Genomic DNA, 72,089 nt, shown 5'->3' with positions numbered 1-72,089 from the left:
TATCTTGTGCCAAAATACATAAATGTACATCGATCACTGCTGATTACTTGCTACAGGGTTATGCCTTTTATTTAAATGAAATTTAATTTTATCTTGGGTCAAAAAAACATAAATGTACGTCACTGCTGATCCATTACCTCAGGGTAATGCATTTTATTTTAATGACATTCAATTTTATCTTGGGCAAAAAAAACATAAATGTACATCACTGCTGATTATTGCCTCAGGGTTATGCAATGTATTTTTATGAAATTCTATTTTTATATCGGGCCAAAAAACATATATTGTCATAACTGCTGATTCTTTGCCTAAGGTTATGCATTATATTTTTATATTGGGCAACAAAACATAAATGTACATCACTGCTGATTACTTGCTTGTAGGTTATGCATTATAAATTTATGAAATTCTATTTTTATCTTGGGGCAAAAAACATAAATGTACAATACTGCTGATTTCTTGCCTCAGGGTTATGCATTATATTTTTATGAAATTTGATTTTATCTTGTGCTAAAATACATAAATGTACATCGATCACTGCTGAGTACTTGCTACAGGGTTATGCCTTTTATTTAAATGAAATTCAATTTTATCTTGGGCCAAAAACATAAATGTACATTACTGCTGAACCATTGCCTCAGGGTTATGCATTTTATTTTAATGAAATTCAATTTTATCTTGGGCCAAAAAATGTAAATGTATATAAGGGCTATTCCATTTAAACATAGATCAACCCCCAAGGCATTTTGAAATCACTTCCAGTGGTGGGTGCCCTTTTCAAAGTTTTGCATTTTATTTAAATGAAATTCAATTTTATCTTGGGCCAAAAAAACATAAATGTACATCACTGCTGATTACTTGCCTCAGGGTTATGCATTATATTCTTAGGAAATTCTATTTTTATCTTGGGCCAAAAAACGTAAATGTACATAACTGCTGATTTCTTGCCTCAGGGTTATGCATTATATTGTAATGAAATTCTATTTTTATCTTGGGCAAAATACATAAATGTACATCACTGCTGATTCCTTGCCTAGGGTTATGCATTTTTATCTTGGACCAAAGAGCATAAATGTACATTACTGCTGATCCATTGCCACAGGGTTTTGCAATATATTTTTATGAAATTCTATTTTTATCTTGAGCCAAAAAACATATATGTTCATAACTGCTGATTATTTGCCTAAGGTTATGCATTATATTTTTATGAAATTCTATTTTTTTGTTGGGCAACAAAACATAAATGTACATCACTGCTGATTACTTGCTTGTGGGGTATGCACATTATAAATTTATTTTTTATCTTGTGCCAAAATACATAAATGAACATCGATCACTGCTGAGTACTTGCTAAAGAGTTAAGCAATTTAAATGAAATTCAATTTTATCTTGGGCCAAAAAACATAAATGTACATTACTGCTGATCCATTGCCTCAGGGTTATGCATTTTATTTTAATGAAATTCAATTTTATCTTGGGCCAAAAAACGTAAATGTACATTAGGGCTATTCCATTTAAACATAGATCAACCCCCAGGAATGCATTTTGAAATCACTTCTAGTGGTGGGTGCCCTTTTCAAAGTTTTGATGAGAACAATCCTTCAAAATTTGTAAAAACTGCTTCTCTGGGTGGCTGTCCTATTTTCAGAGTGCCTTACTGGGGGTTGATGTATGCTTAAATGGAATAGCCCTTACTTCTGATTACTTGCTTCAGGGTTATGCATTATATTTTAATGAAATTCTATTTTTATCTTGGGCCAAACAAATATGGTTGTGTTTTTTGTTATCCAATGTACTAGTTTGTATCCCAAGTTTAAAAATAAATTAAAATCAATGTGAATTTATTAATTTCAGACAAAAGTAATTGGAAATACAACATTTTTTTTTGGCCTAGCTTGTTTGTGCTTTAAGATGTTTATAACAGTTATAATTTGTTGTATGTATAAATTCTATTTCTTGAAATGTTATTTTTTGTACATATTTTAATTAAATAGTTTATTTACATTTATTATGTTTGTGTATCTTTAATACTTTTCATCAAACCTAAACTGAAATTTGTTTGTGTTACAAAATAAATATTTCAATATGATATCAGTTCTAACCTGTTTAATTTAATTAATTTTGTGAAAAAAAATAACAGCTAGCAACCAGCAATATAGGATCACTGCAATCTTTTCTGGTTCATAACTTCAGTTTGTATTTAATATAATACTTGTTTAGTTTATTAATGATTTTAATTCATTTTTGGCCCCATGCAGGTTGCACAAAGTGCAAATCAGCGCATTATATATGTATGCATGGTGTATTATATATAGCTGCTAGCTAGCTGATGTGGAAAAGATCCCATTTATATCATATATGTTCTGGCACCAGAATAAAGCCGCTCTAGTGCCGCAATATAGCGGCAATAGTGCCGTAAACATAGTGCCAGAAAACTAATTTGCATACGAAATACGCTATAGCTGCATTGGTGCCGCAACATGATGCCAGAATATTGCCGCAACATGATGCCAGAATATTGCCGCAAAATGATGCCAGAATATTACCACTGTAATGATGCCAGAAAACTGATTTGCATACGAAATACGCTATAGCTGCATTGATGCTGCAACATGTTGTAGCACTAAAGCCGCAACAAAGCCATACTGCTGCCGCAACTGTGTGCCAGAGGGCTTATATTTCCATAAGGGTAGTATTTCAAAAATAAAAAGTTTTGTTAACAGTTGATTTACAATTATGAACATATCAATGATCACTCAAGTCAACACAGAAGTGCTGACTACTTGGCTAATGATACCCTCTGGGAATTAAAACTCCACCAGCAGTTGCATCGACGAATTGTTGTAAATATATAAACTCATCATAGATACCAGGATTGGAATTTCAGATTTACGCCAGACACACGTGTCGTCTAAAAAAGACTCATCAGTGACGCTTCAATCAAAAATTGTTAAAAAGGCCAAACAATGAATAAAGTTGAAGAGCATTGAGGACCAAAATTTCCTAAAAGTTGTGCCAAATACAGCTAAGGTTAAGCAACTGCCTATGTCAGATGGAAATAAGCTAAAAAAAAAATATATATATTTTAAAGTGGACTAATCAGTGACGTTAGAATAAAAAAGATTAAGAAATGTTAGAACAAATATAAATTGTCTAGCACTACTTAAAGTTGAAATACTAAGCTCATTGCATTTTTAATACACCCATGTTGCTCTTACATTCAGATCGCATATCTCATATGTATCTTAAATTAGAGGCAAAATATGATTAAATGATATTCGAACTCATCAGTCGAACACAAAATGTGACAAATATCGAAAAACAACAGTATACAAAACACAGCATATAATTGTCGTCTAAATCTAAAAAATTGATAAAGCAGTGATGACCTTCAATAATTGATATTGAATCTCATAATTGTATAATACGAAATGTAATACTGTGGATTTATTACAATTCTTTTGTCTGCCATTTTTAACCGGATTTTTGTGACAAAAATGTCGGTTATTGTTTTGGGGGTGTACGGCGGGCGGGCGGGCGGCAACCAAATGTTGTCCGTGCATTTACTCATGAACTATTCCACCAAAGCTTTTCAAATTTTAATATGTTGTTACTGATGACAAAATGGAGGTCAAGTTCAATAATGACGATTTTGACTTTTACCGTTCAAGAGTTATGTTTCTTGAAAGATCGAAAATTGGTGTTTCCATTCATGTTGTTGCATTTACTCATGAACCATTCAACCTAAGCTTTTCAAATTTTAATATGTTGGTACTGATGACAAAGTGGAGGTCAAATTTGATATTGACGATTTTCACTTTCACCGTTCATCAGTTTTGGTTTTTGTGATATTACCAGGACAAAATTAAATGTTAATAAATCCGGTTTGCTGTCGTTGTGACAGCCTCTTGTTAAGGATTTTACGGGTTCGGATACGGGTACTGTTTAATTTCCATCGATTCCAAATATTCTATAAGATTGTATGCTGAAATTGGCAGTACAATAAAATACCATATCTCCTCATGCCTTGTATGTAACAATGTTTTAGATTTTAACGAGAGAAATTTATGTATTACTGAAAACTTATTACACCAGGGTTTTCGATATCACAAACTAGTCAAAACATTTACTAAATTTTATCATCGGTATAAGGACATCATTCGTAAATATAGCTCAACATGCAGACTTCTTATACGTTCAGGTATTTCACATCCAATGTTTTATGGAAATATTCTTTATAAAGCACAAAGGTGTCAGTATTCACCTAAAAAACTAACAAAACCTTTGAATAGACTTATTAAGAAGGGATATAGTTACAATACTGTTGTCAGGTCATTAAAGATTGCATATTTTGACGTTAATAATGATTCACTTATAGGGTCTTTGCATCGGAACTAAACACATTTATTAAAAATCAAGTGTTGGCATGACACGGGTTATGTTCTTCTCATATATGTTATGATGGTATGATACTAAACCCCTAATGGGAAGGATTGTGCCTGATGTTCCTATGATGAAATCATAATCTTTCAGTCAGTTTAATTGAAGTCTGGAGCTGACATGTCAGTTAACTGCTAGTAGTCTGCTGTTATTTATGTATTATTTTCATTTTGTTTATTTTCTTTGGTAACATCTTCTGACATCAGACTCGGACTTCTCTTGAACTGAATTTTAATGTGCGTATTGTTATGCGTTTACTTTTCTACATTGGCTAGAGGTAAAGGGGGAGGGTTGAGATCTCACAAACATGTTTAACCCCGCCTCATTTTTGCGCCTGTCCCAAGTCAGGAGCCTCTGGCCTTTGTTAGTCTTGTATTATTTTAATTTTAGTTTCTTGTGTAAAATTTGGAAATTAGTATGGCGTTCATTATCACTGAACTAGTATATATTTGTTTAGGGGCCAGTTGAAGGACGACTCCGGGTGCGGGAATTTCTCGCTACATTGAAGACCTGTTGGTGATCTTCTGCTGTTGTTTTTTTCTATGGTCGGGTTGTTGTCTCTTTGGCACATTCCCCATTTCCATTCTCAATTTTATTTGTAAATTGTAACCCACGAAAATAATTGGATCCACAGAATACGTAGATACAGCTATCTAAAGCAAATTGAAGCCTATAAATCTTTCGAACCCGAAAGCTCGGCTATATCAAGCAACGAAACGACTGGAAAACAACTGTTATATTCCTGAATACTTATACAGTGAAACCTGTTTGTAGAAATCACTTAAGGGAGAACAAAAAAGTGGTCTCTTAAGACTGGTGGTCTTTATTTTACAAAGGATCTACAATCTATGGTCTTATAATACAGGTTTTTACTTAATACAGGCTGTCTATAAAGCAGGTTTGACTGTATATGTATTTTAAAAATTCTGCTTAACATGATGGGATGAAACTGTTTTTACAGCAGCTGGTTAATTATCCCACTTGTATGACAGTTGATAATAATTCAAGTCTAAGTGTTATGTTTGAGGATAAACATCATAAATTAATCTTAATTATACCCATCACAAAAATGTTGGAACTACTGTTTCGTACAATTATAGTGCTTAGTTTCATATTAGAATGAAAACGTTATAGTTCCAGTCCCACAAATACTAGAAACGAACTGCTAATTAGTTTGTAAATCAATGAACATTGCTATTTTGGATATCAAATATTTGTTCACTTTAAGTTTACTGATATGATTAACATTCACAAGTAATTCATTCACCTGATTTACAAACACACATATATTTATTAAATGCTAAATATCAAAAGCTAGTTCAGTAATAACATAAACGTTACCACTTGTTATGCACCAGATGCACATTTCGTCAATTAAATTATCTTAAGTGATCGATACTCGAGGCCAAACAAAAAATTTCGAATATGCAAAATCTACTACTAATGTTGTGGACCGGATCAAACCAAATCGGACCTAAATTTTCACCAAATCTGGACAAGAATCAGATATGTGCTTCAGGGAGATATATATTCATTAATCATGCTAATGTCAAATAATTTAAAAGGAAATGTTGTTCTACAGTTGAAGAAATACTTCGGAACTGCGGCTTCATATGGTTGCAACGACAAATGTATTGATATAGGTATTCGATCTTGTCCTTCTCGAAACTCTGTGAATATGATTAACATTTGCAGCCCTACTGCTGGATTTGTTAGTTCTGGTCATCGTTCTAATACATCACCTACATGATGTCTCTTTTAATGACATTCTGCCATTCATATACAAACCTTGATGTACTCATCACATTCGCACGAAGTTCTTTTCACTAACCGTTTCAAAACGTAATCCTATTTCAGCTTTTGTTTGAAAAGAACTGAGCTATTAGTCCTTATTCGAACCAATAAAAACTGACAGCTATTATTTTTGGTATTGCAATTTACAGACTTTCCAAACCAACTCGCATTGAAAAGATGGAAAAAAGTAAAATCACAAAAATACTGAACTTAGAGGAAGATCAATTGGGAAAGTCCATAATCACATGGCAAAATCAAATAACAAAACGCATCAAAAACGAATGGACAAGAACTGTCATATTCCTGACTTGGTACAGGCATTTTCAAATGTAGAAAATGGTGGATTAAACCTGGTTCTATAGCGCTAACCCTCTCACTTTTGTAATGACAGTCTCATCAATTTCCGATATTTTTACATTGATAATAATAAATAATAACACAATAAATATAATAGTCAAAATATGGGTACATCAGTCATCATCGTTTAACAATTTTAAAAGGAACAATTTAACAGAACACAAAAACATCTACTATCTACGAACACATTTATTGAGTGTCTGACGTCAGAAAATTTTATGCGTCACATAAATTTGTCGTTCAATGTGCGTACAAACAATTTTAAAATTTTCATGGGAATGTTAGCATACAGGGTTAAAAAATCAAAAGTATGTAAGAATAAATTTAAGAAATAGACCGAGATTTAAACTAGTCCAAAAGTTATATATAGAATTTATAAGAATCCAAAAATAGTTAATACCACTACGCGATTGAATGATTTTGACGTTTGTGGTTCAACGTATATTGTAATTCATAATAGAAATATATCATAATGACATATAATAGAACAATATCATACTGACGGGATCTTTTAAAGTACAGAGTCACGTTATAAGAACAAAAGAAATACAAAAAGTCGCAAATACAAAACAAACCACAAAAAAATGAAAGCCAATACAAACACATTGACGAGATGTATAAGTACCGAGCCACGTGAAACGGATATCACATGAAACCATTTAACAGTAAAAGTAATATTAATAATAGAACAAAGACAAATGAAAGAACTATAAAACACGTTAAGATGATAAACAACATCAGTACGAAGAATCTATACATCACGACCATCGTGTATTATTTGAGAAGTTGATACGGAATATTTATCAACAAGGTCTTGGTACCTTCCGATGAACTTTTTTAGAAAAAGAACGAGACGTTCTTTGACATACCCCTGTTTCATCAACTTTCTACTCAGACACTGATGACGTATTACAAAGTCTGAGTAGGAGCTGCAAGCTCTTGAATATCGAATAAGTTGGGAAATATATATCCCATATGCAGGTGAAGTTGGTATATTGCTACTAAGGTGGGGGAAATTTATGATTTCAAAATTAAAATCGTCTCGTTTGTCATAGATTCTGGTACTGAGATGACTGTGTAAGTCAAATTCGAGATATAAGTCTAAAAATGAGACGGAGGAAGCCGTGTCTGTTGTTTCTTTAATCTCTAGTTCTGGGGGATATATTAATGGAACCGAATCAGAAAAGTTCGGATTGTTTATGGAAAGAACATCATCAATATATCTGAAAGTGAAATTAAATAATCTGGCTTCTTTGATTCTCTTGTTTTTTACAAGTGTCTGGAGGAACTCCGATTCATATGAAAATAAGAAGAGGTCGGCAAGAAGAGGCGCACAGTTTGTTCCCATAGGACTGCCGACAATTTGTTGGAAAAGTCTACCTCCAAACTCAACAAATATGTTGTCGATAAGAAACTCCAGCATACTAACCACTTGTTCTTCTGTGTAGCATATCTTACCTTTTTGTTTGTCACTATTTACGAAATATGCCTTATGAAATCCCAAAGTAATAAATTTATAGCGTATGCTACCATTTTTATGTTGAAAGGCATTGTGGATTATTTCTTTAAGGCGATTTTTCAATTTCACATGGGGAATGGTGGTATACAGGGTTGAAAAATCAAAAGTTTTGATGGAACTAATTTCAGAAAAAGACCGAGATTTAAAATTGTCTAGAAGTTCTTTAGAATTTTTAAGAATCCACATATGGTTAATACCACTACGCGAGTAAACAGTTTCACAGTATTTCTGAAGACCCTGTTTCACTGCGGACAGAATTTTAGTCAATCTAATGGACAATTCTTTAGTAGAACATGAAGATGAGAAAGATCCTTTCTTAAACTTTCTGTCTCGATGCACACAACTTTGGAAATATTGTTCATCATAAATCAGTTCACTCAAAACTACCTGCCTATCTTAAAATCAGTATGTACTTATAATTTCCTATACAAAAAGTAAAACCACAAAAATACTGACTTCTAATCAAATGCAAAATTAAAAGCACAAACACATCAAACGAATGGATAACAAATGCCATTTTTTGACTAGGTACAGGCATTATTTTATGTAGAAAATGGTGGATTAAACCTGGTTTTAAAGCTAGCTAAACCTCTCACTTGTATGAAATTCGCACAATGCATCCGCACTACCGCCATGACAAATATTATGTTATCTCCGCAGGTAAAAGCCGAAACATTGTCATTCTGTTGTGTAAATCCCATGACTGAAAATGCAATTAGGTATTGACAATTATTTGAAACTCAACATATATTCCAACGACACTTCCCGAATGGCAAATCCTGGATAATCATAGAGGTGTTCCTTTGAAATTTCAACAAGATTAAGAACTGGATCTCCCTTCACTATTTTGTATACCTAAATTACGTTAGCGTCGTAACAAACAAAGTTATAATGCTGTTTTCACAAAACCTTTTTCTATATTATTAACATAAATTTTAATCAGAAATCAAAGCTGTCTTTAAATTGTATTTTGAAACTACAAATTCAGATGTGGATATTAAGAAAAAGTCCAAAGATCTGTTAAAGTACATACAATCTAAGACTCTTTCATCTTACAATAGTATTTTAAAATATGCCTTTTCTTCACTTAACACATGGATTTCCCCATCCCCGAGTTGTTTCTGTTTTGTTTTATAAAGTAAATGAAATTATATTGCCTTAGGGAGGGGGTATATCGTACTTTATAAGTAGGCACACTGTTTCAAACAAAACATTCTATAAAAACTGAAAAACATTATCAAGATGCTCTATGTTTTTTTTATTACATATGTGTTCTCTCAACTTTTATTTTCAAATTGAAAACGAGAGAATTCCCAAACATTGAAAATCTTTATAACTAAGCTGTCGAGAATTAGGATATATCGTATTGCATGACATTATCATAGCTGGTGAAATATGTTTATCTAATAATTTTTCTAATATTTTGACAAAGTTTATCTTTATTTCAATGATCCTCAATTGTCAAGCATGGTCAAAATTCAATTGTGTATTCCACATGTCATGTGTTCCTTTAATTTTGCATTTGTCGTGTCAGAAATGCGACTATGGTTGACATTTGAAGGGAGTGCGTCCCCTACCGTGCATGCATCAACAGCCATGTGAATTCACATTCAGACAAAGTGACATAAGTGGAGAAAGGAAACAATTGATAATACTACAAACCAGACGTCTTTAATAACATCTCAAGATATAAGACCGCGAAAACATGTCACTAATGAGTGGCGAAACCAACAAAAATCGTTATGTGACCATAAAATTTATGTCATATTGATTCAGTCGTTCTTTCTCATTCTCCATTACAGCAGTTTATGTGTAAGGAGCACATCAGTAAGTCTAATAAAATCTAAATTTTAAAATAAAAAGATTTGAGTCTTACATTTCCTTGTAAATGGGTTACTTTAGGGGTGTTTCTATTTCTATGTTTAGACATTAATATACGTTGTTTTTATCTCCTCTCATAATTGTTTATTAATTTTTGATAAAAGTTGTATTACACTGATGAATAATTGTAGAGTAACATAGGGTAATTTTCGTCGATATTTTTTTGTTATTATAGAATTTCCTATATCTTATTTTTAGACGGTAATTTTGCACATAATTTTTTTAATAAACTTTTTCTTTCAGTTCAAGGATCTTTAATAGACGATTGAAGAGGGTTTTATTTATTTCAAAATAATTTCCAGAAAGAGGTTTTGAAAAAGTATAACAAAAATAAAACCGGAAAAGTAATTTAAAGAGTGGAAGTTCATAAAAAAAAGCTGACAAAATCAACTAAACGAGTGGAAAAAAACACATTTTTTTTAATCCATCATTTTAACAAATTACATAACCTCAGTGTTAAAGTCTCAACTGAAGAGTGGAAGTCTTGTATGGTAAAGTAGCTGGTCTTCCATGTGACATAACATGTCAATAAGCAAGCTAAGCTTGTCAGAATAGTATAAAACAAGGTAAAAATCATATCCCATTAACAAGTTCTCAAAAAAGCATTTAATTTAAAGCTGAGCGTTGAGCAGACATCCATCATCTTCAGCATTTATATATCAGCCATCTAGCAAACCAATGAGGTCAGGAAATATGTATTGAAAAGTAAAACTAGTTGTGCAATTAAGTACATGTGGTATCAAATGGTCAATTTATAAGATTGACATTTAAGTGGAGGTTCGACTCATGTCACTCCATTTAAGATTTCCACCTTTGAATGCAATTGTTGAAAAAAATAATGACAGTTGTCTATGGAACTGGTAAGGTATAGTTACTGTAAACAAGTAAAATTACTAGCTAGCAAACACACAAAACTAATGACATTCATTGTTCATACTTGACCAAAATCCTCTACAATTAACATCTAAGTGTACTAAGTACAAAGTAAAATACTAGTTTTTTTTATAAATATGTCTACCTAATTTCCTAGGAATTTCAGATTTTCTAAACTTGTACAACAACGGACATCAAGTCATGCTAAAATAGCTCACATGGTTTTAAAGCAAAGTGAGCTAAAAAGTGTAAGAAACCTCTTTTGACATCACTAAATATCTTTTATTAAATTGTATTCAATTACTAACTCAAGCATCTGATACCAATATGATACTTTCATAATTCTTATTTACTGCTTTATATTGATTATAAACTAATCATAGATATCAGGATTAAACTTTTGCATTTTGCTCCACAAGAGCCTTTCGTTTACAAAAGACTCATCAGTGAAGCTTAAATAAAAAAAAAATGTTAAACAGGCCAAACTAAGTACAAAGTTGGAGTGCATCCAGGACCAAAAATTCCTATAAGTTATTCCAAATACAGCTAAGATAATCTATTGACATGTAACCTTTCAAAATAATGTCATGCATGTCATAGATAGCAATATTTTACAAATTTTCATTTTCAGATAAACTACTATGAAAGTGTTTATTTTATTTTAGTAGCTGTTCTTTTTTGAAAATCAAACTTTGTCAAAAAATGGTGGTAGTAGATTATTAGAATAGTTCCCTTAACTTAAAAAAAAAAAGTTAAAACTAAGTTAAAGAGCAAGGAGATTTAAAAATTTCTAAAGGTTTGGACAAACATGATTTCAATTTAGAATTCTACACCATCTTTAAAATATGGGTGATACCTTTAGAACATTGAATTTTTGTAGCTAGGCATTTAAGTGATCAATTTTGTTTTCCTTGTTTACTTACAGAAATATTTTGTCTGTTGACCAAATATAATGTCTTGGATTAGCTTTTACAAGAATAACTGTACAGTAAAATAGAGAAATAATTGTACAATATAAATGGGTAATTTTTTTCTTTCATTTACATATCACCATTTCGTTTTTGTAGAATTCCATATCAAAAATGTATCTCAAAATCAACCTTTATTCTAAATTTCCCTTTTAACCCCATTTACTTTCTTATCTGATAATCTACATCATATCTTAACAAACAAAACAAGACAAAAATTCCTGAAGAATCTAAAAACAAAAACATCTAAATCGAGCTTAATGTAGTTCCAACTTTAGTCTTTTTGAAATTTTTACCATTTGTATCACTGCCTTTATATGTGAACTATTAAATAAAAAGGTCAAAAGATTTCAAATTAAGCAATGGCAAATAATGAATAGTAATAAATAATATAAGAAATATTGCTAAATGTTTTATTCTGTATACACAGACAACAATAACAGCTAAAACAGATAAAGGAAAACATACTCGAGTTTTGTAACTAAAGAAAGTTATGTATGTTAAACATGTATATTATAAGTGTCTATATTTTTATGAATATGTATTGCAGGAAACTGAAACACATTAATTTAGTTTTCATCAATGTCAAGAAATACAATTAACAATGCAATACACACAAATATTTGCTGTAATTCCTCAAACTTCATTTAATTCTTCAAACTTCATTAAAGTAAATACTGTGGATTCATGTTTATCTTGAAATTGGGTGCTCTACTATACGGATACAGCCCTACAAATATCACTATGCTGTATCTGTATACTATACAGATATCGCTTTAAAGCTCCGCCCATTGCCGGACTGAGTATTGTATGAACCTGCGTGACCTCAGAATGTGTATTGCAACTCGCATTCCAATAATGTATTAGTTGCGAATTAACGATTACTTTTATACGTTCTGTTTGAAACATTTCTTTACAGCAATAATAATCACACCAATTTTCTGATAACATACACACATGAACAGCAGTCTTTTCTACGATGACAACTACCGATTTCAAAACTTGAATGTGTATGATTGTGTAACAAAAACAACCATGTCAATTTCAGCATGCATGTTTAGAGAATGTGGAGTCTGAAGCGTAGGACAACTGGTACACTCCTGTTTCAAATTGGACAATGTTTTGTTATTTGTTTTTACTGTTGAAATTAGTTGTTATGTTAAAATAGATAATTATTCACCTTGAGCGATGTATTATTGTTGACCATTTAAGATTCTTTTTTTTGCGAACCTGTCTTCAGCTGAATGTGTGATTACTGTATTGTATTACTACACGGGCCTCAAGGGATTTCAAATCGAAAATAAATGCAAAACATGCGTTTTTGTGCCTTTCAAAACACAAAGAATATACAGAAATAATTGCAGGATAAAGACAATAACTGTTTAATGTCTTTAAATATCAGGTGTATTTGTACTCGGCTCGAAATAACTGTTTAGTGTCTTTAAATATCAGGTGTACTTGTACTCGGCTCGAAATAACTGTTTAGTATCTTTAAATATCAGGTGTATTTGTACTCGGCTCGAAACAGGTGTAATAGCTCGCTAAAAGCTGGCATACACCTTGTTTCCTAGCCTCGTACAAATACAGGTGATATTCAAAGACACTAAACAGTTATTGTCTATTTATTCATAGGATACCAACTTTCATGGATTTCATGGATAAAGAGACACGAATCTAAATGTTTAATGAATTATAAATATTCTATTAATGTGTGAAGGCTTTTGCAAACCACTAAATCAGAAACAAACAATTTTGCAAGTGTTCTGCAATACATAAATTGGTACTCACAATGATAAATAAATTCACAGCATCATAAACAGTGCAAAATATGTTACATAATAACACAATTGAAAGTTGTTGACAGCTAATGTAACATTAATTCAATGCAGTTTATCAAAAACATAAAGACAGGTTTCCACAAATGTGAATTTAAGAAATATAACTTAGGAATAAATAGAACCATCACTTAAAAAAAAATTGAACATTTTCCTCATGTTTGTTTTTCATGATTCAAAAAGTTTCCTGATTGCTCATCGTAACATGCTCTATAGTTAATATTAAAAAGATAATTCATATTGTGCAATAAAAATTAAAAGTGAGTGTTTATATGACTTTTACAGAAAGTGATGTCTAGCAGAAAGAATTGGTAAGATTTTGGTAACCGAGGAATCAAAGTCCTGACACGATGTGCTGGTTCACTGGTTATTTTCTGTTAAAAACTAATTTTTATCAAGCCACTCATAAAGCATGATATATGCCTTCTGAGAGGTACAATCATGATGACTTCATAACTCCTTCCCTTTTTCCTTGTATCAAATGGTGTATTCATGTTCCATTATTAAACTGTTGACAAAGTAAACTGAGTATGATTTCTTGTTAAAAAAATTAAGTCTGTTAAACTGATAATGATTCATATGACACTCCTTCACTTTCTGGATTGTCTTTTTTGAGACGTAAATGGTCGCAAGTATTTTGAAAATGTTTATTTATTTGTTCTGTTTCTTCGTTGGCTTCTAAACTAGGTAGTGTCTCTTTTATCTTAGTTATCAACTGGTTTAATACTTGAACTGTCACCTGAAAACAGAAAAGAAACATTTTGTTTTGATAGTTATGGAATGATGGCATGAGTTACAGTCTTTTCACAAATGATTGTGTTATAATTAAATGGGTGAGTTAGGTATATAAACTCAATTAAAATAAATAATATCTGCTAAATGAAACTAAACGAAGGGATAATTTTACATCGCCATCAAATATGGAAATCCTTAATACACAATAACTATATATACTAGCCAGTTCAATGTATTCATGTATCAAGTATGGAACATAAATTGGTTTTTTAAAAGCAACACCCAGTATACATATTCTATCCAAGTATGATTTGGTAAAGTTTCATTCTAAATCACCAAGTGGATACAGCGACGAATTTTTTCTAAGTTATTAGTTTGATATGCTAGAATTGCAAACAATGAGATGAGAAAATATCACAATAGCTCTTTAGACCAATTAGAATTCAAATCGGATATCTTGTTTATGTCCATAGAATATTTTTCTGCATGTGTACTGATTCAAAGTAGAAATAAACATTCTATCTAACAACATAGTATCCCATTTTGTAAGATTAGTGATTTCAGTAAGAAATAGTCTATGATTTTTTAAAACTACCATTACATACTAGACTGGAGGACCAAACAATGAAACACTTTTTCTAAGGTTTTAATTGTTGTACCCTTACCTGATCACAGCCTTTCTCATAGTAATAAATATAATGATTGAGTAATTCCACAAAGAGTTGAACTTGTACAGAACTATCCATACACTGGTTAGCTATCTTTACACCTTTCTTCAAACAATCTGTCACACGTTTGCCATCCTTCATCTAAAACAGAGAAAATGTAATAAGAATAATGTTAAATTTGTTGAAAATTGCAATAACTATATCGCAGGTAATGAAATGTAACTAGAGGCTCTCAAGAGCCTGTGTCGCTCACCTGTTAATGTGTTTACTGATGTCGGCCATCTTTGTTGGTAGGCAGGGTCATTAGACACTCTTTTTAAAAATAGATACCCTAGTATTATGATTGTGGCCAAGTTTGGTTAAATTTGGCCAAGTAGTTTTAGAAAAGATTTTTATACAAGTTACAACCAGATGCTCCGCAGGGCGTAGCTTTATACGACCGCAGAGGTTGAACCCTGAACAGTTGGGGCAAGTATGGACACAACATTCAAGCTGGATTCAGCTCTAAATTTGGATTGTGATTAAATAGTTGACACAGCATAGGTTTCTGACACAGAATGAATGTGTTCTAATGAACTTAAAATTTTTGTTTTCTCTTAGAGCAATTCACTATGCTGTTGAATATTAATCCTCTCAAAAAAATGTTTGAAGAAATTTTCTTTTTTATTTATGAAATTTCAAATGAGAAAAATTGAACCCAATTTTTTTAATCACATTCCCCTTTCCCTTATTCCAAAACTAATCTCAATTAAAATTTCTAATGGAGTTTGCAACAATAACTACTCATTTAAATACATCATAAAATATTAAGATGTAAAAAAACTGCTTGTTATCACTGAATGGTAAAGATTATTTTAATTTATCAGTTGGTAGTAAAAAGTGAATATACATTGTATATTGTATATAACAAAGATTTAAGTTGATTCTGGACAAAGAAAGATAACTCCAATTAAAAAAAATCTTGCTATTGCACAATATTTTGCAATTAGATATTTCTTGCTTACTATTCTGGACAAAGAAAGATAACTCTAATTAAAAAAAAATTAGCTATTTCACAATATTGTGCAATTAGATATTTCTTGCCATTGCGCAATACTGTGCAATTGAAAAGACTTGCTATTGCACAATACTTAATATAATAATTTTGGATCCTGATTTGGACCAACTTGAAAACTGGGCCCATAATAAAAAATCTAAGTACATTTTTGGATTCAGCATATCAAAGAACCCCAAGATTTCAATTTTTGTTAAAATCAGACTAAGTTTAATTTTGGACCCTTTGGACTTTAGTGTAGACCAATTTGAAAACAGGACCAAAAATGAAGAATCTACATACACAGTTAGATTTGGTATATCAAAGAACCCCATTTATTCAATTTTTGATGAAATCAAACAAAGTTTAATTTTGGACCCCGATTTGGACCAACTTGAAAACTGGGCCAATAATCAAGAATCTAAGTACATTTTTAGATTCAGCATATCAAAGAACCTAACTGATTCATTTTTTGTCAAAATCAAAGTAAGTTTAATTTTGGACCCTTTGGACCTTAATGTAGACTAATTTGAAAAAGGGACCAAAGGTTAAGAATCTACATACACAGTCATGACAGTTAGATTCGGCTTATCAAAGAACCCCAATTATTCAATTTTGATGAAATCAAACAGTTTAATTTTGGACCCTTTGGGCCCCTTATTCTGTTGGGACCAAAACTCCCAAAATCAATACCAACCTTCCTTTTATGGTCATAAACCTTGTGTTTAAATTTCATAGTTTTCTATTTACTTATACTAACGTTATGGAGCGAAAACCAAGAAAAATGCTTATTTGGGTCCCTTTTTGGCCCCTAATTCCTAAACTGTTGGGACCTAAACTCCCAAAATCAATACCAACCTTCCTTTTGTAGTCATTAACATTGTGTTTAAATTTCATTGATTTCTATTTACTTAAACTAAAGTTATTGTGCGAAAACCAAGAATAATGCTTATTTGGGCCCTTTTTTGGCCCCTAATTCCTAAACTGTTGAAACCAAAACTCCCAAAATCAATCCCAACCGTTCTTTTGTGGTCATAAACCTTGTGTCAAAATTTCATAGATTTCTATTAACTTAAACTAAAGTTATAGTGCGAAAACAAAGAAAATGCTTATTTGGGCCCTTTTTGGCCCCTAATTCCTAAAATGTTGGGACCAAAACTCCCAAAATCAATACCAACCTTCCTTTTGTGGTCATAAACCTTGTGTTAAAATTTCATAGATTTCCATTCACTTTTACTAAAGTTAGAGTGCGAAAACTAAAAGTATTTGGACGCAGGACGACGACGACGACGACGACGACGACGCCAACGTGATAGCAATATACGACGAAAAATTTTTCAAATTTTGCGGTCATATAAAAATGAGGAAAAGTTGTTTAATATTGACTCTAAAGGGCAATAACTCCTTAGGGGGTCCTCTAACAATTTTGATCATGCTGACTTATTTGTAGATCTTACTTTGCTGAACATTATTGCTGTTACAGTTTATCTCTATCTATAATAGTATTCAAGATAATAACCAAAAACTGCAAAATTTTCTTAAAATAACCAATTTAAGGGCAGCAACCCAACAACAGGTTGTCCGATTCAACTGAAAATTTGTGAGGGGATATATCTTATTCTGATGGACATTAAAATCTTGAAAGATTTGCCCTAAATGTCTTGGTTTCAAAGATATAAAGCAAAAACTGCATTTTACCACTATGTTCTAATTTTAGCCATGTCGGCCATTTTGTTTGGTAGGCTGGGTCATCGGACACATTTTTTAAACTATAAACCACAATGATAATTGTCGCCAAGTTTGATTAAATTTGGCAAAGCAGTTTTAGAGAAGAAGATTTTTAGAAAAGTTACAAAAAATGATGAAAAGTTGTTAAAAATTGACTATGAAGGGCAATAACTCCTTAAGGGATCAACTGGCAATTTTGGTCATGTTGACTTATTTGTAGGTCTTACTCTGCTGAACATTATTGCTGTTTACAGTTTATCTCTATCTATAATAGTATTCAAGATAATAACCAAAAACTGCAAAATTTCCTTAAAATAACCATTTCAGGGGCAGCAACCCAACAACAGGTTATCCGATTCGTCTGAAAATTTCAGGGCAGATAGATCTTCACCTGATAAACAATTTTACCCCATGTCAGATTTGCTCTAAATGCTTTGGTTTTTGAGTTATAAGCCAAAAACTGCATTTTACCCCTATGTTCTATTTTTAGCCATGGCGGCCATCTTGGTTGGTTTGACAGGTCACGCCACACATTTTTTAAACTAGATATCCCAAGGATGATTGTGGCCAAGTTTGGTAGAATTTGGCCCAGTAGTTTCAGAGGAGAAGATTTTTGTAAAAGTTTACGGACGACGGACGCAGGACGACGGACGACGGACGCCAAGTGATGAGAAAAGCTCACTTGACCTTTCAGGTCAGGTGAGCTAAAAAACCTATAGTGAAGTGACCTTATTTCTGTCAGCAAACATGTGCCATCCATTTTCAGATCAGAGGTAGACATTTTTTGTATCTAAATCTTCCCACAATATCCCATTCTTTTTAATCTGCATGAAACAAAGGGTTAGGTGTTTAATTATAGCTTTGCCAGTTTCCTTTTGACTTAAAAACAGCTTTAAATTTCCCTTTGGTAACTTCTACATCTTTCATTTTAAAAGTCAATTAATCCACTTATGCTGAATTATACAATTCTGTAAATTCAGAAATTATTGCATGTATTTATTATTGCGATTTTGTCATTTGTAACCTAAATGCGATTTTAATTTTTACAATTTTGGGGAAAAACCTGCTTAATCCATATAAAATATTTTAAAATGCGAGTTTAAATTATTGCGTTTACAACTCTGTTGCAATTTTCGCAATAATAAAAACCTTGCAATAATTTCTGAATTTACAGTAATTAGCATCCACACATTTTCGTAGTATAAGCCATTGCTTGCATTATTAAATTTCATAGTGAAATTAATAAAAACTTTAGCATGAACAGTAAAGACTATATGAACCAATCCAATTTTGAAGTAATGATTCAGTTCAATATTAACCAATGTTCAGTTTACTCAGATTAATTATATATAAATCATGAGGATTAAAGAACATGTGTGTACTGGTACAAGAGTTCAATTTTGTATTGACTGAAATGACCTTTTCTTTCCTTTTGTTTGGACTATCTGTTTTCAATTTGATAACACATACCTCCCCTTCTGATGCAGCAGACTCCCCTGACCAGAACAAATGTGAACATGTTGACACACCCCTACATTGGTCTGGTTTCTTTAGAAGTTTAGATGCTGCTAGAGCACACTGTGTCCTCAGTGGTTCATGGTTCTCCTCACCAAAACATGACATTTGTTCTAATGTTCCTATTATTAATGAAATAGCTGCCAACTGTGCTTTACTATCACTTATTTCATCTTCATATAAAGAGAAAGCCTGAAAAACAATCACAAATGTTAAAAATAAAACTTTGTGCAAGATTATTAATAGATATAGGAAGATGTGGTGTGAGTGCCAATGAGACAACTCTCCATACAAATAATTTAAAAAGTAAACCATTATAGGTTAAAGTACGGCCTTCAACACGGAGCCTTGGCTCACACCGAACAACAAGCTATAAAGGGCCCCAAAATTACTAGTGTAAAACCATTCAAACGGGAAAATAGAATAAAAGATCTACATAATTTCAGTATGGTCGTGATATTTTACTTGGGAAACAGTGTAATATGCGAACAAAAATATAACTGTTAAGACTAATTAATAATTATAACTTTTAACTTACCATGCCCAATTTGATTCTAAAAAAATTAAAATTTGCATGATCATACTAGGTCTTAAGTATGATTCAAGAAATCTTAAATTTGATCTGACTGATGGATTTTTGTGTAGTCTATATTATTCATAATGTTGAATGCTTTCGTGGCATAGCAATTTTGCACTTATGTGATATTAAGCAGTAATAAACTAGAGGCTCTGAAGGGCCTGTGTCGCTCACCTTGGTCTATGTGCATATTAAACATAGGACACATATGGATTCATAAAAAAATTGTGTTTTGGTGATGGTGATGTGTTTGTAGATCTTACTTTACTGAACATTCTTGCTGCTTACAATTATCTCTATCTATAATGAACTTGGCCCAGTACTAAGTTACAGTGGAAAATTTTTTGTAAAAATTGACAAAATTTATGAAAATTGTTTGACAATGACTATAAAGGACAATAACTCCTTAGGGGGTCAATTGACAATTTTTGTCATGTTGACTTATTTTTAGGTCTTACTTTGCTGTACATTATTGCTGTTTACAGTTTATCTCTATCTATAATAATATTCAAGATAATAACCAAAAACTGCAAAATTCCTTAAAATTACCAATTCAGTGCAGCAACCTAACAACGGGTTGTCTGATTCAGCTGAAAATTTCAGTGCAAATATATCTTGACCTGATTAACAATTTACCCCCCATGTCAGATTTGCTCTCAATGCTTTGGTTTCAAGTGATATTAGCGAAAATCTACATTTTACCTCTATGTTCTATTTTTAGCCATGGCTGCCATCTTGGTTGGTTGGCCGGGTCACCAGTCACATTTTTAAATTTAAATACCCCACTGATGATTGTGGTTAAAGGGCCAGTAGTTTCAGAGGAGAAGATTTTGTAAAAGTTAACGGATGACGGACGCCAGGTGATGAGAAAAGCTCATCAATATATATAATTGGCCCTTTGGGCCAGGTGTGTTAAAAATCAATCATATTACTATAGCATATAAAATAATTTTTAAAAGCATAAATACACAGTAATTTACTCTTGACACAAAATAAATAAGCAATAATTATAATATTGGTTATTGCTTCATTAATTTCATGGTTTTCAATGCATCATTAATTTACCTGTGACATAAATTTATAAGCAACAGTTTCACGTTTTTCAAAGTATCATTAATTTACCTGTGACATAAATTCATAAGCAACAGTTTCATGATTTTCAAAAGCTACTTGTCCGGCTGCCATGGCACCTTGTAAATAAAGTCGTAACGGAATCTCCGCCATTTCTGCTTTTATCAGAGCTCCGATTGTTTGGTGACAAAAGGAAAATATTTTCTGACATTTCTTTTCCCAGTTTTCATCCTGAAATCAAATTAAAAAGTAAAAATTCTAAGTTTCTACTAAAAATGGTACGGAAATGACAATTCAATGTTTCAAATAAATTAATGTATACATATCGAAGTTTTTAGTATCAGAATAAAGAAGCGAAATACATCTTAAATTTGAAATATCATTTAAACACTTGAAACATTTTTAATATTTTATATGTGAACAGTTTGATTGAAAAAAGTTTCTGTTTTATTTTATTCAAAATAACATATATAGTCCTTGTCATTTTGTTTATAGTTGGCAGTTTTATGACTTTATCATGTTCCATTTGTGTATAGAGTGGCATGAATAAATGGTGAATTCAATTAACAATGATATATTTCTATCTTTATTATAAATTTTCAAAAATTGAATTTGATTGTACTTTTGTCAAATGTTTTATTTCTTCAAAATTCAGATTTTATTGTTTGTTTCAGAAATAACGGTCCTCATATGTATGCTCCAGACAAATGTTGAAATTTTAAAATTTATTTTAATACATGTAATCAGAATTGTATGAACATCATAAGATTAAATAAAGCTGACTAAATATCTAAAGCAAATGCCATTTTAAGGAACTCTGTTCTTAATGAAGTATAAATATTGTGTCAATAAATACCTCTTCTTGGATCTCTCTGTATTTTGTAGAAAGTCTGTAAGCAGAAAATACTATGGGAGGTAATGTAAACTTTATTCTCTTGTCTCCACCATTACCAAAATGTTTCCGTGCTGTATTTAAAATCTGTAATGAATAAACAAACTTGTTATATAACACAATGTAAGCTGTTCTCAAGGGATTGTTTAAAACATACATAGTACTCAGGACATGAACTTTGAAAATGGGTTACCATATATAAAGGTAATTTTAGAATTTCTCTTACATTTTCACTGTAAAAAATACACCCCTTAGTTGAGATTTTGCAGCACCTTTTTAGCATCCCATGTATGTTTTCATGAAACAACCCTAGAAAGGTTTCTATTTGCATTTTTTTAAAAGTTTATAAAATGTAGCAAAATGATATTACAAAATACATATAAATTCTGAGTATCATGGAATAAAGTGGTAAATAAAAATCTAATAATAAAATGTAGAAAATTGATATAAAATCTATAGATAACTCTACAAAACTAATTTCAGACAGAGAGAAAATGAGTCTATCAATATATTAGTATTCTATGTAAACTACAATTGCTCCCTTCAGTGACATTTCTACTGTAAACATTTCTTACTAGATATTGCTGATTCAGATCTTCTGCTTCTAACAAGTGAATAAATCTTCCCATGATTCCCTGTTCTTCTGCAAAGTCTTCTGGGTCATCTGCTTCTTCTGGTTGATCTGATTGGTCCTGAACTAATACACTTACAATACCTAAGATGGAATCAACCTATAAAATACAACAAATAAAAGATGCATACTGAAAAGTCATATCCCTCTCTTAAATTTTTTATGATAATAAATGACAGTAGCATGTCCAGTGGTAAGTTAGATGCATGTACCTGTCTGGACAGACAGGCTGAGAAAAATTTAATAAATGCTAGTTTACAAGGTAATTTTTACCAAAACTAATTTTTTAAACAAAATTTTGCAAATTAAAAAAAACATTAAACATGTTAAATCGATTACAATTTAATTGAAAACTATCCAAGAATATAAGTTTGGATAACTCAATTAATTCAATATGCTATAGGAACTCAGTTTGCAAGGATATGGTGTTAAAGCTACATGTAAATGTACCTGTTCTTGGCTTGGTATGAGCGTTTCATTTTCTAAAGCATTATTTATTATGTAACAACTCATGATCTTTCTGCTCTGGTAGTCAAAGTACTCAAACATTGGTCCAAAGTGTTGTAACTGTAAAACTGTTAGTATATTGTTATAGGTATCCACAGGAATCTTCATCAGTCTGATTAACTCCTTAGATACAGGGCTACCATGCTCTAAACTAAGAAACAAAATATATAATTAGTTAAAACTGACAGGAATCTGACAAAAAGTCATTTATAGTCCTTCAGAAATTATTGTGTGCATTTATTATTGCCATATTGTCATATTAAGGCCAAAATGTGATTTAATTTTTGTGATATTGGGAAAAACCCTGTTCAACTCATCAAAAATTCAAAATGCAAATTTGAATTATTGCAATTATAACCCTGAAGCATTTTTCGCAATAATAAAAACATAGCAGTAATTTCTAAATTTACAGTATATCAATCCCTTAGATCTGAAAAGTGGGATTCAGGAGACTAAATACTGAACACCATAATAGAAGAAAAATTCACCTAGTAGATTCAATAAAAAAAATTGCAGTCACCTTATCATTAACTTTACCATTTTGGTAATTTGTAAATAAACTTAAATTTCCTTATTTCACTTTTTCACATTTTTTTCTTATTACTTAGGATTCTTTCGTTAAAGTATAAAATCTATAAAAAAAAAAATTCTTAGTTTGTTCCTTTCTAGAAAACTTGATATTGATGTCTTCCCCTTAGGAGATAAATTCTTAGTAATCTAACAGAAAAGCATAACATTGTTTTACCCTAGGTACATAATTGCATCATATTTTACTGTTTGTTAATGTAACTGTAAACAACTTCAAACTAGAGGCTCTAAAGAGCCTGTGTCGCTCACCTTGGTCTATGTGAATATTAAACAAAGGAAGCAGATGGATTCATGACAAAATTGTGTTTTGGTGATGGTGATGTGTTTGTACATCTTACTTTACTGAACATTCTTGCTGCTTACAATTATCTCTATTTATAATGAACTTGGCCCAGTAGTTTCAGTGGAAAATGTTAGTTAAAATTTACAAATTTTATGAAAATTGTTAAAAATTGACTATAAAGAACAATAACTCCTTAGGGGTCAATTGACTATTTCCGTCATGTTGACTTATTTGTAAATCTTACTTTGCTTTTAAAACATTATTGATGTTTACAGTTTATCTCTATCTATAATAATATTCAAGATAATAACCAAAAACAGCAAAATTTCCTTACAATTACCAGTTCAGGGGCAGCAACCCAACAACGGGTTGCAGATTCATCTGAAAATTTCAGGGTAGATAGATGTTGACCTGATAAACAAATTTACCCGATGTCAGATTTGCTCTAAAGGCTGCGGTTTCAGAGTTATAAGCCAAAATCTACATTTCACCCCTATGTTCTATTTTTAGCCATGGCAGCCATCTTGGTTGGTTGGCCGTGTCACCGGACACACTTTTAAAACTAGATACCCCAATGATGATTGTGGCCAAGTTTGGTTTAATTTGGCCCCGTAGTTTCAGAGGAGAAGATTTTTGTAAAAGATAACTAAGATTTACGAAAAATGGTTAAAAATTGACGTTAAAGGGCAATAACTCCTAAAGGGATCAACAGACCATTTTGGTCTTGTTGACTTATTTGTAAATCTTACTTTGTTGAACATTTTTGCTGTTGACAGTTTATCTCTATCTATAATAATATACAAGATAATAACCAAAAACAGTAAAATTTCCTTAAAATTACCAATTCAGGGGCAGCAACCTATCAACGGGTTGTCCAATTCATCTCAAAATTTCAGGGCAGATAGATCTTGACCTGATAAACAATTTTACCTGATGTCAGATTTGCTCTAAATGCTTTGGTTTTTGAGTTATAAGCCAAAAACTGCATTTTACCCCTATGTTCTATTTTTAGCCATGGCGGCCATCTTGGTTGGTTGGTTGGGGTCACCATACACACTTTTTAAACTAGATACCCTTATAATGATTTTGGCCATGTTTGGTTAAATTTGGCCCAGCAGTTTCAGAGGAAAAGATTTTTGTAAAAGTGAACGATGACGGACGCCGGACGACGCCGGAAGCCAAGTGATGAGAAAAGCTCACTTGGCACTTCGGGCCAGGTGAGCTAAAAAGTTATTTTATGCAAAAATAATACCAAAATGACAACTTATATTCTTTTTGTATGTTTTCAAATCAAAGTTCAAAAACCTTTGGCCATTTTTCGAAGTTCAGAAATCATTTTTATATTGAATTTTACACTAAGTAATCACATCAATGAAATATTTTGTCCATGAATTAAATATGTCACACATTCAATGTTCATCAATATTCATTATGTGTCTATCAAAAGAAGGATTAAAAATGTGCTTATGTAAATACGAAAAAGGTGACTAAATCTAGTTTTAAATTATTGTTACTGGAGCAATCATAATGATACCTACATGTATATTCATATTCATCTCTAATTTTCAATGGATATAATTTTTTGTTCTTAGGTTAACAAAAGACATTTCTGACTGATTATCAATAATACACATACTGATCAAGATTTAATCTGTTAAATATTTCCTCTGTTGTTTCTAAGACTTTATCTACATATTCCACTTTATCAGGGTAACACTTCAGAGCTAAGTTGATCAGAGCTACTTGTAAAGATACAATATCTTCTGGTGGCATATCTGGTCTATTCTAAAATAAGGATAAAAAAGAATTCACCCTTTTTGTAAACAAAATGTAGATTAGGTCAGATAACTTTATGTATAGTAAATAATGAATAAAACAATTTAATACACCATGTACCTGTATTTATTATCACTATTTTCTGACCACTACTGACATTTATGATCACAGTTGCAGAACCTCTTACCAGTTGCTGTCAAGTTCAATTTATTCATTCCATTAACTTTTGCTCTTGTATGTATTTCTTTAATACTAAACGCAATTGAATATAAGTCAACCTAAGATTTGGATTATTTTAAATCTAGTGTTAACCTACTTATTTTCATTGATATTTCTGTCAAAGGATACTTCTTTTGGTGTTTACTATTTGCTATCTCACTTCCCAGCTATCTATTTTGATATTTTGTATTTTTGTTAAGATGTATAAAGAAAAGAGAAGTTCAACCGTTTACATATACTCATGTTATTTTTTTCAAATATATGCTCACTTATTAAAAGAGGGGCGAAAGATACCAAAGGGACAGTCAAACTCATAAATCTAAAACAAACTGACAACGCCATGGCTAAAAACGAAAAAGACAAACAAACAACAGCACACACGACACAACATAGAAAACTAAAGAATAAACAACACAAACCCCACCAAAAAACTAGGGGTGATCTCAGGTGTTCCTGAAGGGTAAGCAGATCCTGCTCCACATGTGGCACCCGGTAAATAGTCTAATTTGGTAGGTCACATTCATGAAAGGGAATGGGATTGTAGTTACGACGTAAGGAACATATCCGATATCATTTGTGAAACGGTTATTCCATAACGGTCAACCAACTAGTTTGTTTACAGTTTTAGCAATTGATATCATGATATATTATATAGACATTTGTTTATTATAGAAGACAGTAGTTATGCTGTGATGATTTTGTGTTGGTGACTTGCTGCCTAAATGAAGTAAACTCCCATATTTCCTTTTACTCATACTTATTTTTTAATTTAAAGTGTCAATATGCACAAGACCTTGTAATTGGTATGATGTGTGTTGTGTACTATTGTTTGTCTGTTTGTCTTTTTCTTTTTTTGTCATGATGTGGTCAGTTTGTTTCGATATGTGAGTTTTGAATGTCCCTCTGGTATCTTTCACCCCTCTTTTTAAAATATGTGTCAAAATAAATATAAGAAATGACCAGCCATGTGGTAGATTTTTCAACTTATTACTGTATTAAATGACCAAACTAACCTGTATAACTTGTGCAATCTGTTGAGAAAATATATCAAACAATTGTATTTCTGGGGGAATACCAGTTCCTTCTTCATTCTGTGCAAATTGTGCTAATCTGTAATATACACAAAACTATCATTGTTGTCATGACATTTCAAGATATGAAAATATTACTGGTATAAATAAATATAAAATACATATATATGTAAACTTAATAAAATATAAATATCATTATCAACATTCACTCAAAACTGCTTCATAGAAATAACATATCATTAATTTAACAAAATAAAATTCTGTCAATTACCAACTTAGTTTTCATTTAAGAGGTTCTTTTAAGATTCAGCCTTTACACCACACTTGATTAAACCTCAGTTCTGGGTGGTGTTTGTGATGTTCATTCTTAATCTTCTTTCTTAATTTCTACACCTTTTCTTAGTTTAATTTACTGATGATCTTTTATATGTCCCTCCAGTATTTTCTTTATTTGTTCTGAGTCAAGTAATACCAACCTTCAGATGAATATTAATTATTTACATATTATAATAAACCAGAAAATATGCTTACAGAAAGACAAAGATCATGCATCTTTTTATTTCAGTCTATTTCACACTTATAATATATTATAATTACCTGTCAATAAGAGATATAATGATATTTTTCACGTTGACACTTTCATGTAATTCTGCACATGCTCGTAAGAATGAATTTAAAGTCTGTAGGTGGAAGTCATCTGGAAATACCTAATAAAGAAATATAAAAGAAAATTTTGTTTCACCTGTCAGGTATTATTAAAGTCATAAGAAACCTCAAATCAAAAATGTTTTTTTATAACTCAATGGACAGTTTTCAAAAGTGACCTCAGTGTGAACCATCTCGTAATAATCCGGTGATCACAATACGCATGGATGTCCTTAAAATAAACTATTATCTAAATTTACATGTTAAACACATGCTCAATTTCCATGCTTTTTTTGTTGATTTTTTGTCGATTGTTGACAAACAGGTGACAATCGTTAAACTTCGGCTTCAAACACGAACTTTAATTACCTGCCATATTTTCACAACAACACTGACCGATTGAAAAAAAATTGACAATTATACGAAACTTACACGAAAAAAGTGCACAGAAGACTAAGTTTGTGATGTTTGTATGCATTGGTTCAAGAATTGGAAGAACATTATTTTTTACCGGTCACTCGTTTCTTATGACTTTAAGAATAATGTGAATCAAAAGTTGGTTATTAACTAAGCAAAAGATACTAACAAGTTGTCTGCTTTATTAAAAACAGAAACCTATTATTGAATTAACCGAAGAACATGTTTTTCTTTCACTGTCATTTACATGTACGTCATTTCATCTTCTATGAATACATTTTTGATAAACTGATGAACTTATAAATTCTGATTATTAGTACTCTTATGCCATTTCATTGCAACATTACCATATATCTAGAAATACAAACCATTAGAATTGTAAGTGGTTAATATTACCTGTATTATACATTCCATGAGATATTCCTGGGCTATTGGATCTCTACAACTTACAGCTTGTTCTAATACACCAGGTAATACAACCTTAAAATAAAAAAAGTAATCAATTCAAAACATGGACAAGACAACAACATTATAATATGACTGCAAGTTTATGAAAACTATGAAACTTAAAAATAATCATTCCTAATTTTCATAATACAAGTACTATTAGAATTCTCAATTTGTTTTTGTCACTTTTTCATATCAATATTACAACAATTTTACCATGCTAATCAGAGGTGGACTAAGAGGGTTTTTTGGGAAAATTTGGTTGATTATTTTGGGAATCACTGAATCATGACTGGAGTGGGTCCCCTTTTAGGCAGTCTTTGCACCCCTTCTAATGTAAAATTCTAGATCTGCCACTGCTAACATTTAATTATGTATTAACATCGTTGGTACTTAATATAGAAGTTGTCTAAAAATAGTTCACTTTGAATATTTTCCTTGATCATCAAATATATATACCTACCTTTTTGTATTTATCCATATCAATACACTCAAGTTGACTCAGTCTGACCAAATTTGTTCCTACTAAGATTCTAAGCTCACGTCTTTCTTGTTCTCGTTTGACCTTGTCCCTTGAATGACCTTGATGTTGCATACGGACCCAAAGTTTGTTCATTTCAGAGAAATTCAGCAATATGAAATCTATAGAATCCATAACTGTTCCTGTTTCATTGTCTTTTCTGTTAAAAAGAGATTTTTTGTGACATGAAAAAAAAATACAAAATTATAATGTTAACTGAATGCACATTCATTTTGTATCGCTAAAGAGACAACAAAGAAGTTAGTATTTAAGAAGACCTAGTTGGCTAAACATGTCATATTCATCACAAACTATTCAATATGTGATGGTAGTGCAAAGATAAATTATTGTCTAACAGTTGCTATACTTTCTACCATTAACTGACATATAACATATTTAACCCCATTATAGTTTGTATCTGTCCCGAAACCCAAGTCAAAAGCCTGTTAATCAATATTTGTCATTGGCTGCTCTATATCATATATTTGTTTGTTCATTGTTTTGTACATAAATCAGAATGTTGTTTTGTAAATTGAAGTGTTTTTAAAACATTTTGTTCTGCCTGGGCCTTTACTAGCTTACCATATATATATAAATTATGCTATAATAGTTTTCTAATTGTTGAAGAGCCTGCAGTGACCTATAGTTGCTTAGATCTATGTCATTTGCTCTATAGTGGAGAGTTGTCTAGTTAGCAATCATACCACATCTTCTTATTTCTATCATGTCTATATATATATGATAATGTTTGACCTTACCCTTTGAATGTATAAGACAATACAACATCATTTACAATATGTAGCCATAACAATGTTCTGTAAATTTAGAAATTATTGCATGCATTTATTATTGCAATTATGTCATTTCAGACTAAAATGCAATTTTGATTTTTGCGATATTGAGAAAAATCCTGTGTAATATAAATACAAAATTTCAAAATGCAAGTTTAAATTATTGGGATTAAATAACCCGGTCACATTTTTCACAAAAATAAAAACATTGCAATTATTTCTGAATTTAAAGTATGTAAAGAACCAATGAAACAAGAAGAATACTTCTAACTTACCCTGCTGATTCTTCCTCAACATCTGGTAAGACATTTTTTGTGCACTGTAATAAATAATTTCTGAGAAAGAGGCCCCTTAGGGGGTGTTGCACTCCTCGACACATTTCAACCAGATCTTTTAAAATGTCTTTTCTTGATAATTCATTGGATTTAATGTATACAACTCCAACTGTAATTAACAAATATCTGAAAATGAAACAAAAAAGTCATCAGACAGGTTATTTGCTATATTTCTAATCCATCAGTGTTTACTTCTTTTCATTTTTATAGGCATTTAGAGGTCTTTAAAAAATACCATGTCAGATTTTGAAGATTTCTGGGTATCAAATCAAATAAGTACAGCTAACACTTTGTGATTTGTTAGCTGGATATTGTACAAATGTATCATCAATGTTATTTTGAGTTTTAGATACCCATAGTCTTTCTTATTCTGCATGCCAAATTACAAACAGATAATTTCCAATCTCTCCATGCAGTGATTCCCTAGAATATATATTACAGCATGGTAAAGTCCCAATTGATTTATTTACCCCCATCATTCAAAATACATCCTTCCAAATATTTGTAAGGAAAAACACTGCAAAGGCTAATTTAAAGAAAATACTGAAGTTAAAAAAGATTGCTATAAGCTTTATTTCATTAGCACAAATGTAGTACATTTGTACTTTGTTTTGTAACAAAAGGATGAAAAAATCTAGATAGCCAATTCAAAAAATGTAGGAATTTCACTTACAATCTAGGAACAATATTTCCAGCATACTGCACCAATTCATATAAATCGGCCACTTTTCTTCCCTTTTGAAATTCATCCACTAGATATAGTTCTAAGTGTCTCAGTTCATCAGAAATGGCCATATCTATGGTGTGTTAGGGAAGAATAATTCATGAAAAATAATTGATATTGGAAATCTTGAGTTCTTTTTTCTCTATCAATTTCTTAATTACAGATATCCTAGCCATTATAATTATATCTTTCAATGTAAATAAAATGCTATGCATAAATTCTTTAAGAATTATTTTTAAATCTTATTAATGCTCCAGAGGGTAAGTTTTTAATTAACTTTCACTCTGCAGCTTTTGAAGAACACTTTTGAAACAACATAGTTCACATTTATTACTGTAAATTTAGAAATTATTGAGATGTTTTTATCATTGCAAAAAATGGGATAGGTTTATAATCCCAATTATTTAAACTCACATTTTAAAATTTTAATATGAATTTAACAGGATTTTTTTCAAAAATTAAAATCACATTTTAGTCTGAAATGACAAAATGGCAATAATAAATGCATCCAAAATTTTCTGAATTTACAGTAATAAATGTGAACTTTGTTGTTTCAAAAGTGTTGATCATTGGCCTTTACCCATCACCCCACATATTTATACAAAGTGTATGTTAGAACTAAAGGATACACAATTCATAATAGTTTTTTGGTGTCAGCATAGAAGTTCTGAGCTCTCCTAACATAGTTGATGCATGTTTTAGACCATCCATTAATTTTCCTTTGTCCTGAAAGAAGAACAACATTGTAAATTAAATCAATAAAAACACATAACTGTAATTCATGATATTAAGGAACATAATTAATATACTGTGGTTTCATCATGACATCATTATTTTTAGGGAAAAGAATTTCGTTGGAATTCGTGGAAATAGCATGAATAGGTAAACCAAGAATTTAAATGTTCAAAAAACACACATTTTCTAAAGGCTTAACTTGTAGAACATAAATTGGCAAATCTGTTGAAGATAGTTTTTTCTCAATCCTCAAAAAATAAACGATTACTCTTACAAACTCATTAAAATACCAATTTTCTTGTTAAATATCATCATTGGTGAGGAGCTTGAATAAGAATATGTACCTTCACTTTTTCTTTTCATTTAAAAACCTGTGAAATCGCGGGCATTAGAGCTTGTGAGATTTTGTGTCTGGAGAATTTCAGTAAAAGATTTCATATCTGGAGAATTTCAAAAAAGGTATCAAAATTCATAGGTACTTGGAAACAGTTTAAGTCCTCTCCCTTGTTTCCAAAGTACGTTATTTTTTTCTATTATATTCCATTATTTTCGAGTTTCTGTATACTATGAACATACATATATGTACTATAAATAAAGTGTATTTTCTATTGTTCTCCTAGATGATCACTGCTATATTATTTTGAAAGTCTCTATCAACGCCATTATTATTGTCCTGTCCTCGAGTACTTTTATGAAATTTATGTGAAAGTTTAAAACCTGAAGACCTGTTTGACTGACATTTAAAAGCGAAATTGCTGACATTTTAAGCTTGGTTGAAAGTTTGTTAACTATATTTTAGGCTGAATTTTTGTAAAAAAAATTAAGTCTGGAGAATTTAAGAAATGAAATCAAAAGTCATAAAGGTACATGGAGACAGTCATGACAATATTTCTAAGCTCTCTCTTTTTTTTCAAAGCCTGTTATGATTGTGTTTTCTGTTATATTTCATTATTTTCGCGTTTCTATATACTTTGAACATAAGTATCTATATTATAAATATTAAAGTGTATTTTTAAAATTTTCTATTAACTATTAATTCTATAAACATCATAAAGTTTCTTCTCCATGGAGATCATGCTATATTTTATAGAGAGTCTCTATACATTGTATATCATAGTAGTATATTAATCATATTATACATGGGGATGATGCAGATAAACGTGAAAATAACTGTTTTGTCCCTGTCCGAGTACTTATGAAAATTGCGTGTAGCATATATAATAGAAGTGGTTCTTATGATCTAAAAACCATGATATGGACAACACTCTGATTGGCTTATCTATTTATCATTTTTTTTTTATCTATCATAGGATTGGTTATCAATGTTAAAACCAGTAGTCATGTCTGACTTTAAAGTCAGTTTGATGACAGAAACTCACTGCTATATTGTGTAGAGAGTCTCTATACATTATAATAGTATATTAATCATAGTATACATGCAGATAAACGCAAAAAAAAATGTCCTTTCCCAGTCCAAGAACTTATGAAAAGTATGTGTAAGTTAAAACCGAATTATAATAGTCATGGTTCTCATGATATAAAAACCATGATCAGTCAGGGGACTTACTTAAATAAGTGATTTTCTAAATCACTGATTCAAGTAACATTATTTCCATAAAGGTTGGAGTTGTCTTTCTTTAATAATCACCTATTTAAGTAGTACAAATTAATCACTAGAAGAAGTGATTTAATTTTATTGTAGCTTTAAATATAGAATACTAATGATCCAGGGACTAATTATGTTTCTCAACTTATCAGAACCAACATCTGTATTGTCTAGATGACCAGGTCATTTCAGGTGATGACCTTGTACTGAATCTACATGTAGGATAATGACATAAAAATCACTTGTTAAAGTATCAGACCTCAATTTCCTTCAAAAAAATCACTTCTTTAAGTATCATTCTTTTAATAACCCCCACTAATTTCAACACCCCCGAACAGTGAAATTTTTATCGCGAACAGTAGTATTTTATTACATAATCTGAAAGATGAAACTTTGAACTTCACAGGAAAAATACTCCCACTGCTGGGAAAAATCTTTTAAGAAAGTATCAGTTCATTATGTAAAGCCATTATTATAGCATTTTTTTCAACTAAATAGAATTTTCAGCTAAATGATAGCATCAAACATGTCAAAGGCATAAACCTTGCTACTTAAAAGAAGCAAAAAGTTTCATTTTCAAATGTAGGGCCTCGATTCGTTCTATTTCAGAAATGTCCAGCTTGTTTTAAGAATTACAATAGTTACAAATGTATAGAGGTTACTAAGGTAATAAATATATGTCATTGAAGAGATAATTCAAGTGGGAACAGATTTATTCAGGTCACAAAGTAAGTGAAAGTCTTTGAAAAATTTTACAACAATAATTTGAAGAATCATCGCAAATGAGCTTCCTCCCTTGTGTTTTTTTAGGGGTTCGTATGGATAGTAAACCTGGCAATTGTAACAAACCCCTGTGTTTGAATTGGCATAAACGAATACATATATACTATTTTAAATTTTACATATACATGTACTACTCATGTACACACCAGACATCTTTTCATTTGAAATGACTGATTCTTAACAATGTTTACAGCTTCTTCTAACAACTTCTCTTGTTCCTCCTGGGGTGATAACTGTTGGGTTGGCTGCAAAAGAATATACATGATAAATGGTTTAAATGTCAAATTCTTTAAATATTTTTATTATTTTTCAAAACTTTGATCTGTTTTTTTAAAATAACAAATGAAAACAAGTTTAAAATCTAATACATTTTTATAACAAAGATTACCAATGTTCTTCGCATGACCAGGGCCTTATAGCATCATGGTGCCCTAGGCAGAGACTGATTTAGAGTTTTTTTCAGGGGGCCTCCCCCCTTAATTTTTTGGGGGAAATTTGGTAAATTATATATAGGGAATCAATGAAGACATGGTGATGATGATGCAGTCCTTAGAAAATCTGAAAATCGCACTTGACATATTGTCAAATTGTTAGTAAAATAATGTATATTAATGCAGAAAGCATGAAATCTTAAGAAGTGATTTCCCCTTGTTATTAAATTACCATTTTCATTTATCGGGTGTGCTCCAAAATTAAAAACAAAATTAACATAAACTTTATCGACTTCCGTCTGGAAAACCTCCCACCATTTTGTGGTCATGTGATCACTTAATGGAATTGATGACAACTCGGACCAAAGACAGGTCGGACCAGTACCAATAGTTATAATTTTAAGACCACTTTGAAAGACAACCCCGTCTGACGATTTTGGTGATATTGAGACTTTAAAGATCCTCTTTGGTAATGTATTTCTCCGTTTTCATTTAATGGCACAAACACCATTACAATAATAGACGTATTTACACTTGTATGCAAATTGTCCGCCATTACGTCAAATCACACAGGTTCCCGTAAACTTTGACATCATAATTTAAAATATTTGACGTCACAATTTAAAAGTGATTGTTGCTTGACGTCAAAAGGTGATTCGGAGTCGATCTAAGGTCATTCGGAGGCAAGATACAGCTAAATACCAAAAATGTAAATACGTTTATTGTCAAAGGTCCATATTTCAGTACATTATTATAATACAATGAATACAGCATAATTAAATCTGAGAATTAAATATGATATACGGTGATGAAGTTAAAATTTCATTTCTATATACCAGACATTTATGTATATAAGAACTTGTCACTTTCAGAACTTTAAATATATAATATTATAACATTAGAAATTCACAGTTACCCCAAAAATATATAGATTAGGAGAAATATATTTCTAATAAGTCATAACAACAGAGTAGGTGCGTTTTAAAAACTTATTTATAATACAAAATAACAAAAAGCCCTTGACGACACAATTTTTATGTGGTTCTTAAAATTGTACGTATTCAAAACAATTATTTTTCATGTGTGTATTATCTAGGAAAATTTGTGAACAACCTATGAATTATTTTATTCCGTCCATCCGTCAAATGTTTGAAAAGATTTTTTTCTTCATGACAACCGATCAGACAATAGTTTACAGTTGACAAATTGCTTCAAGATACATTACATGATGTGTTTAAAGTAGATAGTTAATACATTTGTCTTTTGAAATACAACTGGTTAGTAATGAATCTGTGGATAAACTTTTCGGGTTTCAAGAGCTAAATTGACAGCACGTCATCCTACCAATGGCAACATTCTCACGCTTGAAAACAAACATTTGGCGTTATCCGGAGATAATTTTAAGGAAGTAGAATCCTGACTTGGACCAAGACAAATCAAATTAAGACCGCTTTGACGATTTTGGTAATATTAGCTCATTGTAGATGCTATTATGGGATATTGCTGACGTTTACTGTTACTTTCTATAGCAACCACCACCATAGTCACCTAACTGGTTTATTCATTGGAAGGACATTATCCATATTACGCAAATGATGTAAACGACTAGCTTATCTTAACTTTTCTTTAAAATTCATATATGACATGTCAGAATAAAGGAACAAACAAAGAGGTATTATTGATTCCGTTAGGAATATTGATTGTTTGTTGAAAAAATTCTCATAACACAACAAATGTATTGTTAATAAAAACAACCCATTTTGATGATACCAGTTTCAGTGAACCGTTTTTCGAATCAAAATGCAAAAATTGCTTGTCAATTCCGAAAAAAAAAAATGTTTCTTTTTGCATTTGGTAGATACGTTTTACAAAACAAATTAGATTGTTTTTAAGTTTGTCGTAGGGAAGAAGAGTCAAATATTTTAGAATTATTGTAAGTGGATTGAGACTAATCTTATAAGTTCTTAAAACATATTGTTTTGCTATATCCTCATTTGAATCACATCATCCTCGGATTATACTCTTGTTTGTAGTTTGGTCCTTTTTCTTTTTTGCATTAGCGTTGTCAATTTATTTTCGACATCATCACGTTTAACTGTCTCTTTGGTATCTTTCGCCTCATTAAGTTGTTGTACAGTAATCTGAAGCCTTGTTATAGAAAAATGTTTTACTGCTCAATCACCAAATCGTACCTTGGAAAAGATATCCTTCTTAAAAGTTCGTTTGAAAATGACATGCAATCGATATAATTGTACCAACAATAACCCTTTTTACCAATAGTGTAACAGGTCCTTTAACACATTAATTGGAAAATTTGCCAGCTATTTAATATCCTTGAACATTCAAAAGTATTCCTTGTCTTTTCATGAATACTGTTTAGTCATAGTCATTTAAATATCTAAATTCATTAATTCAATATCTTTTTTCAAATACTATGCAAGACATCGTGACACATTGAGACATTTCACAATACAACATACAGCAGATTGCATAACTGTTAAACGTATATCTCTGGACTTAAACACACTGCACGGTAAGTTTTGTTGTTAGCAAAAGATATTGTTTCTATAGATCAAAATAGAGAAAGTACAAAATGTACACATATCGTCGCTGGGCTTCTAAAATGTTGTATATTACAAATTTTTCAAGAAAAACATTTCTCACAAACAGGCTTTGAAAATTTTGGCAAAATGTACGCTTCCAAAATGTCGTATTTGAAGTTGAACATTTTTGTAAATAGCAGTGAAATAAAAACGTTGACATTTCTGGAATATCCAAGAACTTAAATTATTTTCACAGAAATAAAATAAAAATGTACAATTATTTTTTCCCAAAGTCATTCTACAACGATTTTCAAGTTTTCATACAACATTTCGGAAGCAAACTTTACAAACAACTGACATTGGCAATTTTGTAATAGGTCTTATTCACACAATTTGATTGGTCTTACTGTATATTATTTTGTAATACCAAAGATTTCCTCCCGCCCAGACCATTGGTGTAAAAAAGTATTTTTTAGCCAAAAGAGTCATATACGACATTTTAGAAGCCCAGCGACGATATGTAGATATATAAATATGAAGGTTCAATTACAATATGATATCTAATTATCTATCTTCCTATCTGCCTTTTTAATAATAAAATGTTTATATTGGTTTAAAAAGTAAAATCACAAAAATACTGAACTCAGAGGAAAATCCAATCGGAAAGTCCATAATCACATGGCAAAATCGAATGACAAAACACATAAAAAACGAATGGACAAGAACTGTCATATTCTTGACTTGGTACAGGCATTTTCAAATGTAGAAAATTTTAATGTTGTGTTTCTGTTGTGTCGTAGTTCTCCTCTTATATTTGATGTGTTTCCCTCGGTTTTAGTTTGTGACCCGGATTTATTATTTTCTCAATCGATTTATGAATTTCGAACAGCGGTATTCCTTTTGTTGTCTTTATTTATGGCGATTCCTCTTGATTAAAAACGTTTAAAATGAAAGGACGTTTTTTTTTATCGGTTTGATGATCGAAATAAAATATCATGCACGCATTTCTTTTATAGTCTTTATAAAATGACAGAAATATTTTATTCTATTTTACTTTTCTGAAAGGATTAGGTTCAGTAAGACCCCTTTTTGGCCCCAAAATATAGCAGTTTTACAAAATTGTGAAAATGTAATCTTTTAGCTATCTATTGGAAAGTAGAATGCTTCTGCTACACAAATATGGGTTGTTTTTGACAATATAATGCACATATATCGGGTACTAACATCATTAAGTCATGTTACATTACAATTTTAGCATTTAGTTAAATTTTAGACGGTTTCCGTCTTTAACGAAAGATGCCGCGTTGGTGTTCATTCATAGTATTGAAATGTAAGTTGTATTTAATGATAATACATAACACATATAAAGGTTGAGGATGAACACGGATGCGGCCACTTTCATTTTTTTTTAAAAACCATCTGGAAAGTGACGGTTTTTTTTTGCATATATATTTGAGATATTTTTCATCTTTAAGCTTGAATCGGAGCGTTTTTAAGAACTAAATCAGTTAAAATCTTTCACATAAACGTATGGACTCAATTGAAATAGGCACATAAGTGTTTAAAAAGTGTCCAAAATCTTTCGTTAAATGAACCTGAAATTTGAGGCCAAAATCAGACCTACTTCTTTGTGTTGTGTACTAGTGTAATATTGTTTTCAAATGTCTATCAGTTAACTTTCACCAGGTTTGATTATTTTGATTACAGCGCTTATAACATATCAACCATTTGCATATAGGAAAAAGTATTGGGAAATATTTCGCTCATCCCATGATCCTACTGGTAGTAAATATAGCTACATGTATACTATTTCATAAGATTCACACTTATTTAAATGAGAAGGTGTTTTTATTTTTGAAGATTTTTTAAGTTTTACTCAGCTGATATATAACATATGTTATTTATTTTATATTGAATTGTCTTTTTTAAAATGTCAGTAAATATGTATCATTATATACTGCTATAAAATGTTGTGGTTTTGTACAACAAACAACAACAATAAATAATTCATTAGAGTCTCACCTCTTTAAAATATTTGATATAGAACACAATATAATATTAACAGATCAATTTATAAAAGAGCCACTCTAAAAAGAGTTATGAGAGACTGTAAAACACATATTAAAATACATTTATATTACATCTTTAACATATATATATTAATATATCTTAGCATAAAACACCTTACTATTAAAAATAATTATACAAAAAGAAAACAAACAACATTATATACACTTTTTATGAGTATAAAATACACTTTCTCTTAAAGAGTACTTCATGGCAGAGTTTGACTGTAAAATAACAAACTCTACATAACTGGTTATATGTAGGAAAAAATATCAAAATGATATACGTTTGTATCATTATTTGTTTCAGTATAACTTTTAAAAGAGCATTTTTCAAATGAAAATTTTATTAACAAAGTTAAATAATGTCATGTGTCCGAAGCGCTTTTCTGGATTTACCTTCATCAGGAACGCTCAAACCCGAATATCTGAATGCCATATGCCAAAAAAAAAATCTCTTAAAAAACTGAAATAAGGAATACATGTTGATGTAATTTATTTTCAATTCTAATTTTAATTTTCTATGTATTATAGAGACAAAATATTCTATTTTATTTATTTTCAAACACTAGTTAGTATGGAGTAAAGTTATTTAATCATTTATTTTTAATGTTATATATCTTTGAAATTACTGTATGATTAATATGATATATATATATGTGTGTATATGATCGGAAACGGGCCCTTTGGTTAGATTTGAAAAATATTTTTATTCTTATATTCTTCTGTTCAACATTTATAAGCTCTATTCTAAAGAGATAAGTTATGGTCAATAGTTAATTTTCTATTATCTATATTTTAAATTGTTATATGGTATTTAATGATATATGTGAAAGAATTTTTCTTTTTAATTTAAACTTTATACATTCAAATCATTAAAATTTAAACTGTAAAGTGTTAAGACATGTTTGTCAAAATTTATAAAGCTTAACAAGTTGAACTAGTGTTTTTTTGTAAAGGAATCATAATCGGCACGATTATATACATGCAGTTTCAAAACAATTTAAAAAGTGAAAATTTAAATAATTTTCTGATGTCAAAGTTTTTAGACGTTTCTAACGGAGTTCTACGAATATAGGTTTATCTTAATGTTATATATTAGTCTATGGAAGAAGCGATTCGATAAAAACTTTTCTTATATCAACGAGCGATATTGTCTTATATCAACGAGATGCATTGTGGGAAATTTCAGACGAATGTTAGCATTTGTACGAAGAAAGGCAGATTTCTCGGCATAAAGTAATGATTTTTTTCTTAAAACAAGGTGACATTTAACACGACATACGTCTGGTGTATAATTTCCATGAATTATTTTGTGTAATAACAAGCAAGGTGTATTTAAACGAGAAAATTGAATTGTTGAATAAATGAAACATAAATGCACGATTTATCATTTGTAGGTGTACACATTCTATAAATATCATGTAGCAAATTCAGTGGCATGCAATTGAGATGAATTTAATTGTTTGCTAAGCCAAAATCACCTATAAGTCAAAGATACTGTTATATTTTATTATATCAATGCGATATTTGTCTTAATCATAGCGATGATTTTTTAATATCAAACATTTATGAATGCGATACTTTTCTAATATAACTGCTATAGTTTTCTAATATAAAATGAATACGATGACACGTCACAATGCATGTCAAGGAAACTACAAACATAATTCACAAACTTAGATCATGACCGGTTTAATGCTTTAGGATCAATTTCACTAAAATTTCGTAACTGTAACAAAATTAACGCTTACATGAACTTATCATTTCGAAAATATTGCTTGACCCTATTGATAGTTGAAAGTGTTAACAGCAACCTGTTCAGTCTATTGTTTTTTAATTTTAATCATATGGTTTAACCGACTAATTCTATTTGAAGTGATCAGTGGCGTAGCCAGGGTTGAAATGATGTGGATGCCTTCGCCGAGCGGAGCGAGGCGAATTTTTTTTTAGACTATTTTATGCAGAAAATTATATTTTTTTTCAGACATTGTTCCTGTAAGCACATGTACTCCCCTAGAATCCGACACTGGTTAGATTTTTGTTTAATTTCAAAATACCCACGAATTCATATAATTATATTTCAAACAAAACTTTAATATTTTCTCGAAATTGAATGTAATTCATAATTTATTTATTTGATGTAAAAGTTTCCCACCAATCTTATATTTGACATCTCATAAACGGCCCCATCACAGCGGCACTTTTGTATAAAGGAACTGAAGTGATCCCCTTTCCTAGCATTTCTAAAAAAAAACGGCCCCATCACAGCGGCACTTCGGAATACAGAAACTGAAGTGATTCCATTAACGCGTCGCAGGGGACATCATCGAAATTCCTGGTGTTCGTCCATCCGGTCTTGTTTGCACTCTCATGTGTACAATTCTTGCCAGATTTTTATATCATCAGCAATGACAATTTCGAAAATAAGTATAAGCTTTGACCTTTTGAAATATAAAATTATAACGGAAATCCTATTGTATTTTCTCTGAAGCTTTTATTTCTCCATTAAAAATAAAAGGAAAAGGAAAAACATTATTTTTATTAGTTATTGCCCTTGTTCCTTGGTTACATAAAATATGTGCAATACAGGGGACATAGGAATTTTGTTCTTTTATTGAAAATAAAATTAATATGTGGACCTAGATAGAAACTGGAATTTACTGATAAGCCTAGGAATGATCACACTCTATTATAGATTAGTTTTTTTTTTCACGTCGTCTTTCATGTCACAGGAAACGATATCAGGATATGGTGGTTTAGTTGTCAGTTATGTTGTTAGTCAGTTGTAGAAGCCATCGCTCCGCTAGGCTCAATTTCAGATGAAACATGTCCGAGGATCTGTGCGTTGCCTCCGAGTTTAACTGCTGCGAAAATATCTTTATTTATATTTTTTTCCTGACAAAATGATGTGGATGCTTGAGCATCTGAGCATACATGCAAGCTACGCCACTGGTGATGATGCAATGGAGGAATTTAAATGGGGTTGCAAATAGTCTACCGACCTATTAGATTCTAATATACTGTTTACACTGTTATAGCATGTCCACCTTGGTAATATCGAAATAGATAAACTTAAAAGAAACATTCATTCAAACAATCCAATTCAATACAGCTCCAAATTACAATGAATATTCACAAGGTGAAATAAATAATCCAAACATATTAAAATGCACAAATGCTGATGTCCCGAACTTTGAAGATACCAACTGTGTAGTCTCAGACTATAAATTGTACAACTTCAGATACAATGAAAATAAAACATCTTGTCAAACAGAAAATGTATTTATTATCAACATAGAAAAAAAATATTGAGAAGAAAAACAGTTCTTTTTTATTTCAAAGACTTTTCCCGTAAATCGAAATCTGTATAAACATAATCAGCTCGCCGCGTGGACGCTATTTTACATCGCGATGACCGTGAGGGCATTCCGATGTATTGTTGCCCCAGAGATTTGACTTTCGTTTTTGACTATTAACCGATCGTATAAATACGTGATCATTTCTTACTGCAAAATAACAATCCGTATCGCTTGTTATAAATTCATTTCTTCAATGAGTACAAAAAAGAACACAAATAAATAAGATGTAAATGTCTTTTGACTTTAGAAATGTTTATATATCTTTTCTATATTTATAAATTTAGATCGTTCAGTTTGAGGACTGGAAAGTAGTTATTTATAAGGGGGAATTTTTAAAGATTTATAGATATAAGAAGATGGTGCATGAGTTCGAATGAGACAACTTTCCATCAAAGTAATAATTGTTTAAAGTAAACCATTATAGATCAAAGTAGGGCCATATCCACGGAGCCTTGGCTCACAGCGAACACCACGCTATATAGGAACAAAAACTTCACTAGTGTTAAACCATTCAAACAGGAAAACCAACGGTCTAATTTGTATAAAAAAGGAGATTCAAAAGTACAGGTCAGATTTTGTCGAATCAATCTGAACGAGGACAGTATGATTCATCTTTGTCACACGTTAGTTTCATTGTTATCTATAAAGAAAGTCTCCCATGCGTGCGTTGCGAGAATATCGGATATATATTATTTCGATACGTTCAATATAAAATTTTCTTAATGTTATATATGTGAATAATCATTTTGATACTTAGCTATTTGATTACGACATTGTTTATTAAACCCTTATTTGATTATTTTTGCTTCCAAAGCCAATTTAGAAATTTGTAAGATTTTATCAAAAATAATTTGAATTTAAGCAATGGTCTTAAAACTGCTTATTTACATACAATACTACTAAGAAGTAAAATCACAAAAATACTGAACTCCGAGGAAAATTCAAAACAGAAAGTCCCTTATCAAATGGTAAAATCAAATGATAAAACACACCAAACGAATGGATAACAACTGTCATATTTCTGACTCGGTACTGGCATTTTCAAAGGAGTAGGTTCAGTAAGACCCCTTTTTGGCCTCAAAATATAGCAGTTTTACAAAGTTGTTAAAATGTAAACTTTTAGTTATTTATTGGACAGTAGAATACTTCTGCTACATAAGTATGGGCTGTTTTTGACATAACAATTCACATATATCGGGTACTAGCACCATAAAGTCATGCTAATTAACTGAAATCTTCACAATTCTAGCATTTTAGTTAAATTGTAGACAGTTTTCAGGTAAAACGCAAGTGGCCGCATTCGTGTTCATCCTTAATATTGAAATGTAAGTTGTATTTTATGATAATACATAATATATATAAAGGTTGAGGATGAACACGGATGCGGCCACTTTCGTTTTTGACAAAAAACGTCTGAAAAGTGACTTTTTCGGCATGTTTGGTAGATTTTTCATATATGAGCTTGAATCAGATCGTTTTTAATTACTTAATCAGTTAAAATCTTTCACATAACCTAATTGATTCAAATGAAATAGACACTTAAGTTTTTAAAAAAAAATCTTTCGTCAGATGAACCTGAAATTTGAGGCCAAAATCGGTCCTTACCGGACCTACTCCTTTTGAAAATGGTGAATTGAACCTGGTTTTATAGCGCTTAACATCTCACGTGTATGACAGTCTCGTCAAATTCTGTCATATTTACAACGATGCGTGAACAAAACAGACATAATAGGTAAAATTGTCAAAATATGGGTACAGCAGTCTAATATTAATACTAATAATTACTAATATTGATATAACAAAAACACCGCTATGATATTTTAAGATTATTGCATTGATATAAGAACTAATAGCATATGTTTATTTATGTATATAAGAAAAACACAGCACTTCAATTTTTACACGGACATAAACTTGAGCTTCTAACTAACTTCTAAATGTATATTTAGACTCAATTGTTGTTTTTATTTGAACAATAAGTTTTAAAGTTATTATTTTCTTAATTTTTCGTTGCCGAAAACAACATTTTCCGCATGGAATGTCTGCATATTTATTGATATTAGACAATATCGCTGTGTGATATAAGAAAAGTTTTTATCGATACGCTTCTTCCATAGACTGTATATACTTTTGTACTTGAATTCTATATGAATCATGCGTGACCTGAACAGACTTAACATTATTTAAAGAATGAAAACAAAAATTGAATAATTTATTGTGTTAGGCTTTGCTGGATTAATCTTTATCAGTAAAAACTCAAGGTTAAAACATTCAAAGTACAGCGCTAATTACATAGCGTTAAAAGCGAACTATACAAAAAAGAGGGAGTTATACTAGTAGTTTTGATTTTTTTTAATGCTTTGTCAATTTCTCATAAGTTTATTTATTAACAGGTCAATTTTCTAAATCATGTCAGTACCAGAACACCGATAACTAATAATAATCAAACAGTGGTGATTTATAAAGTAAATGGATATAAGACGAGACCTTAAACAAGCTGATAGATTAGACCGGTGGTTTGTCTGTGTGCATTGTTTTGAACTACTCATTTTCCGGCTTTACACAATTGTTGTTCGGTGTGAACCAAAGCTTCGTGAGAAAGGACATACGTTGACCTATAATGGAGAACATTTTATTAATTTTGATCTGGTTGTAGAGTTGTCTCGTTGGAATTCGTGCAACATCTGCCTATTTATATTATGTTTAACACTACATCTTCCTTGGAAACAAAATCAATAAAACGCACCAATATTTATTCAACCAAAATTTAAATCGTCCTTCAATAGTTATCAAAGGTACACACACTGGCGTTAAAAAGTGAAACCAACAAGACATGTTAGTTGTTTATATATATTGTCTACATTATATATTGCATATTGTTCCTATTGTATCAACGAATTAGGGGCGTCCAAAATTATTAAATAAGTTTTGAGAATAAAACTTTTTATTTTTCTAAATACCTCTTTCGACAACTTACGCAAGATACATTTATATAGACGTTTGACCTATCCTTTGTTTTGCTTATAAATCTTAATGCTTCCATGCATTCATAGTGAAATATAAAACAATCAGACTCAAAAACCAACAAAAAAGAGACGAACATATGTAACATAGATGAATTATCGATCATAACAACATTGAAAAAATCAGAAGTGACATCAATTTTCCTGAAATTTAACAAGTGTCTCTAAACGAAGAATAACCATGATTAGACACCTACACATCAACGCCTGTTTACGAAAGGTATTAAGTACAAATAAAAAATACCCAAATATTTGGATATTAGATAGGGATTTTTCTTTTGATTTGATTTGATTTTTTTTTGTATATACTTCCTGTTTTTTTCTTGAAATATAAAAGTCAATAACATCATCTGTTTACTCCAAGCCTAGTTTAGAATTCTATGCATGTTTGTATATTAAAAAAAGAGTAATTTACGGACCGACAATTTCGATTCAAAAGGTGGGTTTTTTTTCAGAGTAAGAAAATTATTTAGTCTTTCAACTCCATGACCCAAATATTATTTTCGAAATTAGCACTATTATATACGGTATTCGGAAAAATTAGATATCAGATCATTATTTTTTTTTATCTGCTTGATCATAATATATTTGTTTCTTATCTTCATAATATTTTGAAGGAAAAACCATAACCCACCTTTTAAAGTTGAATGGTTAATCCGTTAGAGTACTGATTTCAATAGTAATGTTCTGGAATTGTTTAAAAAAAAAATATGTTATTGATGCCCACTTACATATTTTTATTGTAAAGATGGAAATATGTCGGTGAAACAAGACGTTCTAATCTAATTGAAATTCAAAGTGCCCATGAACTCACTGAGCATGCACGAGTGACTCTATATATAAAAATTGTCCTTGAACAACTAAAAGGTGCTCGTGTGTCATCTTAACATGCCCGTGTAACACCCGTTAATGTACTGTTTTTCTATAGCTCTGCTGGGGAGAAAGTCGCGAAGGTGATCTAAATGCCTTCAATGATGTCGGAATTCACTACAGTTGCTTTCTTTATGAAACCATCATCATCTTAGACATCATATTAGTCAACTCTTTCTTCTAGTACTGCTAGATGACTACTCTACCCATATTTTGACTGTTATTTATTATGTCTGTTTAGTTCACGCATCATTGTAAATTTAACGGAATTTGATGATACTGTCAAAAAAGTGAGAGGTTTAGCGCTGTAAAACCAGGTTTAATCCACTATTTTCTACATTTAAAAATGCCTATACCAAGTCAGGAATATGACAGTTCTTGTCCATTCGTCTTTGATGTGTTTTTTGGTTTGATTGTGCCATGTGATTATGGACTTTCCAAATGGAGTTTCCTTTGAGTTCAGTATTTTGGTGATTTTACTTTTTTATATGGCGAATAACTCTTTGGTTCCAAAACATTTTGAAAGTGTATAATCTTCTGAATTTTTATTGAAGCACATGAAATGGAAAATACTGTGCGTTCAAAATCTGGCGTATGCTTCGAAAATGATTTATTATGTCTAACATAAGTTGTTCTCAGTACGATACTGATTGCATGGTTGAATGATTGGTGATTGTTTTACGAGAAAATATTTACAGTATACTCAATAGGCAGTCCGAGTAATAAGACATCCGGGATGAATTCGGAGAATTCAGACACTGTCACTAGAAAATGAGGTCATATTGGATTGAGAAAGAAAGGTTGCTATGCAGGAGGCCTCTTGCGATCCACTCATGAATGTGCTGATTTAAAACATTTAAAATATAGGCACCACTTTACAACTATTCGATAATCTTTCCTCACTGGAGATAATATTAACCTTCAATATATTAAGATCAAAATCAACCGTTCGGTTTAATGGTCCATTAAATTTTGAAATGTACCTTACTTGTAATCGTACTATATTTAAAAGCATTCACTCAGTCATAAAGAAAGTGATTAACAATACTCATAACTGATTTCAACGCTATAAATATTAAGTAATAATCAAATAAGTTCTAATCGGTATCTATTTTTAAAAGGCAGATAAATACATGCACGGGACAATTCATATACTTTAGTCTGTATTTATTATAGGTTCCACATCGGTTTTCTTACGAAAGAACTACGAAAAATGACTGATTTTCTGACAAACATACAAAAATTCCAAACCTGTTGGAAATTACACTTTTAGAACAGCGGTCTACTGTGGACGACATTTTTGTTACTAAATTATTCATCATTTTTATTTTCGTACATTGAAACATTTTGCTCGAATGTATAAGCAATCTAGAGCATCTTGTCTATTTCCGATTGTGTTTTGGTGAGTAGTTACATTGACAAAAATAATAAGTGAGGAAATATAGATAATTTCTTTTATCTGATTAACAATGGTAAGTTGTTATGTCTAAAATTTAATACATTAATTATTTTTATTTATATATTTATGTATACATAGAATTACTCTATTGACAGTAAATAAAGTTATCACAGACACCAGGATTGAAATTTTGAATTTTCGCCAGACGCACATTTTGTCTACAAAATGGTCACCAGTGATTCTCAAATAAAATAAAGGTTAAAAAGGCCAAATAAAGTACGAAGTTGAAGAGGTGATAGATTGATAGTGCAGGTGTATCGAAGATTCAAACATGAAAACGTAAATAGTGCATTTTTTTTTTAAATTCGATAAATATACTGCAAAAAATGATGTTTTTTTCTACATTCATGAACATTTGATGAATAGGAGTTATTTTTTAATAAAAAATGTATAAATTTTTAGGATACTTATAAAATACAGAAATTACAAATTATTTAACAAAAAACAATTTGTGTTTCTCTTTTAAAACAAAAAAATTATGTCTTTCTTTCGAAAAGGAAAATAAGACCACAAACCTGAATTTTGAGCAAATATACAAAATTTCCACTTCATTTTTCTCAAAAAGTAGCACATGCAGGTATATTTTTTATTACATATTTGATTTCAGCAGGTAAAAAGTAGTCTATATGGACTTTTTTTATCAAAATGTAAATACGGGATCAAAACTGTATCGTATGCCCTTAAACAGAGTTTAACTGTCAAGAGTTTTACCTTTTTGATACTGTCCTTTTGTATGAGTTAGCCAAGATGTTGTCAATGACTAGTTCTGTAACCAGGCAAATTTCAAATTTTTAAAATGCATTTCATCACTGAAACGATATTGTTTAAGCCTTTTTGACGGAAAACCAACATCTTTGTAGTTTACGTGCCAAATATATCTTGCAACTCCAACTACAAACAAAAAAACAAAAATTGAACATATTGAACCAATGATATAAATTTGTAGTATGTCAGGGTGTTTGATAATGACACGTTTATTCAGAAGCAGTACAGCTTATAGAATAATACATTTTACATCAAATTTTAAAAGCATTAGTGTAATATAATGTAACAGGGACAATGATTCCTGTACAAACTAGTACTAGGAATTTGAAATGACTTTATCTTAAAAGTATAAAGTAAAATAATAAATCAGATAAGTGACAGCGAATAGACCATATGAATAGCAAATGTGATTACAAAATAAGTCAATAAAAGGGTTAACGGTGGTCCTCATATTTTAATATCAACAAATAGTTAATAAGGAATAAACTTGTCAAGATGACATATTGACGGTCTCGATTTTTTAATGGCTATAAACAATGAAGATAAAGATCTTTGATGGGTTTATTTTCAAATTCCAAACAGTTGATACAGTGATCACCAGATTGTGTGCTTTAGATATATAAATAAATTTACGGAAGCAAATTTTTATCTTTCTCTGCCTGAGATTCGAACTCATGGTACTGATATATCGTGGCATCAAATCCCCTTGCAATATTCCTGGCACGCTAGACCACGCTAGACAAAAAAAGGTCTCGTTGGTCGGCTGTTACCTTTTCTTGTCAGTTTTTATCTAGTGTCGTAACACAATACATGATATATATATAGCATGAAGATCAAATATTAAAGATCAGCTGAATTATATATCATAATCGTCTTAATAACATTCCAACAATGTTTGACCTGAAAAATAATATTATATATTGTTTTGTAACTCATATTTATACAAGTAACATTACCTGAAGATCTACAGAAAGGAGAAAAGAAATTACCCAGTCTTTTAATTTCACCTTTCGGTATATTGATGATGTACTGTCTCTTAATAATAATAGATTCAGTGATCACTTACATTTAATATATCCTAGTGAACTTGAAATTAAAGGTACTACCGCCACAGATAAATCTGCTTCATATTTAGAACTTTTTCTCTTAAATACCAAAATTTATTACACTCGCGATGATTTTAATTTTCCTATAGTCAACTTTCCATTACTGTGTAGCAACATCCCAGCGGCACCAGCATACGTAGTATATGTGTCTCAATCGATACGTTACCCTAGAGCTAGCTCAAAGTATGTTGATTTTGTTGAACGAGGAATACTGATTTCTTAAAAGTTGCTAAGACAGGGCTATGAATCAATCAAATTAAGGTCATCACTCAAGAAATTTTACGGTCGCCATCATGAGCTGATTGGCCATTATGACAAAAGTGTGTCAGAAATCATATCTGATATTCTTCCTCAGTCATAATAATCTTTCATCATTAACAAAGAAATAATACGACGGGTGCCAGATACGGTGCAGGAAATGCTTACCCTTCCGGAGCACCTGATTTCACTCCCGCTTTATAGTGGAGTTTGTGTTGTTTCTTATTAATTATTTATAACTGTTGATGTAAATGTACTTTGATTATGTGAGTCTTTGTTTACTCCTTGGTTTCGATTGTTATTGTCCTATGGATACAATGAAAGCGCTTGTAAATGTGATGAATTGAAACTGCTATTATCATTTGTCAAATGTTCGTATACTTGTATATCTGAATAATAAGTACGTCTAAATAAGTTACAACTCTACGACAGATCTATCCATTGGATCAACAGTGAAGGTGATACACGGCTGAAAACACATATATTCATAATTAATCTAAATATCAGCACACCAATGTAAAATATGCCAAGTGCTGAAGCAAATGTTTGTTTTTCACTCGCCGTCATTCGACTCATCGAACACTGGTATGCTACTGTTGCCTTTAGTCATGTTATTGTGATATCGAGACAACACCGTCCGTTTTCACAATATTCTAATTGTCGTACAGTTTACAGTTGTCACTTGGCAGCACCTTACGATCATTTCCGATAGATAATTTAGCTAGTCTGCTATCAATTCTATCATCGTGCCTTTTATATCATGTACTGTCTTACAACTTTAGATTATCCTGGCAGCGAAGAAAGGTAATACTAGGCCACCAAAAGCGGAAGTTTAGTTCAGTCTATATAAACGAGTGGTCTAGAGCACTGAATCACATTTTTCGCAATAATAAAAACATCGCAATATGTTCTGAATGTACAGCACTGTAAACTGTACGACATATTATATTTATAATTACTCAGAATTGTAACATCACCAAAATGTTAAATTTACAAATTTTTACAAACAAATGGTTTGTTTTTCTTCCCTTATTGGGATTCGAACTGTTACTTTTTGGGACATCGAGGCAAAACCGCCTGCACTGTCATAGCCGCTCTAGAAAAATCGGCCATCTAGACTGAATCTAGAGTTGTAACACAGTACATGATATATAATCACGAAGATGGAATTGATTATATATACATTTACACGGAGGACATGTTTTTCCTTTCTTATTATGCTATTGAACGTTAAAATATACGCTAAGACCACACCAATTTGATTCCTTGTTCGACGGACCCGCCCGCACCTATTTTTTTCAAAACAGAATTTTTTTATTTTTTTTATATTCCCGCTTCCAGCATCCGGAAATGTAATCATGTCCATTTCCCGCACCGTTTTTTTTTGTAAATATTATAAAAAGATATCAACATTTTTTTTCTTAAATCACAGTCTAACCTGTATATAACGATTTTAAACATAAAAGCACCCCACCACACTGTAAATATCTGTGAGAATATTTGTTTCAGCATGAAACCTATTTATCCAAAATGGGAGTTGATGTTGTTCATTGGTATAATTTTTTTCCCGTTTGGATATATAAATTAGATCGTTGGTTTTCCTGTTCTTCTGGCCGTACTTTGACTTGTGTTTGTTATCTTCAGGTTGAGAACAACCCTCCCTCAGACAAGGGGTCATTTTACTGATGTAGAAAGAAAAAAGAAATACCAAGGATTTGTATAGTTCTTCTATACAAAACCTTTGAAAACTTAGAATTTTGTACTCAAAAAGAGGAGAGTTTCATCATATTTTAAACAACTTTTTCTAAAAGAGGGGTCCACTAATATTGAATAATATTAAACTGTTAAAGTAAATGTGTTTATAAATTAACATGGTTAAAACAGAGACATATATACACATATATGTCTCTGGTTAAAGTCCAGGAATATTACAAAATTCTTGGACATGTTTTGACCATTTAATACCAGATAGATATATAGTTCTTTGAGAAAATATGAGCCCTTTTGTACAAAAAAATATATTATAACTTATATTGATCCCTCATAAAACATGTAAAAGGGATATTTATAACATTAAGTGGTTGTCCCCAAACTGATTATGACCTGGATGGAGAATTGTCTCATTGTCAGACACACATACATAGACCAGATTTAATTATTTCTTGGTGAACAGGGAAAAAATACTTCAGAAATTAAAGAAATGTCAAAGTACAAGTGATAAATCAAGTTTTAATATTGTCAAAACCTACTTTTTTACGTTTTCAAAAAAAAAAAATTATAATCGGTCGCCTTTACTTTTCAAGCTTCTCATCAAAAATTTGCAAATTAAATTTTTTTTTATTAAAATTTTTAAATCGCTCGCTCGTCCCAAATTTTGGAGTCCAAAAATCCGTAGAACAAGAAATTTGATTGATGTGGCCTAAGGAAACATTTGTGTTGCTTATTTCATTGCATTTAAAGATACACAGAATTTTTAAAATACCTGAAGGCAAATGATAGTTCTAAATATAAGTGCCTATCCACCCATCCATCCACCAATCTTTTCATCGATCCATCCAACTTTAGAATTTATTCGCGATCAATACTATAAACGAAACAACCCACCTTTTAAATGTATCTTAATAAGTTCTTGAGTTTAACAATAAGCATGTACTTAAAAGGTTTTCCCATTTGACGTCAATTTTTTAATTAATATCTTCAATTTCGTTTAGAAATAATTTTTTTCTAAATCTTTACATCTGCTCGCCTCTTGGACGTGGTACATATTATTTCATTTGGCAAACACAGACATTCATTAAGAAAATATAACGTTCAACCTCATAACAATTTGGGTATTTATTTTTAAGATCGGTGTGTTCATAAACTTCAGAGTTTCACTTATTTTGTTTTTATAATCGTTTTATAAACTTTCCGAATTGATTTTCCTCTGGGTTCAGTGTTTTTGTGATTTTACTTTTTACTACAACCAAGTCGATGTCAAGTTTCTTCACAGAAGAAACTTTACTGCTGGTGGATTATTCCCCGAGGGCATCATTAACTTGGTAGCTTTATGCATGATGAATACAAATAATACGAAGAACAAACCGACTGGGACGTCGCCCGGGTTACCAAGGTCCTCTTTTGCTGCACGGAACACTGTAGCATTTGATTTGTGTGTTCCACGAAATATCCCCCGGGATACCCCTGATTTGACATATGTTCAGCCAGAAGGTAATTACTATTTCAAAAATTCAGATACCTTTCATAAATTAAAGCCATGTTGTGTCAATATTTTTGACTGTTTAAAGACACCTGCTACAAGTGAATCAACACCTATTATTTCTTCTTGTAAACATTAAAAAAGGAAAGAGGAGCACATGTAAGACATGTGATATGTTAATCACGACTCCTGATTTCACTAGTAATTTAACATCTAAAACTTATTATACTAAATCTTTCGAGCCTCTGGACTGTTCCACGGACAATGTCGTGTACGGAATCGAATGTACTTTGTGTGGACTACTTTATGTTGGTGAAACTCGTCAAACTTTGCGTAAAAGAATGAATCAACACCGGTCTGATAATAAAGATCCTCAATTTAGAGTTCTTTATAACCATTTTAATCAACCGGACCATGATCCTTCTTTATCTATGAAAGTACACATCATTGAGAAAATTTATCACCACACAAATAGCCCTGTACTAAGTACTCCTTTCCGCAAAGATAGAGAAAATTTCTGGATAAGGGAGTTAGGGACTGCAATGCCATATGGTTGCAATGACAATATTAAAGGAGTAGGAAATTTGTCAAGTCCTGCCTGCAGTGATATTAATGTAATGAGTTTATTTAATACTACCTTACGACAACAACGTAGTCATGGGCAAAAACATTACCATCGGCCTAATGTTAAAAAGTCTTCCAAATCTAGATCACTCTCTGGGAGCTTTGATGACCTTCTTTCACATCTTCATCATCCACTAGGGTTACATTACATAAGAACTATTCTCTTTTCACTGCCAGTTAATTTTCTAAAACGTTTGAGAGATTATGCACTTGACAAAGGAGGCACCAATACATTTTCTGCAATATACAGACTAGTCAGTATTATTTGTGATGTAGCTCTTTTCCGACTTTTCAAACCAGTAAGATCGGAACCTTTACATGAGGAAAAGAGGAAATTCCTTCCTGTTGATTTTGCCAATAGAGGAATTGATGCAATCAATCTCGGCAACGTTCTACATCACAAGGAGGTAACATCTAAAATTCCTATTTATTTTCAAAATCAATCTGTTCCTATTGTATCCTACAGTTACACCAAAACCATTGCACCTAAAATATTTAACTATAAACAAGCATTGCAGGACCTTGACTGAGAACAATACTTAAAAAGCCCTCCGACATGTGACTGTTCCCACTCGCCTTATAATTACAGCCCCTCTGGTCATGTTATAACTGGAGATCTTAACATAATTCAACATGAAAATCTCCGAAAGGTGATTTCTCATGGTCCTAAGTTTAGAGAACCCCAACACATCAATTGGAACCATAACTTCAAAATAATTATGGATTCCATTGAGGACTACGCCAGAGCATGGGCTAAACGAGAAGAAGTTGAACTGGACACTTGGTCAGAATGGGTTAAAACTATCAGGTCTCTGATAAAACGTCGCATTCACAAGTTGAAAAACTGTGTTAACGATCGACCAAAGTCCATTTTCAGAGACAAAGAGGCCATGAAATGTCTATCATCTCTTCGTGATAAGTATGTTGTTGTTCCTGCGGACAAAGCTTCAAATAATATTGTCTTTGTATGTAAATCGTATTACTACGAATGTCTTGTAAAAGAATTGGGTATAAAGGAGCACTCAGGTAATCCCACATACAAAGACATATCATTTGACAAGGATGAGATTTTAGCAAATCATAAGTCCTTCATGGCTTCCATAAACATTACATTGAACACCAAATCGGAGGACTTACCTTGTTTGTATTGGATACCAAAGCTTCATAAAATTCCGTACAAACAACGGTATATTGCTGGCTCATCTTCATGTTCCACTAAAGAATTGTCCATTAGATTGACTAAAATTTTATCCGCAGTGAAAGAGGGTCTTCAGAAATACTGTGAAACTGTTTACTCGCGTAGTGGTATTAACCATATGTGGATTCTTAAAAATTCTAAAGAACTTCTAGACAATTTTAAATCTCGGTCTATTTCTGAAATTAGTTCTATCAAAACTTTTGATTTTTCAACCCTGTATACCACCATTCCCCATGTGAAATTGAAAAATCGCCTAAAAGAAATAATCCACAATGCCTTTCAACATAAAAATGGTAGCATACGCTATAAATTTATTACTTTGGGATTTCATAAGGCATATTTCGTTAATAGTGACAAACAAAAAGGTAAAACCTGCTACACAAAAGAACAAGTGGTCAGTATGCTGGAGTTTCTTATCGACAACATATTTGTTGAGTTTGGAGGTAGACTTTTTCAACAAACTGTCGGCATTCCTATGGGAACGAACTGCGCGCCTCTCCTTGCTGACCTCTTCTTGTTTTCATATGAATCGGAGTTCCTTCAGACACTTGTCAAAAACAAGAAGATCAAAGAAGCCAGGTTATTTAATTTCACTTTCAGATATATTGATGATGTTCTTTCCATTAACAATCCAAACTTTTCTGATTGGGTTCCATTAATATATCCACCAGAACTAGAAATTAAAGAGACAACAGACACGGCTTCATCCGCCTCATTTTTAGACTTATACCTCGAATTTGACATACACAGTCATCTTAGTACCAGAATCTATGACAAACGAGACGATTTTGATTTTGAAATTATCAATTTCCCCCACCTTAGTAGCAACATACCAACTTCACCTGCATATGGAATATATATTTCCCAACTTATTCGGTATTCAAGAGCTTGCAGCTCCTACTCAGACTTTGTAAAACGTCACCAGTGTCTGAGCAGAAAGTTGATGAACCAGGGGTATGTCAAAGAACGTCTCGTCCTTTTCCTAAAAAAGTTCATCGGAAGGTACCCAGAACTTGTTGATAAATATTCCGTATCAACTTCACAAATAATACACGATGGTCTTGAAGTATAGATTTTGCGTACTGACGTTGTTTATCGTCTTAATTACGTGTTATATTATTCTTTTATTTGTCTTTATTAATATTACTTTTACTGTTGTCTGTTTTTTGAGATATCCTTTTGACGTAACTCTGTGCTTATGTATCCCATCATACTTTGAACAACAAAATTATTTTATGATGTGACTCTGTACCTATGTATCTTGTCATACTTTGAATGACAAAATTATTTTATGATGTGACTCTGTACCTATGTATCTTGTCATACTTTGAATGACAAAATTATTTTATTTATTAATATTACTTTTACTGTTAACCAACTTTTTTGTGATATACATTTTACGTGACTCTGTACTTATGTATCACGTCATACTTTGAACCACACTATTACTTTATTTATTATCATTACTTTAACTGTTAAGTCAGTGTTTGTTATATCTATTTTACGTGACTGTATTTATGCATCCCGTCATACTTTGAACGACACAATTATTTCATGTCTACCTGTGCGAATTTCAAACGCGCAATTTTACACCAGTACCCATACCCTCCTTCCTTGATGGGTGCATTTTACATAGACAAATATAATCGTATAATATAATCAAACTGAGGATGTTAATTTGATGTATGCCTTTTTGTGCTTCTTCGTTACATTTGTTGTTTTTATAGTGATTAAGATGATAACACAATGTTGACTGCTGTACCACTATTTTTGACATTTTTACCTATTATGTCTGTTTGTTTTGTTCACGCATCGGTGACAATATAATGGAATTTGCGACTGTCATACAAGTGAGAGGTTTAGCTAGCTATAAAACCAGGTTCAATCCACCATTTTCTACATTTGAAAATGCCTGTACCAAGTCAGGAATATGACAGTTCTTGTCCATTCGTTTTTGATGCGTTTTGTTGTTTGATTTTGCCATGTGATTATGGACTTTCCGAATTGATTTTCCTCTGGGTTCAGTGTTTTTGTGATTTTACTTTTTAATTATTTGAGGTCAAATGACCGAAGTCGAAAATGAACTTTACCCCTATGCGCCCTATTATTACAATTCAACCAAAGTTTTGAAGTTAAGAGTATTTGAAGGGATATCTTCATTTGTATAATTTAATTTGAATGGACTGTTATATAAAGTGTATTGATAAGATTTGAATGTTTCAGTATGTTAGGCATCGAAGTTTGTTTGTGTCTTTTCATTTTCCTATAACTGACCCCTTATACAATTTATAGAACGATTTCGTTTACAAACATCAAAAGGTCAAGACATGTTTTAACAATCATACTTGCAAAACAGAAAAAAGTTACAATGTAAACAAATAATATCTTGTCTCAGTTCATTTTTTTTTACCTCTTTCATTTAACACATTTCGCACATGCTCCTTATTCATCATGATGTTGTTATTTCTTGATGCCTTGAATATTAAGTATAATCTTGATAGTTTTAAAATCGTTTATGTTTAATCGAAAACCTATGATAATTTATAATACGAATAAATTTACTTGTTTCTTTATTACCGAATATTAAAGGTATTCTTGTTTTGTCGATTACATATTTGTTTAAATAAAAACGTTATTTGTTAATCCGTAGGATTTGTGATGTTTCAAATTTAAAAAGCAAGATGCAGACCAATATAACTTTACGCACTGAATATCTTATTGCATATGTATGTTTTATTTTAACATGTTTATTCTGTTATAAAAATTTATTAATTATGTAGTCCTTTTATTCGTCCTTCATTAGAATGTTTGATAGAATACACAAGCTTTGGTTTAAAATAAATGTCATCCCTTCCAAATCTAACTCCACAGTTTTTGACACATTTTCTCCATGGGCGCTATCTACTAGTAGTATTATCAAAGAATACAGCATGAACATAATAAGAAAATAACGTCTGTAATTGGAAATTTTATTTCGCATATACCAAAGATTACTTAATATTGGAAGTAAAAAGTAAATTCGATAAAATAGTTATGTTTAAGATAGGTTTTTTTGTTCTTGATGGCTTGATAGCTTTAAAAATGTCCCCACTTACTAGACAACAAAAGGAATCCATGCTCTCTAAATTTAAAACCAAACTGGTTCGTTTAATTAGCATACACATCCAGTAAATATGTCACAATTACTAATAGGAAACAGTGTGTTGATTTGCTGATCAGATAACAATTTACATGTCTTAAGGGCATACGATATAGTTACAGGGGAGATACTGATGTTGCTAACGTAAATTGTTTATTCGCAACGTGAAACTACTATGACTTATCGGGAAAAGGTGCAGTTTTCGACTGATTTTTATCATTCAAACTTATTTAACTTGAAAACGAGTCCATGGACCCCTATTTTTTAAAATGCCATTTGGTTTGATTACGAAAGAAGATTATGTGTGCCAATTTTCACGAAAACGTAAATAGTGCATATTTTTTTAATATGATGAATATATAGCAAAAAATGATTTTTTTTCTACATTCATGATAATTCTATAAATATGAGTGACAAAACAAAATGCACAAATTTAAAGGACATCTATATAAATCAGAATTTACAAATAATTTAACAAAAAAACAGATTGTGTTTATCTTTTGAAAAAAAAAGGAATGTATCTCTGTCGAAGGGAAAAATACGTCCACAAATCCGAATTTTGTGCAAATATATAAAATTTAGACCTCATTTTACTCATAAAGTAGCGCATGAAGGTACATTTTTTCTTATATATATGATGTAATCATGCAAGAAATAGCCGATATGGAAATTGTCAGCAAAATTTCAATATGGGATCAAAACTGTATCGTATGCCCTTAAAAGATCTGTATCGTGAATATAAGTTGTGAAATTTTACTCTTATAACCAAAGATCTATAATCAACATTAATTTCTTAAAGAAATTAATCTATCGGTAAAACTAGGTGGGTGTCTGACTTGTGAACTGTACTTTAAAAGATGGCAGGGGATAATAATTTGTCTATTGAAAATATTTGCATGTTTTGTTCACTTCATATTGCGTCCGAGGTTATGGACCAGGCATATTTGACAACCATTGGCTTTGTTCTCAATCTGTCGAAGATAATCATTACTTATCAAGGCGGGGGGATTATATTTTGCAATCGACATTCAGCCCTTTCTTTGAATCAACAGTTTTTCCTGAAAAAAATTACTGTATAGACAAAAAGTATCATATCGTGTTGTTCATCAAACTACTCAAAGCTCATATCATTTGTCCAAAGTTCGCTTTCCAGTAAGATTTTTTTCAACCAGAGGGATGGAGTAATCTGAATAATGCTGGCTGAGATTAAACTGCTTTAGATCTACATGGATTTACAAACTGTTGTTGGTTCTGTAAGATTTTACATAGTGTGTTTTTTCCCTTCTAAATTGCACTGTTTTTATTATGTTCGTATTTATTATGTCACCCTGACGGAGGTCGGGTGACATATTGTTATTGTACGATTCTTTTTATGGCACCCTCAACGGAGTTGGGGTGACGTATTGTTATTCTACGTTTCTTTTTTTTCTTATTATTTTTCTTCCACCGATTTTGTCCAGCTTATTTCTCGGAATCCAATGGACCAATGTTGGTGAAACTCTACTATAATAAGGACCACCATGATAAGTTGTGCAGTGGACTTTGTCATGTGCAAGATGGCTGCCGTTACCATGGAAACGAAACAAATGTGAAAAAATCTTGTTTTTTGTTTTGGTGAACTGTTTTGATATGCTTAAACTCAGAAACATTATATTTTGATATAATGTAGGTGCCGGCCATATACAGGTGTTGGTTGATTTTGGCACTCATTGGAACTACTATGTTGCCATGGAAACTACACCAAAAATTTCCAAAATATCAAAATGCTCCAAACTTCATGAAACTTCACAGTGACGATGAGCAACTTTGGAAGATGTGGAATTTGGCGTTGGAATTTCCAAAATATCTGTTGTTACCATGGAAACAATGCAAAAAGGTCAAAACTTTGAATTTTCACAGAACATTCCAGAACATCAATGTTAAATTTATTCTAGAGACATTAAATGGTATATGATTATGGAGGGAAAAAATTGCAGCGGGGGTTTGACTTTGGAATATTCAAAATGGCCGCCGTTACCATGGGAACAGCAAAATTATGAAAAACTTCAAAATGCTTTAAATTTAATGAAACTTATAACAAATTTTGCCTAGCTTATGTAGACTTCACTTTTGAGTTTCGAATTTTCAAAATGGCCGCCGTTGCCATGGAAACAGCAAAACATTTCTAAATGGCTGCCGCTGGCCTGGCAATGGGGAAAGGGTGCCATCCGCTATTGCTTGCAATGGCAAATCTAGTTTTTATTATTATTATTCCACACTTTTTTGTCCAGACTATTTCTAAAAATAGGATGGACCAATTGTTATGGAACTATACCAAAATGTTAATGACCATGTGCAGAAGTGCAGTCGAGGGTTGGCATATCCAACATGTCTGCCGTTATCATGGAAACAGAAAGAATGTAAAAATGTAATGGAACATTCTAGAACATTAGTGTTAAAGTAAATCTACGGCCATTAAATGTTATATAATGGTATAATATTATGGGGAGCACAATATGAAGCAGCAGCATGACTTTGGAATTTTCAAATGTTGCCATGGAAACTGTTCAAAAAAAGCAAAATTTTGAAAATTCTTCAAAAATGTATGAAACGTTACAGAAATGTTAACATATTAATCTAGATGCGGCATTCAACTTTGGAATTTCCAAAATGGCTGCCGTTACCATGGCTGCTGTTTAGTGGCAATTGGTGGACCAGGGTGACATCCGCTATTGCTTGCAATGGCAATTCTAGTTGTTCTTGATATTATAACATAACCTTTTTCTCATGAATGTAGGCTTGCTTGAAAGAAGACATGAATGCTATTTCAAAGATCAGAGAGTTAGAAGTTTTGAAAATGAAAATTGATATAGATGAAAAATATCATGAGAAAGACAAGAATAAGCTTGTGCAAGAAGAAGAAGGAAAACGTCAGCAGCTTGAAAATGTGATTGGCGATTTAAAAAATCGTAACGCTGATCAAGCTGATAAATTAAATCAACTCGGCCAGGCGAATTATAGAAAGGACAAAGAAATAGAAGAAATGAAAACAAGACACGAAGAAATGCTGAAGATAAAGGAAGAATTGTCCGTAAAAATTTCTGTTTTGGAAGAGAAAATCAAGTATTCATCAGAAACGCGTGATCAACAACAAGTCGAAATAAAAGAACTTAAAAGAGAGTTATCGCGTGTAGAAAAAGAACTACAAGTCATGAAAATAGACAAAATGCTACAAGAAAATACAATCAATGGCCTAAAAAAAGAACTTAAACAAGAACATGCTGAGGTTAAAGCACAGTTAGACAGTATTAAAAATCATTCCAAAGAAACTGAGAAAAAGTTATCCGAAATAGCTGCTACATGTGCTAGCCTAGCAAAAATAGCATTAGCAAAAGATGGTGAGAGCAATGTTAATATTCATGACGTGGCACACGTAAATCTATCAGTCAATCAAAACGGTGGAAAAACAGGGATGACTGTAATGAGAAAAGCTGTTCCACTGAGGATTTTTAATCCGAAAATACCAAGAACCGGAAAAAAATTATACTCTTCAAAAAACACAAATTATTTCAGTAGGAAGGATCATCAAAGGACAGAATAAATAGGATGCAGAAAATTTAACAACGAAAAGGCGCATTTAAAAAGGCTTTTGATTGAAGTGTTTTACCTAGTGGTGAAATGAATGGACGCAATTATGTCCTCATATCTAATTAACTTTGGTGTTACATTGAGCACTTTATTTATGATTTATTTGATGGAAAATTATATAATATCATGTTGCATAATAGCGATAATCTCCAATCGTGTGGTTTAAACAGGCGCACCGTTTTCACAACCGTATATCTATCATTCTCACGTTTTCTCAGTTGGAAGTTGACAAAGTCCAAAACAGACACTGGATTTGAAAAAGAAGTATTTAAGAACCTCATGAAAAATGAAAATATTATGTTATAAATTCATTACAAACGGAACTGAACAATACATGTACACTTTTACTATTTAAACTCATTATGGTTACATTGTGACGTAATTTATGCATACTAGATATGGTACTCAGACACCGAAATATGTAGATCAATAAATGTTCTGCAGAAGTCCATTAAGTTTTATTGTCATAAGATTTTCTGCATAATACATTCGTTGTCAAAAAAAAATGTTTGGAAAATTGAATATTTTTGTTGGAAAGTAGGCTTCATGTAAAGTACATTGTATTCGATCATTGAAGAAGTGCATTTTATTTGACTATTTTTTTGAAAGAGTAGTGCAGTAGTGAAAATGAATACATTGGTTTTTTTTACTTAATGAATAACTATTTCATAATCATTTTTCAGCGTGGAAAATTCTTGTGATATCTTTTTTATAAAGAACTAATTTCTTAACGTTTATGGCCCAACCTGTTACTATGAAATATTGTGTTATAGCTAAATTTAAACTGACTGTAATGTATGACTTTAGTAGACAATGCTTGAAAAATTCATTTTATACTACAGGAACATAAACTTTCGATATCAAGATCAGTTTCAACTGACTTTTCCTTGTTTGACCTACTGTTTAAATACTTCCCACAATGTTTACAATGAGTGAGTTTACTAAAAAAATCAAAGGTATTGAAGAATCATGAAATATATACCTCCCTTTTTAGCAGGTGTCAGTAATGGGAATATTAATTGATTAATAGTGCTATTATAGTCATTAAACTATATTATTTTCTGGTTTAAGGCTCTTAATTTGCAATATGTGACGTTTTGCCCAAAAAAAAGGTTTAAATGTGGCTACTTTCATTTCAAATGATCAGTTTAGACACAGAAACAAACCTATTGTTTTTTTATTTTTATGTTTCACCGCTTTTCGCTTTAAAGGTGTAAGGCCACCAATTACAAATCCCTATTTGTTCAACCATATTTTTTATAAATTTTCACAGCTTTTAAATATTTTACCCTGAGTCTAACTTCATGCAAAACCAGGTATATCCTGAATTGTACATGTATCACCTTTCTACATGCGAATGTTCAACATACCCTTTAAATCTTCTAAGAAAAAAACTGACATTCGAATAGAGATACTAAAAAAATAACCCCTGGTTTTCTGGAAATATTTAATTAGTATACTATGGAGCGAGCTAATCCTGATTTTTTAATTCAAACTCAGAGAAGTGAATTTTGGCTCAAAATTGTCTAAATATATTTGTCTTTCACCAAAGGTCTCATTTCTGCAAAGTTGTTGGTTAGTTTAAGTAAACAATTACATCAAAAGCACAAGTTTGTGTCAAGGTATGGCTACTTTTTCATACCTTCTCAATTTGATGTAGCAATTTGTGGTCTTACACCTAAAGTAAGTTCCTTTTAAAATTCTAATATTCTATAATAAAAGCTGCGGCAACAAATGTGTTGTTTTGCAGTTTTATTCATAACTTAGGGTGTTGAAAATTCAGAATTTGTCAGTTTGGTCAAAGGCTCTCTAAATTGAAAACGCTAAACCGAAGAAGGCTATACTTCAAACCAATTAAAGTCTGAAATGGCTTATATCTGTACTGGACTGTACTGATTGTTTTTACTCGACCAGTTTGAATCGGTTTGATTTTTACTTTGCTATTTCTCGACACCAAGCTTAACCACACACTTGACTGTACTGATTTGTACTAGACCATTATCTTTGCCATTGACAACAGTCTGAACTAGTACTAGACCAGTCTGAAATAGTCTTAATTTTTGATGTGTTTCTCTTTTTTCGTTTTTTATATAGATTAGACCGTTGGTTTTCCAGTCTGAATTGTTTTATACTAGTATTTTATTTGGGCCCTGTACAGCTCTCTATTCGGTGTGACCCTATGCTACGTGTTGAAGACCGTACTTTGACCTTTAATGGTTTACTTTTATAAATTGTGCCTTCCGGACCCTATTTTTTTCAGTCTTAACAATACTCGACCGGTTTGAACCATATTCGACCTAATAACCTCTTCTTTTTTCCTAATTCTAATTGTTACAATAGCCTTCTTTTTAACTGACATAACAACAGCCACAACAAAATATACAAAAAAGATTTTTATCCAGCCTTTGAATTTTGTCGAAAAACCGAGACATAGCGATCCTACATTTCGTCGTCGGCGGTGGCAGCGTCCACAAATATTCACTATGTTTTTAAAGTTGAATTTAATAACTTTCTTAAATTATCCTGGATTTCTATCAAACTTGGACAGAAGCTTGTTTATGATCATAAGATGGTATCCAGAAATATTTTTTTTTTTTTTAGAAAAGTCCTGTTTATCCGTATTTTACTTATAATGAAAGTATCCTTACTAAGAACCACCAGCTAAATATAAATAATATTAATACCTCTTGCAATAGTGGGAGATATCATGAAAATAATTGTGCAAATCGATATAAAGGTTGACTAACTGATTATTAAAAAAACTTCTGCTGGCCATAAAAAATTCCCATTTTTTCAAGATGGTCACCGATCCTTTTCAAATAGCGTCATACCAATTGGCCACGTTTCGTAAATCCTTGAAAGCTGTGTAATAGGTATACTCCAATGTAAGTTTTGGTAAAACGTAAATCAAAGTTCCTAAAGTACGACAAAACAACATAAAAATGAAGAAAAAAATGACTTCCGGTTCCAAAATGGCGGCAAAATTTTTGAAAATATGTGTGTGTTTTTTTCGAACCCATGCTACTGAGATATTGTGACACCAAATCGCCTGCACTGTAACCGGTGTGCTAGACCACACGACCACCTGGGCTTCATAAAAATGAAGATTTCGGTGGTCGGGTGTTACCTTTCCACGTCAGTTTTAATCTAGTACTATGAGAAAATTATTAAAAGATAATAACGGTTTCAATTCATCACTTTTACTAGTACTTTCACTGCTTTCACAGATCGTAATGTATGTGTATGTATTGTAGTGATACAAATCAATATACTCTGGTTTATATTATATTAATATTTGTATATTACAGTTACATGTAGATAATTTTCATCCATTTGTATATCATTCTATTTTACTAATTATTAATAGTGCAGTGCAAGTGCATGGTGGACACTTGTCTATAATGATTCGATTTTTCTTATTGAATTTGAGTAGGCGTTCATATTTTTCCGCAAAACGAGAGAGCAAGGACCAATAACTCTGCATGTATCTTTATATAATATTCACCTCCTTTATAGGAGATTGCAATCGTTCTTGAGATATTCTTCCGCATGCATTAACACAAGTTTAATGTACGTCTGCATAGATATTAATAGTTTTTACTTACATACAAATAAAACATTTTTGTAATATTAAAATATGTTCTAAAAAAATTGTTGGGTATTTATTAAAGAAATTAATTTATAGCAAGCGATAAGGAATGTTTTTTGGCACTCGATGATATCGGCGTATTTATCATATTTATAGATCAGTTAAATACCCAAAACTAATTTACATAATGGTCATCAGCTGTAAAAAAAAAAAACACTATTGTAGAGATGATATTCCGTGTTTTTCTACAAAAAAAATCGTAGTTTGAAACAAAGGATAGAAACGTCCAAGACACCTAAATGTTCAGTAAATTTTCAAAATGAACCCTTTTTATACCTAAAAGTAGTATTTTTATTACATATTTGAATTCAATAGGTGAAATATAGTTTGCATTTGTATGCAAACTTTCGTCAACATGTCACAATGGAATCAAAACTGTCTGGAATGCACTTAACAAGGAAGTTCTTACAATAATCGCATTTTGTGTCCTCGGTATATATGTACGACATGTTATTCTGTTATAACTGTTTTTTACATTCAATAGTAATAATTTGAGCATTTAAAATATTAATTAGTCATGTCAATATCATTAATAATGTACAAGAAAATCGAAACCGTTTTCGACGTATTTAACATGCAGTCAATTGAAGTGAAAATCTATCGACAAAACATCCTTGAGCTTCTTACGTAGTGAAATGTAAAATTATGGAAGTTGATTAAATATGAAAGTCCGCGGATCTGTAAGGCCATTTTCGTCATTTTTTAAAAAGCCGGAAAAAATAAAAATGAGAGTTAACAGATTCAAATGATATTGTAAATGAACTAAACAATTTTATAAAAAAATGCATTCTATTTAAAAAAAAAAGTCAACTAACAAAAATACTGAACTGCAAGGAAAATTCAAAACGGAAAGTCCTTTATCAAATAACAAAATCACATCAAACGGATGGAAAACAAATGTCACATTTCTGACTTTGAACTACTATTTCCTTATGTAGAAAGTAGTAGATTTAACCTAATCCATTGTTCATTGAATCTCACAGGGACACATGTTCCAATCATATTACTAATAAACTTAATGAGTCACTTTGAGGTATGAAGTGAGTATCTTAAGGGTACCTTAAACAGTGCAAGAATTTCTGTTGTCACTTAAATATAAGAAGAACTTGTAAACCACTAGTATAGATGGGTTACTGTTGAGTCTTACAACATGTTTTGAAATGATATTGGGATTCCATTGTTTAGATGTCCAAATGAGGCCTAAGAATTTGAAGAATTCACTATCAATAAAAAATCGGGATTCATCACTCGTATATTGGTGTGTATAGGCTATAAGATAGCTATAGCAATTTAAGTCAACCATTGAACTCAAAAAGGGATTACTAAAGTTCAATATATAGGGGAATGAACTAGATTTATTCATGACCTAACCAAAAAGATGGAAGAAGACGACATTTCTGTAAGATTACTTTAAATGGAATGGAACGGTCTTTATATTAGAGGCATGCAGTTTTATGGCTTCGATCATACATTTATAAGAAGCCTTCAAACTTTCGATAAGGACATGCTATTATGATACTTCTAGCACTGTGTTAAATAACGGATACTTTCTTATATATTGACTTCAGTGCTTGAGTTACTCAGTACACCTATTAGAAATGACCCTGATGTTAATTGCTGGTGTAACAACATATGACTCCAAAATTGTATTCAGTCAATATGCTGACGACTCTTCCTTAGTCCTGGATGGTGACCATAAGTCGCTCAATCAATGAGTACTTTTGTTTGATAGATTTTCAGAATGTGCTGGTCTGAAGTGTAATGGGTGTAATGGGTAAAAACAGGAAGTATTGAAAAACTTTTCCCAAACAAAACAATTGATTGGAACTTTTCTGGTAGGTTTAAACTATTAAGGATATGGTTTGAGTTTGGTAAAGTACATATATAGTACTCTATGCAATTGTACAGCTAGGATAAACAATATGTATTTATTATTAAATACTTTGGCTTACGGAGAACTGACATATATTGGAAGGGTTACAATTATCAAAACGTTAGCACTTCCAACATTGGTTCATGTTCTGAATGTCCTTCATTACCTACCAGAAAGAGTTCTGAAGGGGATTTATAATACATATGATTTACTTTTTTGATGAAAATAACCCACCAGATAAAGGAAAGTAGTGAGCGGTAATGCCTCATGTCTTGAGAAACCTAATTTTTACTTGTTTTTTGGTACAGTGTAAAAATTTCTCGGCTGTTGTAAATAATGATAAGGTATAAGATAATGTATGGACAAGTATGATAGAATGCAATACAAATAGGACGATATTGAAAATAGATTGACAGATAAAGTTAAAAAAGTATCAAAATCCTGTAAATTGTTCGTTGAATTATTTTTGGAAGATGTTAAAGTATTAAGTATGTTAATAAGTATGGATTGAAGATTGAAGATTTGAAAACTATTAACTCTATGCTTTTGATTTAATAAGATTGTAGGGAGTCTATCATGTTGTTCAAATTCAAGAGAAACTGATGATTGTACTTCTTGCTCAGAAATTAGAGTAAATTTTTTTTTTTTTTTTTTTACATTTTCATGAATGTAATGTTGTACAAAGTTTCTGGCTCTCCATGAAAATCTGGGTTAGTAAAGACAAAATAAATTAAAAATTAAAATGCACTGAGAACTTCAAAAAGTTTCGTCAAGTGGAGCTATTCTTGAATACAAAAATCTTCGTACTTGTTTAAAACAATTCAAAATTATAGTGAGAACAACCATAAGTCTTGAATCTTTTGAAAGAGGGACGGTCAAACTCATAAATCGAAATTAAACTGACAACGCCATGGCTAAAAATGAAAAAGACAAACAGATAAACAATATCACACATGACACAACATAGAAAACCAAAGAATAAGCAACACGAACCCCACCAAAAAACTAGGGGTGATTAGGTGCTCCGGAAGGGTAAGCAGACCCTGCTCCACATGTGGTACCCGTCGTGTTGCTTAGGTGATTACAAATCCGGTAAATAGTCTTATTCGGTAGGACACATTCATGAAAGGGAATGGGATTGTAGTTACGACTTAAGGAACATGTGAACGGTTATTCCATAACGGTCAACCAACTCGTGATGGCGTCCATAAAATTTACGAAGTGATGATTTCAACTTCACCATCTCGAACTCTAGGTTTAATAGCTTCCTTTTGAACAGCAACCCTCTATCAAGAAAATCATGATAGGAAATGCCAGCACGGGAATATCATATCAATTGGGAGATATATATACACCGTATGCAGGTGCTGCTGGAATGTTGCTACTTAGAAATTGAAAGTTCACAATTGGAAAGCTGAAATCGTCTCTTTTGTTTTCAACCGGCCCTCATTGTCAATTTCTAACTAGTCAATATATTAGGCCGACTAAACTGTATCTGTTGTATCCTTTATCTCTAGTTCGATGGGATAGATGCGTTCAACATAGTCACCAAATTTTGAATTATTTAGTGAAATAACATCATCTATATATCAGATAGTAGAGTTAAAGGATATTGCTTACTTCTTATCTTTCTTTCTAAGAAGTTCCTGTATGAAGTCAGCCTCATAATAATAAGGAGACAAGTCTAATGAAGAATGTTTTATCTATTATGAAAAAAATAAAAAAAATCTTTTATGTACTTTCAACAGAATTAATTTTAACATTTGAAATAGGCAATATCATTAAATACTGCACAAGAAAATCGAAACCATTTTTGAAGTATTTAACTAACAGTCAGATAAATGCAAAACTGTTAAAATAATATCATTAAGTGTCCAACGTACTATGAGGCAAGATTTTTCGTAATTTATTTCATTGGTTTTAAAGTTTCAAAAGACCCTAAAACCTAATGACTACCGGTGAATTTGCGGGTAAAAATGTATGTACAAATATATACCGATCGTCAAGGTAAATTCAAAATGCGAGCCCATACAAACTGACAAAATCTTACTCCGACTATAACGACCAAAGAAACGGACAGAAAAAAAACCTGTCATGTTTCTGTCTAGACCATACGTCCTATAAGTAAAGTAAAATTTAAACAAAACACTAACAGTGCAGTAATCAACAGGATGATTACTCATTATAACTAGGAAATAAAGGGTTCCACCACATAATTGTTGTCCCCCTTCCCGCAGGTAAGAGATATAAATAACAATAAAAATAGAAATAGAAAAACAGAATTAAAATGAATAGAAAAAATACAATTAAAAAATGATGTATGGTATGAATTCATTTTTTGTTGTTTATTTAGCCTTTTACGTCTATATCCCATATTGCCTTTATATTCCGGTATATGATGATGTCATTTCTTTTTGACTTCAATAGAAATTATCTTTGTCAAATTTCAAAATATTTACATATAATATAAACTTTTCATCTTGATATTTTAAAATCTTTTATGTATAATCGAATGCCTATAAATGAATTTAATACGAATCAACTTAGTTATAACTGAATTTTAAATGCATACATGATTTGTCGATTACAAATTTGTTTTAAAAAATAAACATGCTGGTTATTATTCTATTGGATTTGTGAAGTTTTTAATTTTTAATACGGGAACAACATTTATAAAAAAAAAAAAGCGAGTTTAAAACTAGTTTATTAAAACTGTTACTCTATATGACTTTGTTTTCATGGAAAGACATGCTGATTACAATAGGGTAAATAATCAATCTGATATTACCCTATAGTGCTGTCTTGATAAATTAGTTTAAAGAAAGAGAAAGAAATCCTTTTGAAGTTTGAGCATTATATGCTTTTTATGTTTATAAATTCTACAAAAAAATATGTTCAATAGAATATCTGTATTCCGGATCAACATTTAATATTATTCCAGCCACAAATATTGTAATTGAGGTTGAACACCTTTGAAACAGGTTTAAATTGTGATTTAATATATTCCGATTTTCTAATAATTTTGTTCACTTCTTTGACTTGAGGATACACTTTTTATGCTATTAAATGATTTTACTGTTTCTACAATTAAGATGAATATCTTTAAAAAAAAAACAAAAAAAAACACTTGTATGACCAAGGTAACTTCGATATAAATAGTCGCTAAAGCAAGAAGCTATTTTGTGTCGATATAAAATCAGAAAGTGGTAACGTTTTATTGGAAATCCCAGATTGTCCTAGAAATTCGCCCCATATTAGTAATAATTGATGTTTTCAAGAGCGGATGCTTTAATGAAACTTTATTTCAAATTCTAGAATGTGTTGATTCTTATTTTATTTATAAGAACGAAAAATTCGTTGATCTCTATATTGTATACGAATAACATTTGAAAAGTAAGTAGCTGATGATAAAATAATAAAAATTAATATAAATTAAGGAATGTATCTCCCTTATGCAAAGCTCTGATTCCTTTCACGGATTTGGCTATACTTTTGGGACCTTTTGGATTATAGCTCTTCATCTTTTATATAAGCTTTGGATTTCAAATATTTTGGCCACGAGCATCACTGAAGAGACATGTATTGTCGAAATGCGCGTCTGGTGCAGGGAAACTAGTACCGTTAATTTTATTACTGCTTATTAATAACCCAAAACTTCATATATATGCATTTGTTAGATCGGAAGTTAATATTTATTTAATGTAACAATGCTCAATTGAAGGGCTTTATTCCTAAGTTCAACGAAAGATTTATACATTAAGGTTAGATGAAGGAATATATAAGTATTCAGTAATATATAAGTTAATGATTGATGTATGTGAAAATGCATTACCAGTATAGTATGCTCACATAGAATTTTAACTATATCTTTTATATAAGCTTTGGATTTCAAATATTTTGGCCACGAGCATCACTGAAGAGACATGTATTGTCGAAATGCGCATCTGGTGCAAGAAAATTAGTACCGTTAATTTAATTAACTAAAAATTTAAACATAATTCTGATTCCGTGCCAACCAGTGTTTTGATGTTTGTTTTGTTAAATGAGGCGTGCTTAGCAGCAAATACCAATTATTTTCATCTATGATTTGACATGACGAGGTTTAGACCTATAACCTCCATTACTCAAAGGAATCACGCTATCACGTACCAGGAACCAAATTAAGGTGTGCGGTAGAGAAGAGGTGGATAAGATCCATCCTACTCTTTAAAATATTATTTACACATTCTAAGAAATTATAAACATTTATTTGTTCTTTTTATAAAAATAACGTACAAAATGGAAATCGGTACAAAAAATGACAGTAAGGGTAACCAATATGTTTAATGTGTCATACATCAATCTAAATCAATTCACATCCATGTGCTCCCTCTTCCCTTGTAAGAACAGCATGTACACCAATAATTTTTGGTAGCTTGTCGGTTTTTTTTTTTATTATTATGCCCCATTTATGGGCATTATATTTTCTGGTCTGTGCGTCAGTTTGTCCGGTCGTTCGTTCGCCCGTTCGTCCGACCGTCTATCCCGCTTCAGGTTAAAGTTTTTGGTCCATGTAGTTTTTGATGAAGTTAAAGTCCTATGATATGATCTTTCTAATTTTAATGTCAAATTAAAGTTTTTACCCTATTTTCACCGTCAACTGAACATAGAAAATTATAGTGCAGATGGGGAATACGTGTACTATGGACACATTCCTGTTTTTTTATTTTAATTTGGCTTTATATTTTTATTGTTTCTTATTGGTCTCACTATTGGTTTTGCCTGAAATCTTAATCTTACTTTTGAATTTATCTAGATTTACACGAAAAGGAATATGAATACTGTTTCGGAGATCCGTGAGTCAGAAGTTTTGCAATATAAAATTGATCGGGATGAAAAACGTCATGCAGCCGAAAAGAATAAACTTTTGCTGGAAAAAGAGAAAGAACGTCAGGAGCTTGAACATGTGATTGACGTTTTAAAAGATCGTGCTA

At 31.3% G+C, this 72,089-nt stretch overlaps 3 protein-coding genes across 5 annotated transcripts in view; 2 read left to right on the top strand and 1 right to left on the bottom strand.

Moving 5' to 3' along the window:
- LOC139523191 (serine-rich adhesin for platelets-like) overlaps positions 1 to 2,091 on the top strand; it is a 13,730-nt gene extending 11,639 nt beyond the window's left edge. The window contains exon 6 of the mRNA XM_071317011.1: positions 1 to 2,091. This exon is cut by the window's left edge and continues 1,386 nt beyond it. The gene's annotated coding sequence lies outside the window, so the exon portion shown is untranslated.
- Positions 2,092 to 12,231: 10,140 nt separating this feature from the next.
- On the bottom strand, positions 12,232 to 34,702 carry LOC139525423 (vacuolar protein sorting-associated protein 35-like). 2 transcript variants are annotated; one of them, XR_011664894.1, is made up of 18 exons: positions 34,588 to 34,702; positions 34,071 to 34,169; positions 31,430 to 31,526; positions 30,750 to 30,873; positions 30,017 to 30,202; positions 28,894 to 29,110; positions 28,380 to 28,463; positions 27,519 to 27,628; positions 26,904 to 27,000; positions 25,532 to 25,680; positions 22,968 to 23,175; positions 22,462 to 22,617; positions 21,851 to 21,973; positions 21,046 to 21,225; positions 19,302 to 19,538; positions 15,068 to 15,211; positions 13,520 to 14,406; positions 12,232 to 13,269 (listed from the first exon to the last, which is right to left on the bottom strand). XR_011664894.1 is itself a non-coding variant. In XM_071320748.1 (17 exons), the coding sequence occupies exons 1-17, from the start codon at positions 34,594 to 34,596 to the stop codon at positions 14,227 to 14,229; spliced, it is 2,400 nt and encodes a 799-aa protein (XP_071176849.1). In that variant the 5' UTR covers positions 34,597 to 34,702; the 3' UTR covers positions 12,232 to 14,226. The 2 variants fall into 2 exon arrangements, 1 of the variants encoding a protein (XP_071176849.1); XM_071320748.1 differs by having other exon boundaries at positions 12,232 to 14,406.
- A 2,091-nt stretch (positions 34,703 to 36,793) lies between these two features.
- LOC139523190 (uncharacterized protein PF3D7_1120000-like) lies at positions 36,794 to 65,225 on the top strand. 2 transcript variants are annotated; one of them, XM_071317010.1, is made up of 2 exons: positions 36,794 to 36,888; positions 60,744 to 65,225. In XM_071317010.1, the coding sequence occupies exon 2, from the start codon at positions 60,762 to 60,764 to the stop codon at positions 61,545 to 61,547; it is 786 nt and encodes a 261-aa protein (XP_071173111.1). In that variant the 5' UTR covers positions 36,794 to 36,888; positions 60,744 to 60,761; the 3' UTR covers positions 61,548 to 65,225. The 2 variants fall into 2 exon arrangements, 1 of the variants encoding a protein (XP_071173111.1); XR_011664572.1 differs by lacking the exon at positions 60,744 to 65,225 and adding an exon at positions 44,720 to 45,224 and having other exon boundaries at positions 36,846 to 36,888.
- Positions 65,226 to 72,089: the final 6,864 nt, after the last annotated feature.

The sequence above is a fragment of the Mytilus edulis genome, chromosome 5, assembly GCF_963676685.1.
Source record: "Mytilus edulis chromosome 5, xbMytEdul2.2, whole genome shotgun sequence".
In the NCBI taxonomy this organism is placed as follows: domain Eukaryota; kingdom Metazoa; phylum Mollusca; class Bivalvia; order Mytilida; family Mytilidae; genus Mytilus; species Mytilus edulis.
The sequence above is the reverse complement of the archived record's forward strand: the minus strand, read 5'-3'. Positions and strand labels throughout refer to the sequence as shown.

Bases quoted from the DNA above. Each gene is read 5' to 3' on its own strand.
- LOC139525423 (XM_071320748.1), bottom strand. The intron at 30,203-30,749 runs GTAAGTGAAATT...TTTCATTTTCAG, and splicing joins GGAAATATTGTTCCTAGATT to ATATTTGTTAATTACAGTTG. The intron at 21,974-22,461 runs GTAAGAAATGTT...TATTCATTACAG, and splicing joins ATCTGAATCAGCAATATCTA to ATTTTAAATACAGCACGGAA.
- LOC139523190 (XM_071317010.1), top strand. From the start codon at position 60,762: ATGAATGCTATTTCAAAGATCAGAGAGTTAGAAGTTTTGAAAATGAAA.